Below are 72,089 nucleotides of genomic sequence, written 5' to 3'. Positions count from 1 at the left end.
GTAAGAAATCATTATATAATCTCCCGAAGGTTTTGACTACCGTACCATGAAAATATGTACTGTTTTTGTTTTGACCTGTTTTTTTGACAGATTTAGATTACCATGATGTCTCCAAGCACCCCCAAGGACAAGTTTTTCGAGAAGGTCATCAACCCCTACCTTGCAGAGGTGCTGCGACACCCTCAAGCCATTGAGATGCGTGAGGGGGTGCTGCACATCCGCGATGTTGAGGGGCCGAAGAAAACCGGTAGCGTGGAGGCAAGACTCGAAGCAATTGAGCAGCAAGTTTTCAAGTGTCCAAGGGTGGTGGAACATGGACTCAACGCCAATCACATGATGATCGTGGAGTTCACCAACAAGCACAAGCTGGATCCCAAGAGCATTGAGGAGGCCATCTTCAGGATTCATGAGAAAATCGAGCATCTGCAAGCCCAGATCTATGACCTGCAAACCAAAACGGTGAGTATGAATATAGATTCAAGAGGATGAGTTTGGCTGCAGATTCGAGGATCCCGGAGACCCACTCATCTTTCTATGATGGTGAGCCTATGCCTTGGAAGATGGAAGACAAACCTACTTCATCAACAACTCCTTCATCACCACCTCCAAAGAAAGAGGCATAAATACATGGGTATGGCACTCCCCTTGGCAACTGTCAAGCTTGGGGGAGTTGCCCCGGTATCGTATCATCATTGCATCTTTATATTTATTGTTTTTCTTAGTTCGATCATTTTTTGTTATATCTTGATCTAGTAGAATAAAGTTTTTGGCATGATCTAGCCTTGAGTTTTGCCTTATGTTTCCTCTATGTAATCGAGTCCTTAAGATATAATATAAAGAGTAGTTTTGAGATAGGGGCTTTGCTTTTTGGCTATGATCTTGAGGGAATTAAATAAAAGAAAGAAATAAAAGAAATAAAAAGGGATCATATATTGATCTTATGGAGAGTAATGACTTCACATATAAAGAGTATGATGAATAAAAATTATTGAGAGTTGACAAATAGAGTGTTGGTCATCGTTGCAATTAATAGGAAGTAATAGAGAAAGAGAGGCTTCGCATATAAATATACTATCTTGGACATCTTTTGTGATTGTGAGAACTCATTAAAATATGACATGCTAAAAAGTTGATGTTGGACAAGGAAGACAACATAATATGTAACATCCCAATTTTCAATTTGGATGTTATACATAGATCATCATATGCATATCATATTTTTATTTGATGTTGGTTATGATCCTAGAAATCTTATGAAACTCAAGGACCCAAGGAGAGAGTTGGAGGTTTCACAGATTTTCATATTTGAATTTATCTTCAAATTTGAAAAGAGATCAATTTGATTTTAATATTTTCTCTCCAATTTATTTCCAACAATAAAAATAGATGAGAGAAGATAATATGACTTCTTCAACAAGAGAGAAATATTGGAGAAGAAATTTTTAAAATCAAATTATTATTTTATTTGAATTAGAGAAAAACATGCATTTTTGAAAATTGCATTTTTAGTCCAGAAAAATGTTCATCTTGACCTAAATATTAGGTTTGGATGGTGAAAATTGTTTCTGGAATTTTTTTAGAATTTTTTTGTATTTTATTAGGATTTTTGTTCATGGCGAAATTTATTTATATAAAAAAACTCCGGACCGAGTTGGGCCGAAGCCCAGCCGGCCCAACCGAGCGCCCCCGCCTCTACCTTCCGTGCGAACGCCGGACTCCGGCGAGGAGGAGTCCGGGTCGGCCTCCCGCCCCCTCACGCAAGCCGAGGAACCCCCGGGGCCCCTCTTTATAAGCCGTCGCCGCCCCTCCCGCTTCCCTCATCGCGCCGCACCACCGCCGCAGCCCGCACCGCCGTTCACCGCTGCCGCTAGCTGCTGCCGCCGCCCGCGCGCGTCGCCGCCTCCCGCACCACCTTCCCGCCTCGCCGGAGCCGCAGGATCACGCCGCCTCTCGCCGGACTTTCCGGAGCCGCCGCCTCTCGCCGGTTTTCATCGGTTTTTAGGTAAAAACCTAGACCGTTTTTTTAGGGTTTCGTCGGTTTAATTTTGGTTAGTTTCGGTTTTTCTGTTTTTATTTTGGTTCGATCTATCTAGCGAATGTTCATTTGTTTATATCTGTTTATGAACGGTTTCGTTCGTTAGTCCCCCGTAGCCGGCGTTCGTCTGATAGTTTTTTCTTTCGAATTTTATTTTCGGCCACAGGCCTATCGGCGAATACTTTTCTTACAGATTAGTCCCTAAACTTTAAACCTCTGCTAATTTTTGCTTGCTTGTCCAAATCCAGTGAAACCAATGCCAAAATCTTCATCTTGTTCCCCTCTTTCCAGATAATCAACTTGAACATGATTTTGAAAAATTTAAAATTTGGTTTCAAGCAGATTCGAATTTGAACTTCTTTTGATCATAGTTTGAGTTTCGTAGCTCCGATTCGATTGATCCTTTTTGCAAATCGAAGCTCTTCTCTTGTGCTTTCAGTTTGGATCTTTTCAATTGAATTTTAACTTTGCATCTTATGCTTGAGTGCTTATGTATGCTATTGTTTGTTCACGATAGAGTTTCCGGAGTGCGAGGCTTGCTACTATGAATCACTAGGGTTTTCCGATCGTCAGCAAGCAAGTAACACTTTGATCATATTTCCTTTACTACCCAGTTTTTATGCATTAGTCTCAAACCTCAAACATTACATGAGTAGAATGGATAATATGTGGGTATTTGGGAAGTAGTTGATGAGGTAGGAACCTATTGCCATTTTTATTTCAAACCATGGGAGTTACTACGTTGTGCTTACACTGCTATGCTATGCTTGTAGATGTGGTTTGGTTTTGAGAGTATTCATGAAAGTTGTGAGAGTTATTGTTAACTAAGGTTTAACTTAAGGTGGCAACTTTAATATACATCTGGGTGGATTGGTTTGTGGGCACCCAGGGAATCCAGTGTTGTCCTAGGAGATCCCTGGGTACCCGTGTGATCATCCTATGGTTCGCCACCCTGGCTCAAAGGGATCATAATATTGTTCATGCTAGAAACTTCCGTGTGCAGCCGAATGCCATTATGGGCTCTGGCATAGTTGAGTAAGTTGTGGGAATCCTTTCCATGATGGGCTAGCAGATGTAGGGGATTGTAGTTGTACCGGCCTATCTATCAGTTAAGGGGACCTCTTTAGAAAGACCATGTCTTGGTCGTTCGTTTCTCAAACACCATGAAGTGAGAGAAATACAACGAAGGAGATTGAGTCTTGTGGGGAAAAGTGCGCAAACCTCTGCAAAGTGTACACACTAATCATAGTTAGCCATGTGCCGGGTTATGGACATCTTGAGTATCTGGTACTTGAATTATTATGTTGATCTCATCACTCTACTTAATTAATTTGATTGGGTTGTTAACATTTAATTGGGATTGAGTTGGGGTTACCTTCTCAATGTTTTCAACAAACTTTTAGTTAAATAAAATATATTCCTTTGTTGCAGGGAAAAATTAGCTTTATGAAAATGATAACCATAGAGCCTCCACCAGCCAAATATGCATATAGTGATAACTGTTACTTGTTCATTGCTCTATAGTGTTATATTGCCAGCATATTCCATGTGTTGACATACACAGGCTGCAACGTACTGTGTTGCAAAATTTTCAGCTGAAGAGTAAGGTGCGTTAGGTCGTTGTCATGCATTCAGTTTTGCCATGGAGTTGGATGGACTCTTCTACCTTCGAAGCGTCCACTATTATCTTAGTTAGATGGCCTTCAGCCATATTATTGCAATAAGTTCTCTTTTGAGACATTTGGTGTAATAAGTGTGTGATTGAACTATGTTATAAATCCTCGAGTACTGTGTGTGTCAGCAATACCAATCTAGGGATGACACTTAAGCACAGAGACTTGACCGTCTGAGGTCGGGTCGCTACATAATAGGTTATGTTTTCTTATATCTGAATAAAAGTTATATTGTGATGGATCATCCAACATGTTGAGCTTGACTTTCCCTCTCATGCTAGCCAAATTCTTTGCACCAAGTAGAGATACTACTTGTGCTTCCAAACTTCCCTAAACCCAGTTTTGCCATGAGAGTCCACTATACCTACCTATGGATTGAGTAAGATCCTTCAAGTAAGTTGTCATCGGTGCAAGCAATAAAAATTGCTCTCTGAATATGTATGATCTATTAGTGTGAAGAAAATAAGCTTTATATGAACTTGTGATATGGAAGAAATAAAAGTGACAGGCTGCATAATAAAGGTCTTTATCACAAGCGGCAATATAAAGTGACGTTCTTTTGCACTAAGATTTTGTGCATCCAAGCATAAAAGTGCATGACAACCTCTTCTTCCCTCTGCGAAGGGCCTATCTTTTACTTTTATCTTCTACCCTTATACAAGAGTCATGGTGATCATCACCTTTACTTTTTATAATTTTTCCTTTGGCAAGCACTATATGTGGGAGAGATTCGGATATATATCAAGTATTATTGTTGACGTTACCCTTGAGGTAAAAGGTTAGGAGGCAAAACTATAAGACCCTATCTTTCTCTATGTCCGATTGAAACTTTGTACCCATACGTATCCCATGAGTGTTAGCAATTGTGAAAGATTAAATGATAGTTGAGTATGTGGACTTGCTGAAAAGCTCTTGAATTGACTCTTTCTGATGTTATGATAAATTGCAATTGCTTCAATGACTGAGATCATAGTTTGTTAGTTTTCAATGAAGTTTCTGAGTCATACTTTACTTTGTGAATGAATTGTTACTTCAGCATAAGAAATTATATGGCATTATATGTTGTTGTTCTAAAGATAATCATGATACCCTCATGTCTGTATTTTATTTAATCGACACCTCTATCTCTAAACATTTGGACATATTTTTTGATATCGGCTTTCGCTTGAGGACAAGCGAGGTCTAAACTTGGGGGAGTTGATACGTCCATTTTGCATCATGCTTTTATATTAATATTTATTGCATTATGGGCTGTTATTACACATTATATCACAATACTTATGCCTTTTCTCTCTTATTTTATAAGGTTTACATGAAGAGGGAGAATGCCGGCAGTTGGAGCTCTGGACTAGAAAAGGAGCAAATACTAGAAACATATTCTGCACAACTCCAAAAGTCCTGAAACTTCATGAAGCATGTTTTTGGAATATATAAAAAATATTGGGTGAAGAAAATACCATAGGGGGGCCACCAGCCAGCCACAAGGGTGGAGGGCGCGCCCTTCCCCACTGGCATGCCCCCTGTCCTTCTGGGCCCCCTGGCAGGCCTCTAGTGCCCATCTTTGGCTATATGGTATGTTTTGACCTAGAAAAAATCAGAAAGAAGCTTTCGGGATGAAGCGTCGCCGTCTTGAGGCGGAACCTGTGCAAAACCAATCTAGGGCTCCGGCAGAGCTGTTTTGCTGGGGAAACATCTGTCCGTGAGGGGGAAATCATCGCCATCGTCATCACCAATGATCCTCTCATCGAGAGGGGGTAAATCTCCATCAACATCTTCACCAGCACCATCTCCTCTAAAACCCTAGTTCATCTCTTGTATTTGATCTTGGTCCCAAAACCACAGATTGGTACTTGTGGGTTGCTAGTAGTGTTGATTACTCCTTGTAGTTGATGCTAGTTGGTTTATTCGGTGGAAGATCATATGTTTAGATCCTTAATGATAATTAATACTCCTCTGATCTTGATTGTGAATATGCTTTGTGAGTAGTTACGTTTGTTCCCCAGGACATGGGAGAAGTCTTGTTATAAGTAATCATGTGAATTTGGTATTCGTTCGATATTTTTATGAGATGTATGTTGTCTTTCCTCTAGTGGTGTTATGTGAATGCCGACTACATGACACTTCACCATTGTTTGGCCATAGGGGAAAGCATTGGGAAGTAATAAGTAGATTATGGGTTGCTAGAGTGACAGAAGCTTAAACCCTAGTTTATGTGTTTCTTCGTAAGGGGCTGATTTGGATCCACATGTTTCATGCTATGGTTAGGTTTACCTTAATTCTTCTTTCGTAGTTGCAGATGCTTGCGAGAGGGGTTAATCATGTAAGTGCATCTAGTGCCACCCTAGTTGGTTTTGGAGTATTGGTGACAAACCTGGTTGAGGGACTAATGTGTTTGTGAGAATTGTAGGATAACACAGGTAGTAGTCCCTCATTGATTCGGTTTACCAACCAGAGATGACCCCCAAAAATGTGTGAAGACATTGAAGACAATGGTGGTCTGTGAAGATATTCACAACAAAGACTATGACATGAGAAGACATCGTATGAAGACTATGGAGTACGAAAACATAGTTGTTTCATAGTTTCCTTTTCTTCTTTGTTGAGTCATAGGAACCACTGCACTGTTAAGTGGGGTCCAAGTGAACAAAGTCAGAGTGACTAAAGTGATGCTCAACCAAATCCTATGTCTTCGAGCGAAGACAATGAGAGCAAGTCTTATCCAGAGTTGGACGAGTCAACTTTACTTGTAGCCCAAGTCAAGCTGTTGCGTGTGTTTGAAATCTGACCGTTGGACACGTGTCAGTTCCTTAGTGATCCAGGGTCATTTTGGACAAATCAGGTCGGGTTGCCTCCTGGCTATAAATAGCCCACCCCCTACACCATAAATTGGTGGATGCTCAGAGTTAGTGTACGGCTTTTGTCGTTTCAGAGCAACCCACCTCCGAAGCACTTGAGAGAGAAATCCTTGCGAGGACAAAGCCCTAAACACCCAGAGCCAAAGAGTGTTAGGCATCACTGAAGTCTTTCTGTCTGAATGATCTGAAGACTTGTTACACTTGAGGACTGTGAATCCTCCAGCCCGTTAGGCGTCGTGTTCTGAGCATCCAAGAGTCATTGTGGATTGCTGGTGAACGAAGTCTGTGAAGGTTTGGAAGTCTACCTTGAAGACTTACCAGAGTGATTGGCGAGGACTGTGTGTCCTTAGCTCAAGGGGAATAAGGTGAAGATGCAGTCTTCTGAGTTGAATCTCAGCCTCCCTAACAGGACATACAATTTTCACAGCAACTGGAACTGGTCCAACAAATCCTTGTCCTCACCTAACAACTGGTTCTATTCTTTACCTCTCTTTACTTACAATTTGTCTTCATGAAGTCATTGCCTGCTTGCATGATCTGATTGACTTCATAGTGTGAAGACTATTGTTGGTTAGCTTCATACTATCCTCCATCCTGATCCATACTACCTAGTTGCTGATAGTCTTCGTGCTTTCACTTCATTGCTTACTTGACTATGGCTTGTCTAGTGTAGTCTACCTTTCGCTGCATATCAATATGTTCATTTCTAAAGTTTGTCCTCAAAGCCCCCGTGTTTTGAAGACTTTCATAAAAATCGCCTATTCACCCCCCCTCTGGTCGATAACTAGCACTTTCAATTGGCATCAGAGAAAGGTGCTTCCTTGTTCCATGTGATTCGGTTTAACCACCTGGAGTTTTAGCTATGTCGACTACAGGGATAATCAAAGTCTCCGTTGCGTGCCCTATCTTCGATGGCACTGATTACCCCTACTGGAAGAATAAGATGCGCATGCATCTTGAAGCCATCAATGTCGACCTCTGGTATGTCGTCAAGAACGACGTTCCCAAAGCCGGTGAAGGTGTCACCCCTACTAATGTCAAGAAGTTCATTCAACTGGATTCTACTACCAAGAACATCATTTGTGGTCATCTAACCAAAGGACGGTATGGTCGTGTGAGTGCTCTGGAAACTGCGAAGCTAGTCTGGGATTGGTTCTCCAAGGTCAACGAAGGCGTCTCAACCCAGAGAGACTCAAGGATCAGTGTTCTTCATAACATCTTCAACCGCTTCAAGAGAAATGACAATGAGAATGTTCAGCTGACGTTTGATCGCCTCACTGACATCACAAATGAGCTTCATGCACTCGGCGCCACTGAGATCACCAAGCATGACATCGTCAATACACTCTTGAGATCACTCGACAGCTCATTTGACACCCTGGCCCTGATGATTCAAGAACGCCCTGACTTTAACACTCTCGATCCGTCTGACATACTTGAGAGGCTCAACACACATGAGTTCCAGTTGTCTGAGAAAAGAGATGTCTATGGTCCCAACTATGCCCGAACTCGTGCTTTGAAGGCAAAGGTTGTTTCCTCATCTGAAGAAGAATCTGACTACAGTTTTGAGGATCCTGAAGACATTGGAAAGGAACTTGCCATGCTAGTGAAGAAGTTCTAGAGGTTCACCAAGAAGAAAGGCTCCAGACAGTCTTCGAGATCTAGCTCAAGAAATGATGAAGCTTCCTCCCGTGACTACAAGAAGAGAACGTGCCACAAGTGCAAGAAACATGGTCACTACATCTCTGAATGTCCTCACTGGGACAATGAGAACAAGAAGAAGGAGAGGAGCAAGGAATATGATTCTGATGACAAGAAGAAGGAGAAATCCTCAAAGTCTTCTTCCAAGTCTTCGTCGAAGTCTTCATCACACAAGAAGAGCTCATCCAGCAAGGCTCGTGCGTTTGTTGGCAAGGAGATGTATTCAGAGGAGGAGTCTGCATCTGAGGAGGTGGAGGTGGAGTCTGAAGAGGAATCTGATTCAGGCGTGGCAAGCCTGACTCTAGCTTCAGCATACGTCGCCAAGTCCATCTTCAACAGTGAAGACAATGGCACTACAAAAAAAAGACACATCCGTGACATTTTGGGCCAAACGAATTTTTTTCTGTCATACGTATGACACTTCTATGACAATAATTGTGACAAAACCCGGTATCATCATAGATGTGGTGGGCTCCTACTTCTATGACAAAAAATCATGACAGAAAATGGGCTTTTCGTCCTGGGCGGGCCGGAGACGCAGCTGCATGACATTCTTTGGGCCGTCCATGACGGAAAAAAACCGTGGTAGAAGCGAGGGGGAGGAAAATTTCGGGGAGTTCCCGGTTACGGTGGGAGGTCGGGGCCGAGCGATGCACGTTTCTCTCGTACACGTACACGCATGTGTGCGAGGCGTTGGCTCTAACTGAACCCGAGCGAGGCGTTGGGCTCTAACTGAACCCGAGCGATTGCACTACATGCTACGTGTTACTGAACCCGAGCGATCGATCGATGGCTGTTAACTGAACCCGATCGAGTGATTCCTTGGCTACTGCTGCTAACTGAAGCCGATCGATGGGATGAACAGTGAGTGTTGCGGGGGGGTTTGGATGAACAGTGAGCGGTGGCGTTGCCTCTGGATGAACAGGACCCCGTGGTGTGGTGGAGGGCTGGATGAACAGTAGACGGTGGAGGGGTGCCCGTGGAGGGGTGGATGAACAGGACCCCGTGGTGTGGAGGGCAGGATGAACAGTAGACGGTGGAGGGGTGCCCGTGGAGGGGTGGTTGAACAGGACCCCGTGGTGTGGAGGGCTGGATGAACAGTAGACGGTGGAGGGGTGGTTGAACAGTAGCCGGTGGAGTAGCGCGCGGTGGAGGCTGGATGAACAGGAGCCCGTGGAGGCTGGAGGAGGTCGACGGTGGATGAATAGTAGCTCGTGGAGGCTGGAGGGGGTCGACGGTGGAGATTAACAGTATCCCGTGGAGTCCCATTTTGCGGTACGCCACACCCCTCCCGATGAATAGGACCCCCGTTTCGACCGTAGCGCCCCAACACAAGTCCGTTTCCTCCGTTTTGCGGTATGCCACACCCCTCCCGATCAACAGGACCCCCGTTTCGACCGTAGGAGGTCTGTTTCCTCCGTTTTGCGGTACGCCACACCCCTCCCAATCAACAGGACTCGCGTTTCAACCGTAGGAGGTCTGTTTCCTCCGTTGTGCGGTACGCCAGGCCTCGTTTCCATCGCCTCTTCTGTCCAAGCCCTCCCGATGAACACGACCACGCATTCCGTTGCCTCCCCATAACCACGACGACGACGTTGTTTCTCCGTTCCGACCCAGCCATGTACACGAGCCCTCGCCGTACGTATGCGCGAGTAGGCATTCGAGACCCCGCCCGTATGTACACATACGTGGCCGTATTTTCTTTCTCGCACCCTGGCCGCCTCTACTATGACACGTGCTCGCTTCTACATCCACCAGTATATATGTACGTACACGTTCGCGACCAGAATGACAACGCTACGTACGCTTCGACCTGGTGGGTCCCGACTATCAGGCACTTCCTTGCCTGCAAAGATGTAGCTGGTGGGTCCCAGCAGTCAGGGGGGCGAAATACGGTGGCCCGTCCGGTGGGTCCCCGCTGTTAGGTGGAGGAATAATTATTTTGCACGTAATAAGGAGGCACTTCCTTGCTGCGGCCGTGGACCCAGCTGTCAGCCTCTCCACGTACAATCCACGTCCGATGGAAGTCGTTCCTTGACCACGTTGACCACGCCACACCGAGAGCACTAGGACGGTGGAAGACGGCGAGGCCTAGGAAGGGGACGATGGGGAGCCGGGGAACCCGCGGTAGTGGAAGCCCGCGCGTGCGGAAAGGAGTACGAGGGTTCACTGGTTCGGCTGCGGTGTGAGGCTGCCGTCGCCGCAGGGCCTGGCCAGCAGTGGGAATAGTAGGGGGCGGTGAGGCCTCCACGGCAGCACAGCCGGCCACGGGAGGCAGGAGCATGCGGCACGACCGGCGCTGCTTTGGGCGGCTGGAGCAAGAAGACCATAGGTTGAAGAAGCACTACGACCGTTGGATGGACATCGTACAGTCACTGGAGCTAGAATCGTTCATATTGACTAAGTTGACAAAGCCCTTTGTCCCCGTCAACTTAGTAGGCCCACAAGTCAGCCTCCCATGAAGGTGGGTCCCAGCTAGCCGGGGGAGTATTAATTTTTTTGTGCGTAATAAGGAGGCACTTCCGGTAGGTCCGAGCTGACAGTGGGGGGAACATTTTTTTCGCGAAATACGGTGGCCTGTCCGGTGGGTCCCAGCAGTCAGGGGGAAATGATTTTTTTCGCAAAATACTGGTGGCCCGTCCGGTGGGTCTCTGCTGTTTGGTGGAGGAATAATTATTTTCCACGTAATAAGGAGGCACTTCCTTGCGGCTGCCGTGGACCCAGCTGTCAGCCTCTCCACGTACAGTATTCTTCGATGGAATTTGGTCGTTGACCACATTGACCACGGTGCGCCGACAGCTCCACGGCGGTGGACGACGGCGAGGCCTAGGAAGGGGACGGCGCGGAGCCGGGGAAGACGCGGCAGTGGATGCCCACGCGGAGAGGAGTACGAGGGTTCACTGGTTTGGCTGCGCTGCCGTCGCCGCAGAATAACTGGGGGTGTGGGTGAGTGGAGTGGAGGGATGGCCTAGCCAGCGGTGGGAGTAGTATGGGGGCGGTGAGGCCTCCCCGGCAGCACAGCCGGCCACGGGAGGCAGGAGCAGGCGGCACGACCGGCGCTGGTTTGGGCGGCTGGAGCAAGAAGACCAAAGGTTGAAGAAGCACTACGGCCGTTGGATGACATCGTACGGTCAGTCGAGCTAGAATCGTGCATATTGACTAAGTTGACAAAGCCCTTCGTCCCCGTCAACTTAGTAGGCCCACTATACTGGGTCCTAGCTAGCAGGGGGAGTATTCATTTTTTTGTGCGTAATAAGGAGGCACTTCCTTGCGTGCGAAGATATAGCTGGTGGGTCCGAGCTGTCAGCGGAACGTTTTTTTCGCGAAATACAGAGGCCATTTTGGTGGGTCCCAGATGTCAGGTGGAGGAAATCATTATTTTGCACGTAATAAGGAGGCATTTCCTTGCGTGCGGCTGTGGACCCAACTGTCAGCCTCTCCACGTACAGTCCACTTCAGATGCATGTCGGTCGTTGACCACGCTAACCACGCCACGCCGAGAGCACCAGGGCGGTGGATGATGGCGAGGCCTAGGAAGGGAACGACACGGAGGCAGGGAAGACTCGGCCATTGTTTTTGTTTCCCACACGGAGGGGAGTACGACTGTACGAGGATTTACTGGTTCGTTTGCCGTCGCCGGAGAATAATAGCAGGTGTGGGTGAGTAGAGGGATCGCTAGGCCAGCTATGGGAGTACGGTGGGGCGGTGAGGCCTGTGCGGCAGCACAACCGGCCGCGGGGAGGAGGGAGCAGGCAGTCCCGCCAGCGCTTGTTTGAGCGGCTGGAGCAGGAAGAGTAGAGATTGAAGAAGCACGATGGCCGTTGGATGGACATCCAACAGTATACAGGCATCTGTGGAAAGCCTCAAATCTGTGGAAAACAACATACAGCCCATCTGCCATTATTTCAAATAATTTACAGCCCATTTGCTAATTCTTACGGGGTTTTTTGGAGCCCATATTCTTTATGTTAGCATTACAGCCCATATTGTGGCCACGGTTAAAAAATTATACGAAATTTTGCATATGTCGGTGCGGTCTGAACTGTTTTTAATCCGAAAATTTTGAGTCACGTTCAGACTGATTTTAAAAATAAATGTATATCAATATAAAATCCAATAAATTGTCCACACATAAAAATCAATGCAATTTAAAATCTCGAAATGAAAAAAAGATATTTGAAAATAATTGCCGGTTTGATGTGTTTTAAAAATGTACAGCCAATTTCTCATTACTGATAGGCCACTCTCCTCGTCTTGAAAGATTTGCAGCCCAACTGGCCTGATAAAGCGACTTACTTGACAAATCACAAAAAACTGGGCTAGCCATTTTCAAAAAGAAAAAAAACTACTGGGCTAGTCTGTGGTAAACATAAAAGAAAAGGCTGTCTAGACAGGCCAGAGTGTCCCGCACAGCCCAGTTGACACCCTGTTTCCGTCTCAAAAACAAATTAGATAAATGCCACTCCAATTATGGCGATTCATAAAAATGCCACTGCAATTTCCAAACTTTGAAAAATGCCACTGCAATTTTTGCAAACTTTGAAAAACGCCACTGCAGTTTTGCAAACTTTGAAAAACGCCACTCCAGACTTCGAAAAATGCCACTAGAAATGGCATGAAATGGCATTTTTCAAAGTCTGGAAATTGTAGTGGCATTTCTTGGATACACCAGATTTGGAGTGGCATTTATCAAATTAACCCAAAACAAAAATAACTGGGCGAGCTGCTGGGTCCCTGGTGTCAGCCGCTCATTGTGCAATTCTCTCGTTTATTGACTACGTTGACAATGGCATGGGACCCAGATGTCAGAAATCCACTAGGAGGAGCCATTTTTTTATTGGCTTGAAATAAGGAGGCACTTGCTTGCGTACTGCCATGACCTTGGCGGGTCCCTGCTGTCATCCTCTCCATGTACAATCATCTCCTGATTGTGTACGCGTCAACTTGCTAGGCCCACAAGTCAGCCTCTAAACCGTGGAGGACAAATACAACCCATTTAAAAAAATAACAGCCCATTCCATACGTTCAAACGGAAAGTTCAACATTCAGAGCAAAGTAACAGGTCTGATCCACATATAGAGTACCGAACTTCCACGTTGACAACCATCATAGCCAAGTGAACTATCTACTCCCACTAACACTCTAGTAGCATACAAGTACTAACTTACTCTTAGCTAACTAGACGATGCCGGCCGCCATCTGCTGTCCATGCTAAACGCTGGCACCGGCGTCCTCCGCCTCACCTCGGACTTGCCAGAGGTGCGATAGGGCGCGTTGCTCGCATGCGTTGGCCCTTTCCATGCCGGCGTGGTCCACCGAAGCTTCGGCTTCCAAGCGGGAAACCCACTTGACGAGCTGGTAGTAAAAATCGGCGTCGTGAATGCGTGCGTGCCCGACAGCCTCCAGGGCTATTTGCCGGGCGCCGGCCTCCATGTCGTCGGCCCAGTTGCGGGCGCCGGCCTCCATGTCGTCGGCCCAGTTGCGGGCGCTCTGCTCGCGACTCAGAGCGTCGGTGCGCTGCTGCTCCATGTCCCGCTGGCGGCGCAAATCGGCGAGATGCTGCTCCTCCGCCATGCGGTCGCGCTCCAACAACTCCTCGATCTTCGCATTGCCATCTAAAGACAGATAGAATGCCTCCTCTCTCCGTTTGCCTTCCGGTGAAAACCCGAACACTAGTTCCGGCGGTGACCGCCTCCAGCGTTGCCTACCGCGGACGGGCGGGGGCATGGCAGACGTGGCGAGCGACGTCGGGCCGGTGGGGGCTTATGAGGATATGGTGAGTGGGGTCATGGTGGCACATGAGAAGGCCGGGAAACGGTACTTATAGGCGGAAGGTAGCGCGACGGTCATCAGAATTCAATGCATAATGGCTTAGCGCGCCAGCTTGCCGTGGAAAACTAGAGAAACTGAAATTATGACTGTGCCGTCCCATCCCGTCTGGGTTGCACGCCGGCATGGCGGTCAAATGAGTGCACTCGAATCATCTCCCTCCTTGTCAATAATGATTCCATGGATTTAAAGCGTTTCTTTTTTCGCATCAGTTAGCTGCCTTAATTACGGCCGGCTGCATGCAGGCACTTAGAATCGCTCGCAGGTAGTACGCGAAGCAGCATGCAGCCACTTAAATCGCTGGAATTAATTAGGCTTAAACTTCTGCATGCCGAGGGCACGCATGCAGCCACTTAAATCGTTGGAATTTATTAGGCTTAAACTTCTGCATGCCGTTAATTATTGCCATGCCTTGGTATTGCTGCTTTGCTCACGGGACTAAGAAACCCGGACGGTGGGAGTACCTTGGTTGGTGAGAGGTTTGAATTAAGCCCTGCAAACTGGAAATGAGGTACTAGTACATGCGTGATCCGCTATTTATTCATGTAGGATCGAGTAGGTCATTTCTTGAATTGAGCCCTGCAAACCGGAAAGGAGGTAGTACGTGCGTGATCCGCTATTTATCCGTGTAGGATCGATAGTGTAGCTTGTCAGTTTCTTCAGAGGTAGGCATTTTTATCCGTGTAGGATCGATAGTGTAGCTTGTCAGTTTCTTCATAGGTAGGAATTTTTATTCAAAAAACTACCACTTCGCATCTTGCGTCGCAAATAAAACTGCCAGGAGCGCATTTGTAGGCTAGCTAGTGATCGATCAGTAACTTGTAAACACTGAGCGAACAGAAATAAGTAACTATTAATGCATCTCAATGATTCACAGATCATATACAAATATGTAGCTCCAAAATCAAAGATCAGCCACTTCGGATCTTGCATCGCAACTAAAACTAACTAGTACGATTCCCATACATAAGATCAACATGTTAATGCATCTCAATGACTCACAGATCATATACAAATATGTAGCTCCAAAAGCAAAGATCTAGAAAAAGCATCTGTTCTTCCTACTAACATGGATGCTTCTCTTGGCCAACATTCAGTACAGAATGAAATAGAAATTTGTTTGTGAAGTCTACAATTCCTCTTGCAAACGTAAGTGGTTTCACCAACAGCTGGAACCATGAGAATGAACCAGAAATGATGGAGGAACATCCACTGCAATATGATTTGGTCTTCTCTCGATCACACGGCGAGACTATTTTCGGAATACAAACTTTAACTTAGGCAAAATGATGCCCATTGTATAATCAGACCAAAGCAATGAAGCACCTAGTGTTGGCCAATAAATAGTACAGTACTACTTTTCTGCAGTCCATGAAGTGACTATCCAATCTTTCTGTGTCTATTTTCAAATGGCACTGCATGCAGTGACTATACTATTCTCTTGTGCAGTTCAACCAAAATTGCGGGCACTTTGTTGGTTTGCCAAATAGCAACAGGCAGGCATCTCTGTCTGCACAAATATCAAGCAGCTAGTAAACATATACCACACCTTGTATTTTCGGTTTAAACATGTCTCTTCCTCTTAGCATCTGTCATGTTCTGCACTGGACAATGTGATACAGTTATGTTTTTGCCTGGACAATTTCATACTGAATTGATTTGCTGGTTTAGAGCAGAAATATAGCGCCTATTCTTCATCAGACCAAGGATATCCATGTTCGCAGTGATGGAAGAGGTGAAATCGATACAGCCGAAATTGAGCATCCAATCATTGAATCCTGTCCTGCACCTCCAATGTAGGTCCACCCTGCCAATAAATTCACATGCAAACCACTAGTATTACTATCTAATGACAGTACAAAAAGAGTAGCAAGATAGTAGCAAACCATGTACCTTCGTAATGAACAGCTCATAGTGCCACCAATTGGATATAAAGGTTGGGAAAAAACATGCTTCTAATGTTGAACCAGCTGGACTTTTTGTGCAGTTCCACTAAAATCGAGCATCCCTGTTTGCATAGATATTGAAAGTGTGATTACTCTAAAAGTGGCACTAGTTGAAGCATAGACTCACAAATATAAGCATTCCAATTTCTTAATGGGAAAAGGTAGCAAGATTGTTTCTAACCACCTATTTGAAGGAATAAATAAAGCAACAGCGGCTGATGTGAGGAAGGTATACATAGTTTTTTCTGGAAAAGTGAGCCATTCCTGACCTTTCCTCTTCTTTTAAGCAAATTTTGTGCAGTTCTACTAAAATAAAATGCCATCACCGCCTTGACAATTCAGTGACACTGTACAAAAGGAAATGACTTAACATTACATCATGATGTCAGGTATGTAGTCGACGGGCATTAGAGACAAACATACAAACCTCCTCAAGAGAACAGCCCGAGGAGGAGGTGCCCACTCTTGACCTTTCCTCTTGTCTTCATAATTGTCTGTGCAGTTTAACCCAAATAAAATGACATCAGCGCCTTGGCATTTTGGTTACACTGTACAAAAAAATTAACTTATCTCATGAAAGTGAGGTATGTAATCTATAAGCATTAACAGTGCAAAAATCTGACGGGAGTAACAAGTTTCATCATTGGTATACTGGTTGTGCAACAGCATTAGAATGCCTTATAGCTGAAAAATTTGTAATACATCCACAATCAACAGCTAACCCTGAAATAATCCAGTGACATTAAATGGCATTGCTTAAATTTATGGGTGGCATTAGACTGAGAGCGGCATTAGTTAAATATGGCATCACTTTAGCAGTAGCATTGCTTGACTTGACTGCTGGCATTATACTAACAGCAAAAAAGTGGCAATAAGAGCATGGGAGGCACCAGTACAATGTACCTCCATGGACGCAGAGTGCTGAGGGAGGTATGGTTGCCCAGAGCAACAAATATCCAGGCAGCATATGTGGATTACGGTCCCATTTTTGTTCTCTTTAGCCACCTTTTTCCTATGCGAGGACAACAAACCGATCGACCTAGTCATTCTCTATTGTGTTGTCATGCCTTTCTACCCTTCCTCAACCAAGAGACACGAGACTCGTTCCTTAGCTACTGATTTTCCCCTTTTCAACCTAGATGCGGGTTCGATGCCTACTCTCTTGGATAGTACAGTCTCCCTTCCTTTCCTTATTCAACCCAGACATGGATTAGTCTGCATGAAGTAGGGTTTCCTTTAATAGTGCAAATTATGGTTTTCGTCTGCGTGGCCAGCAGAGTAGAGGATAGCAAATTGGGAAGATGGTGGAGTGGAAAAAGATCCACATGCAACGACGTAGCAGATGGGGAAATAAAACAAGGTTATGGCTCAAAAAGAGGTAGCATACCCGAGGGTCGGCGGGAAGTGGCTTCGTTCGTGGTCGTCGTCCTCCGCACACACTACGGCAGCGAGCTTGGGGACGGAGGCCATCCCGCGCGGGTGCTAGGTCTGAGAGGACGGCCTTGTCGTCAGTGCATGACCTCGCTCGCCGATGACGAGTGCGTCAACACTGCACGTCCTTTTCTTCCCCGGCGGATCTGTGACCACCGGTGAGGAGGGAGAGAGGGGCCGTCTTTTTTAGATCTGGAGAGATGGTGGTAGTGTGAGAAGCAAGTGGGCAGCCCTTAGCAAGAAAGCGCTGAAGCTCCAGCCTATATATATCTTTTTTATACTACTAGTACTGGAGGTGGGGTAGTGGTAGAGTAGTTTATATTTTCTTTGCATACAGTACCAGTTAGTCGTGCTTCAAAACTGATCGGCACGCCATTAAAAAATAAAGGTCGATAACTAATGCGGCACCTCGGGCCAACGCGGCCAGATCGCATTTTGCATGAGAAATTACACACCATGTTTCATTGACATGTGGTCCCGTTCCAACATATCAGTGAGATGACGGCGAGTAGTAGGAGTATTTCGAACGGACGTGTAGGCCGGGGCGCCTCTTCGTGAACCATGGAAAACTCGCAACCGTCCACCGACTCTTCGCCTTTCCCTCTCGATTTGGAACTGCTGTCGCACGCTCTTCCTCTCCCTCCTCCATTTTCCTTCAGCCCTTCACCCTTTCTTCTGCAATTGTTCGATCGTCTTCTCCATGGAGGGAACAGGCCGGAAACGACCTCGTTATTCTTGCCCTGATCTGAAAGATGACGTGGTGGAGGAACTCATTGATCGGTGCGACGTCATCACCTCGGCTAGCATGGCATGTTCATTCCAGCCCATTCTTGACTCAACTAATAACATCATTGCAAGGAACCCAAGGGTCAAGGAGCGGTTTGATCTCCCCTATCTTCTTCACCGTGACCCTGCTCGCTGGCGAGCGGACGACGAAGACCTCGCCTTGTGCAAGTTGATGCCGCTTGATAATGATACGTGTGATGTCAAGATGCCATCGCTTAAGGGTAAGTCCTGGGCTGGCGCAAATGGAGATTGGGTTGTTTATATTACAATTGCGAGTGGGAACTTGTGAATGTGTACACTCGTCAGCGGATTCCACTTCCAAAAATCTCCGAGTGCCCTGAGGTTGAGCACACAGATGATCTACGTACGTTCAAATACGATCATGGTGACTATCGTGTACTGAAGATAGCAATTTGTCGAGTTCCCAACCGCTCTTGGAATTACAAAAACTATGATGTTGTTGCTATCTTCGACAGCTAGTTGCCGTCCTTCGTGGTTCGACTAGATGGATATTACTCAAAAATCAGTTTCTATACACGGATGTGTACTATGATGCAATTGAATACAAGGATCTTGTGTTTGCTGCCACCTCTCGTGGCACTGTTTTTGCATGGGATCCTCATTTTTTCGGTACGTTTGTCTTCCACCGTAATTATAATTCTTTCATCCACATGCATGCGGGTTAGCAACTTTCCCTTTACTAATTAACCTTCTTCTTGTGTTTCCAAGGTCCTCCGGACATCCCACCACCTATACTTGAAGATTTTTATAACCAAGGGGGAGATGACGATGGTGATGATCACGAGCATGAGGACGAGCAGCGCCGATATACTCTATGGCGCCTGGCAACTAATTCCGATGGATCACCTCTTCTTGTGTGTATACAGCCCACTGATGATGTTACTGCTAAGGAAGCAGGTGTAGTCTCCCATGGTCGCACTCTCCGGACCTATTCCAACACCCGTTGCATGGTATTCGGGATGGATACTAATGTGCTAGCGCCAACTCCTTCTCCCTGGCACAGAATTGATAGTCTTGGAGAAAACTCGCTCTTCCTTGGACGAAACTATCCGATGATGGTGAAAGGCGATCCAACCGCTGTTGACACATTTATGAGAAGCAACTGTGTCTATACCTCAGACATTTGCGTGGTTCCCTACCCTAGTACTGATATAGTAGGCCGCTTCAGCCTGGATGATCAGTCCTACGTTGGTCTCCAGATCGACAATGCATGGCCCGTCCCATAGAATCACTTGTGGTTCAAAGCAAGCGTTTCCAATGCCGAGGAATGGTTGAGTTGAAGTTCATTTCATTGCTTGTTATTTGTTGTGTGGTGAAAACTTTAGTATTTATAATGTATCCTCGTTGTCGATGTGGGTTGATGATCTGTTGTTCTATGTAATAAAATGATATGCCTGTGATAAACTTACTAAATTTATGAATGGCTTTCGAGTCGCTTCTCTGAGTGAGTGGTGCGACGAGGCAAAAAAATATTTTCCGAATACATAATTGTACGTGCATTGCAACAGGTTATCGGATGAGGCCAATCAACGATAGTAGTACACTATTTGTACTAGCTTCACATGCTTCGCGCGTCGGGCGGGTGTTTTTACTGTAGCCATATGTTAATGTGTTCGTTGTACGTAACCAGCACCTCGAATCCTCAATACTAGTATACTATATAGTAGGAGTAAGTAGTAGGAGTAGTAGGGTGGCATGTGCCAGAACAAGCATTCATGTCCAGGAGTACGGCACACGCCACCACCACGACATCCATCTGACACCATATTATTTCTTGGAGTCCATGCGAGAGCAATCTCTTCAACCTCGTCATTTCTCTAACTTCAGCCATCCTGCGGCGCGCGAGGTGGGGGTTTGCCAATAGTCGGTTTCCTTAACTGCGGTCCCACTTTCAGATTATATATACATATATGTTAAACGGCCGCACAGGAGGTATTATAATACTTGCAGGCACAAGTATAAAAAGCTTCTACAATTTATCAAAATATTGTTTTACAATAATATATGCTATTCGAATATAGTATCCTTCGAGCACTGCGTCTCTATTAAACGAGCGCCTTGCAGAACTTCCTGAAAATAGTGCTCGGCAGGTACTCGGCTTCCATCCGAGTCTGGGGATGCAACAGCGGTGGACTCCATTTCCGCCCAGTATGTCTTGATACGGGCAAGAGCCATCCGCACACCCTCTATGCACGCTGACCTCTTCATCGCATTGATATGCGGCGCCGCACCAAGGAACTGCTGCACCAAGTTGAAATAACTTGTCGGCTCTGGCCTCTCTGGCCACAGATGACTCATGACATACTTCATGGCGAGTCCGGACAACCTATTTAGCTCGGCCCATTCGGCCAAACGATCGGCTAATGACAGTGGACGCTCCGGATTGTGGAACTGCGGCCAAAGGAGCTTTTCCACTTCGCGATCTTCTTGATCTCGAAAGTGTTCGGCCGCATCTGCGGCACTTGCTGCCAAATCAAGATAGGTGTCTGCCGTACTCCACATCCGGTCTAACGGAGCATGTTTAGGATCACAGAACTTCCTCCGCAGCATAAAGGGCTTTCCAGCCGTGATCTCTCCGGCCTGACGCAACTCCTCCTTCATAGCTCTCATCATAGAGCGAGCATCCTTGGCATCGGCAATGGCCTTCTCCAGGTCCGTCTGTTCCGCCCGATCTTATTTTTCAAGAAGCTTGCAACGGTCAGCAGCGTTCTTCAGCTTCACGGCCATCTCGGCCATTTCCTTCTTGCTTCGGCAGTGAGCATCTTGTTTGGCTTTTAGCTCTTCATTTGCCTTTCTGGCAGCCGCTTCACTTTTCCTGGCTTGCTCCTTGGCTCGGGCAAGTTCCGCCCGAAGATTCTCCATGGCAGCAGCACCATCTACATCAAGCGCACACATTGTAAGATACTGGCATAAAGCTCCTCTTACCAGGTGCCGTCGGAGGAATTAGATACCTTGTGCCTCATCAAGCCGCTTGTTGACATGTGCAATGTCGGCATCTGCCACGTCAAGTTGCCGCTTTAGCTCAGCAAATTCATCAGTCCGGCTTGCCACCGGACACTTCGCCACCTACGTATGAAGGCGGCATATTAGACCTGGGATTATGATCCTCTGCGCGCCGTCACTTTTGACAACGCACAGAGTCTCAGGGGATACTATCTACACAGGGCGCATCTTATTTATGCGCAACTGTCCAAAAAGGGTACATTATTTCGCGTACCTCAAAACCTGTCAGTAAACTCCTGACGGCCTCGTGCAATCCGCTCTCCGCGGATGAAATCCTCTCAATCACCATACCCATCAATGCACGGTGCTCCTCTAAGATAGATGCTCGCCCTAGCAGATCCTTCAGCTCCTCCGACCGCGCACCACACGGCGCCGGACTCATCCGATGGCCCTTTTCAAAGGCTGGACGCGGAGGGCTTTGGGGGGCCATATGACTACCTTCCGGCCCTGCCGAATTCGGAGAAACCCTCCGCGACGATACCTTAGGGTCGCCCGCCTCGTAAGGCGGTACGGCAGGGGGAGGCGTTCCGCTCTCCATCATCTCCGAAATAAGATCCCCTGAAGACGAGCTCTGCTAAGAAGGGCTAAGGTCCGAGCTACAAGGTAAATTTTCGATTACTTTTCTCAGATATAAAGCAAGAATTTCTCTCGTTTCTTAAAAAGAAAACTCCTCTCTACTTACGGCTCGGTGGAGGGCTGATCCCCTTGAGGGCATAATTCGGCCGAAGTATCTCCCGGCACAGGACCCTCTGGCAAAGATTTCTTCCCCCACTTTGAGGCCATGGTCTCTGGGTCTTCAGAGGCGGTCCTCCTCTTCCCCTGAGGAGAGGAATTTTCGATTCGTCCCTTCCGGATAACCTCCTTCGAGGAGGCTGTAGCTTCTTTGTCCCCTCCCTCGCTTTCCTTCGAAGGCACAACCTCCAACATCTTGACTAGCACGGGACCCGGCATGGTCTCGGGGAGGGGGCCGGACACCTGATTAGCTTTGCTTTCGCTATCCAGTCCTGTTTAAAGGACAGCTCTTTTAGGGGCAATTTTATGATAAATTTACGGAAAGCGAGTCCGGGCACAAGGCTACTTACTTGAGTATCCGGGCGATTGCAGCTCAGGACTGCGTCCTCGGTCAAGTCCGGACACATTGCTTGTGATCCGAAGAACAATTTGTACATCTCCACGGGCGTTGCACCCATGAAATGCTGGAGAGCTCGTGGTCCCTCTGGATTGAACTCCCACAGGCGAAGGGGGCGACGTTTGCCGGGCAAGGCTCGGCGGATCAACATGACCTGCGTCACCACGACCAGGCTAATGTCTCTTTCTAAGAGATCTCGAATGCGGCCCTGCAACAAGGGCACGTCCTTGGATGGCCCCCTAGTCCAGTCCTTTATTGACCCATGACACTAGCTGTGGTGGGGGACCCGAGCGAAAGGCAGGTGGCGCCACCCACTTGGTGCCCCTGGGAACGGTGATGTAAAACCACTCTCGTTGCCATAAGCTGGACTCCTCTTGAAAAGAGCCCTCGGGCCATGGAGCACCAGCATTCTTCCTTATAAAAGCACCTCCGCACTCCGCGTGCCGTCCCTCGATCATCTTCGGCTCTACTTTGAAGGTCTTGAGCCATAGTCCGAAGTGAGGAGTAATACGAAGGAAGGCTTCACACACGACGGTGAATGAGGAAATATGGAGGATGGACTCCGGAGCTAAGTCATGAAATTCCAGCCCATAATAAAACATGAGCCCCCTCACGAAGGGATCCGTCGGGAAGCCTAGCCCCCGAAGGAAGTGAGACATGAACACCACACTCTCACTAGGCTTGGGAGTGGGAATGACCTGCCCTTGAGCAGGTAGCCTATGCCAGATTTTGCCGGTCAAGAACCTGGCCTCTCTCAACTTCAGCATGTCCTCCTCCGTAACGGAGGAGGGCATCCATCGACCTCGAATGTCGGAACCGGACATTGTCGAAGGTCCGAAGCGCCTGAAATCTGGAGCCTTGGGTGTTGGAACTCGAGGCGAAGGGCGAACTCGTTTGAGATTGAAAGAAAGGAGTAAGGCCTTGGTCTCTTTATAAGAGGTTGAATACCAAGGGCCCTCCCCGTGACCGTTTGGGACTCGCCTTTGATCGAGAAAATGTACCAACGGGTACGACTGGGTTACCCACGCCCGTATTGATGAGAATCCCGGAATAAGGGGACACGATCTCTGCTTTGACAAGGCGTGCCAAGGAAACCGCCTCGCTAAACTCGCTGAGGTGGGACAGTAAAACGATTCGAATAAAGACTTGGCCGTGGTGTGATGTCACGCCACGGAATACGTCAGTAGATTAGATTTGTGTAAATATTATTCTCTCTATGGCAATATGTGGAAACTTATTTTGCAGATCCGGACACTACCTTTGTGTTCAAAATCTTCTATGAAGTACTTGGAGGAGGAACCTGCCTTGCAATGCAGAAGACAATCTACGCGCCGGACTCGTCATCATTGAAGCCTGGTTCAGGGGCTACTGAGGGAGTCCTGGATTAGGGGGTGTCCGGATAGCCGGACTATACCTTCGGCCGGACTCCTGGACTATGAAGATACAAGATTGAAGACTTCGTCCCGTGTCCGGAAGGGACTTTCCTTGGCGTGGAAGGCAAGCTTGGTGATACGGATATGTAGATCTCCTACCATTGTAACCAACTCTGTGTAACCCTAGCCCTCTCCGGTGTCTATATAAACCGGAGGGTTTTAGTCCATAGGACGAACAACAATCAGACCATAGGCTAGCTTCTAGGGTTTAGCCTCCTTGATCTCGTGGTAGATCTACTCTTGTACTACCCATATCATCAATATTAATCAAGCAGGAGTAGGTTTTTACCTCCATCGAGAGGGCCCGAACCTGGGTAAAAACATTGTGTCCCTTGTCTCTTGTTACCATCCACCTAGACGCAGAGTTTGGGACCCCCTACCCGAGATCCGCCGGTTTTGACACCGACAGCAGGATTTTGAAAACGCGGGAATAGGACATGGCAATATTACAAGTTTCAAACTGATATTACAAATGTTAGGAGTAATGCTGCACCTACGAAGAAGGAATTACTAGGAAGTTTACGTAAGAACTTTCGTTACTTTAGGTGGATGCAGCATTATCGTACAAACTAAAATCCACCGCCCTGACAAGTCACTAATGGGCAAATAAGTTTTCGAGTCTCTGGCCACTTGATGTTTCAAAAACAAATTCAGCTTCTGCGGAGACTTTGTCATTTAGGCTTAGACGCTTGCGGTGATCAGCACGCCATTCATTGTTGCGCCAGAGAACGCCAAACCTCATTACCTTGAGCACACTTGCCTCCAGAACAAAGAACCTGGCCAATTTAATCTCAGATGTGCTGCCTCGGTAGTCGATCAAATCAATTTCTGTAAGATGGAGATCAAGGCATTCAATGAGATTGTTATAGTGCAGCACATTTTTCACTTTCGGGTCTTTTTTTATCTACAAAAGAAGAGAACATATTAGAGCAGCTGGCTGCATAAGATTGTCATGTCATCAAGAGGTACAAATATCATTCGCTCATACGATAGGGTTGGCTGGCTAGTGATATTTTTTCACTCACTCTCTCTCTCTCTGTTTCCTCTCATTTAACTAGGAGAACGTGAAGAGCTTGGGCATTTGTTGCCTTCCACTATGTGGCAGATGCCATATTTCGCAAAAGTATGCCACATAATACGCATCGATGTCAAATCAAAAGATTTTTGCACCGCTCTTGCGATGTGAGAGAGTTGGCACCGCTGTGCACACAGACCCACATGTATAAAGAAATCAATCAAACCAACTACACCAGCCTCTCACTCTCCCAAACAAGTGTTTTTTTATTGCCTCAATCCTCTCTCTCTCCCATGTAGTGTTTTTTCATTGCGTGAGTTAATTTGGCACCGGAGCAAAGTAGGTGATCCAGATTGGGACACCAGGTGAGCAATGGAGGGGCATCGATGCCAAATGCATCACAAGTGAATTTGGCACATGTTTTGGCCTACATAGCCCACTTTTGTAATACTACCTCGTATTTAGTATAAAATTTTGACCATAGATTTACCTAAGAAAATGCCAATGCATGTCACTAAAAATTACACCATTTGAAATTATGTTCAAATACGAATCCAACGATATAGTTCTTAGTGACATGCATTAACATTTTGTCAGTTAAATCTATGGTCAAATTTTGATAGTACAAAATTGGAAGAGTAAACCAGGACGGAGGTAGTACTTGCTCTTAGGGTAACCATAAGTTACTTTCCACTATGACTAGCCTAGGCTACTATAGTAGTACAGCATAAAAACGATGCAGGTGATCATGTGAGAAAAAAATACTAAAAACATTTCTTTCGGTGCAGTGCGTAGATGCAGTTTTGAACACTACACTTGTCATCGTAATTTGGGAAAATTACGAAAAAATTGAGCTACGTTGTGATTACCGTTTACTTATAGGAAAGAAGTTTCACCTCGATGAGTAGATTCTCTGTGCACGGAAAGCATGTAAGGAATCCAACAACTTGATCCAGATTGGGGCTGATAGATTTTAGTGCTAAGATCTTCACTGTGCGCAAGGACTGGGTCAAGCTTGTGGGAATCATTTTCTGGAAGATGGTCGTAAATACATCAAGAAGAAATTTAAAAATGTGAATTTCAAGAAGACGGAGAAGAAGATGAGTGCTGTACCTGAATGATTACGGATCCAATAAAGAGTTCGGAGAATTTGGCAGACGAGTACACCAACGCTGTCAATTTCGGCGCGTCAATGACCCTGATTTTTGTTGGACCTTCTAGATCCGATACAAGCAATCTCTCAAGGAAAGGCGCATTCTCAATGACCATAACGTGGAACAGCTGGAGTGATCTCTTCCCAATTGATGTCTTGTTGCGGGGCCAGCAAGACACATAAATCCAGCGGAGATTCGTCGAGGCGATGTGGAGGCTAATGAACCCGTGGATCTGCTCAAGACGAAGGTACTCGAGCGCAGTACAGCTGTGGAGCAGGTGCTCCATAGCCTTCTTCGAGATGACAACGTCGAAGAGGTCGAGATGCTTGAGTTGAGGGAGAAGAAGAGCGGGCGCGGCATTAATCTGGGGAAGATAGCAGGAGCTGAAGCTAGCGCGGCGCAGCGTTGGCGTGAGGCGGAGCACGGACGGCAGCAGAGAGCGACATCGTGCAGCTTCAAAGCTGATCTCCTCGAGCTGATCTAGGGCGGGGGATAAGAACCACTCATCGAACTTGGGTTGGACCTTGCAGTTATTACTGAACATGCGGATGTCAAGGCGTTTGGCTGGCCCAGGGTGCGATGAAAGGATCTTGGAGACTGCGGCCATGCGTTTGCAATCCCCGTTGCAGAGGCAGCTGTCGACGGTGAGGTTGAGGGGGACGCAGCGCAGAGGGGGCGCCACCATCGGGAGAGGAGGGCGGTCCGCACGGCAGATTTGGTGGGGAGGAGGCCGATGATGAAGAGCAGCATGTCATCGGGGAGGCTGCTGATGAAGTCCAGGCTCGCCGGATGCGGTTTTGGCTCGAGCCGCCTCTGCTTGTTGGCTGCCTCGCCGTCCATCTCAACCAGCGGCTACGTTGGTGTACACGTGTGCTGGTGTGTTGTGTGCTGGGTGTGCACGAGTGCATCCTTCTGTGCATGCCGCCGCGCAGTGGTGAATTGTGCGCGAGTGCGTCCTTCCCGTGGAAGAAGTTTGTCCTCAATGCGCCCTCAATTTACTAGCGTGCGGGGTGCTACCCCGAGTGGTTTCAACTTTGTTTACTTCACCGCATGTCAGATGGGCCTCTAGTTTACTTATTTTCACCCACGGCCACATGGGCCAGCACACGAAGATACAGAACACAAGCTGACAAGGCAGCATGTGGATTGGTTGACCGGTTAACTAAACAATATACGGAGCTATACACTGACACAGTGAGCGTATAACCCGTCGGTATAGAGAGTTCGAGTGAGAGGGGAGGCCCGTGAGAGATAGCAGAGAGAGAGAAAGAGCTACTCCCTCCGTTCGATAATGTAGTTACAACATTTTTTAAGTCAAACTTTTGAAACTTTGACCAAGTTTATAAAGAAATTACTTATATCTACAATACCAAAGATAAATGATAGTATGAAGTAAGTACATGTTGTGATGAATCTAATGATCGTTCCAGATGTAAACGTTTTTCTCCACATATACCTGGTCAAACTTTTCTGAGGTTTGACTTTTCAAAACATCCATATGCTTATGGACGTGACAGAGTCCCTAACAAGAGAGAGAGAGAGTGAAAAAAGTGTGTATGCATGTGTGAAAGAGACATGGACAACACACGATAAAAGTAGAGAAAAAGCGTACGTGTCTTATGCAAACATATCACACATGCATCTTCGACAACGGAGGCAAGGTGAGGAGATAGTGTGTGGTTGTTTGGAACCGAGAGAGCAAGACCCCTAGCACGTGGCCAAGAGGGGTCTGACAAACAAGGGAGAGAGGTCGAGAGAGACGTACGAAGAAAATGCAGACATGGAGAGGAGAGAGTGTATGTTTGTCATAGAGAGATCCCCTAGAGATCGCGATGGGACTACATGGGTGGGAGATCTAGTGACAAGGTGTATGCGCGATAGAAGATGCCCCGAGAGATATCGAGATAGACGTATGGATGGAAGGAGACAATACGTGTGTTCCTGATGGTTAGTAAGAGATAATCATACTTAGGATCGAGGGGGGGGGGTGCTTGCGCCTATGATGGATTGAGGGATTATGGTACTTAGGGGGGGTGCGTGTCACATGGAGAGAGAACAAGGGCGGAGAGTGTTGGATGGGTCTATATGTATAGCGCGAGCGAGACATGTGTATGTGTGAAACAGGGAGATATAAGGCCAGTTTGGCTTGTGTCCTGAGCATCTTTTGCCTGGCCTGGGGTTGTGGCTGGATTTCATGCATGCTTGTTTGGTTGCTACCCTGTGAAAAAGAAAGCCCGCCTGGCCTGGGTTCCCTTGCACTTTAATTAGCCTGGCTGAACTCCAGACACTGCAAGTAGCCTGGCCCAGGCGACCGATTTCGAACGCCTGGCCGTGCCTGGTCATGTGGCCACGAGGCTAACAGCAACATGGATGGATATTAGCATTAAATAATTGATGGATGGATTTATTGATGGGATGTTGATGCTTTGCCTGGCCCAGGCATGAACCAAACGCTTCAGCACCACACAAGCCTGGCCAGGCAGAAATATTTTACATCTCATGTCCACACCAGGCAGTACCGGCCATCAAGGCATGAGGGTCAGGTCACGAACCAAACTGACCAATAAAGTTTGAGAGAGATTGAGGAGCCCCGATAAGGCTGAGTGGTGCGTCAGATAGCTGAGAGGGGGAAAGAGATATTCCATCCGCTCGATAATGCAGTGCATGTAAATTTTTTAGAAGTCAAACTTTGGAAACTTTGATCATGTTTACGCAAATGTTATTTATATCTACAGTACCAAAGATACATCATACAAAACTACATCTCATGGTGAATCTAATGGTATATGTTTGCCGTACTAGATGTAATTCTTTTTCTCCACGTACATGGTCAAACTTTGTGATGTTTGACTTTTCAATAAATTTGTATGCTATGGACCGAGGAGAGTGCCTCAGTCGAGACAGATCAAGTGTGTGTGAAGGAGAATGAGTAAGTGTGCAAAAAGATTATGCGTGTGAAAGAGAAAGTGACAACAAACGATAAATTAGAAAGAGAGAGTGTTTTTTCGTTTCTTATGCGAACATATCACACGTGCATCTCCGAGATGGAAAAGTGAGGCGAGGAGATACACGAAGATAGCTAGTGTGTGATTGTTTGCAACAGAGAGAGACACCCCTGTAGCACATGTCCAATAGAGGTGTGGCCAACAAGGAACAAAGGTCGAGAGGGACACATGGACACATGGGGAGGGAGAGAGGGTGTGTTTGTGATAGAGAGATCCCGTCGAGATCGTGAGGGGACTATATGGGTGGGAGATCGAGGGAGTGCGTGCGCGATAGAAAGATGCCCCGAGAGAAATCGAGATAGACCATGCACATGTTTGTGATGGAGACTAAGATTAGCTAGTCATATACATATAGGGGGGACTGCGTGTGCCTACAATTGAGTGAGAGACCATCATACTTGGCTAGCTGGGCATGAGATTGTGTGTTTGCGCGTGTGAGATGGAGAGAGAACGAGGGGGAGAGATAGAGTTTTAGATGGGCCTATTGAGTGCGAGTGAGATACGCATGTGTATGTGTGACCCAGGTGGATGGAGAGTTTGAGAGAGGGGGGAAGAGCTCCGAGACGACATAGTGGTGCGTGAGAGAGTAACAGGCAAAGAGCCGAGGAATCTGTGTGCGTACGATGAGTGCACCCAAGATATCTAGCTTGGACTAGCTAGAGTATCATACATAGTGTGCGAGAGAGACCTATAGATGGTGTATATATGCATGCGAACTAGAAAGACCCCCCCCACACACACAAAGAGAGAGAGAGAGAGATGGAGAGAAAGGGAGAGGGAGCAACAAGGTTTTTGTCTCGGATGCGTGCGACAGAATTGAAGATTGTCAGCGAGAGAGAGAGAGAGAACAGGAGTCTGGGAGAGGGAGAGGTCGCGTTTTATGCATCAAAGACTGATATAAACCATGTTTCGATATAAACTTGCATTCAAATATTTAAATTGGAGAACATGCTGTCTGCAATCAACACATGAACGGATATATGCGTATATCAAACAAGTTCATTAATTTGACTTTCAACATGTTCATGGAGTACTATAATACTGTACAACATGCTACTCGATTGAGGTGTTCAATTTTGGATTTAGTTCACTATTTTGACCTACTGAACGAGCTATTTCATTGAATCGAGATATTTCATTTTGGGTTTGGTTCGCGTTTTTGAGTGGGTCAACTATTTGTCATATAGTAAATCGCTAGCAACGAGCATGTAAAAACACTTTACTCCCGAGCATCATCTCTCCATCTAAAAAAGAAGTGGCAAGCTAATATTTCAAAATTTGATCCGAATCGACTTGGTAAGGTAGACGTGGATGCTCGTTCTCCCAAAATTTGAACAAAACGTTAAACATCCTCTCTTCTCGGTGGAATTCGCCCGAGCAAATAAATGGGAGACGCAAAATTACCGTCCTATGTGGGACACGCATCAATTGGCCTGTTGTACATCGAGGGTAGGTTCGTAACTTCATCCAAGCGCGCCTTCTCCTCGGCCGAAATGACATGTGCCAAATAATTCATAAACCATGGTCGGCAAAACACGCTCTCCTCGCCCGAAATAGCTCGTGCCCAGTATTTCAAAACACGCTCTCCTCGCCCGAAATCGCTCGCGCCCACTATATTTCAAAGCACGCCCTCCTCGCCCGAAATCGTTCCCGCCCACTATTTGGGGAGAAGCAAAGTTACTCTACTATCCCCGACCCTCAGTACACAGACCCAAGCCAAGAAGCCTATAGGCAAGGGTAGAACTGTAACTCCCCCTCACATTTCAGACAAATGCGTCCGTAAGACATGGTTCCACTCCCCTCCCAATTCCCCCCCGCCCGCACCCATTCATACCTCGTGGGCGCCAAATCACCTTCTCCCCGGGAAGCTCCCTTCTCCTGAGCCGCGAAACCTTAGCCCCACCTCCATGGCGCCCCCCACCGCACCAATTTCACAGCCTCCCTCCTCCCTAATGCCGGAGATGCTGTCCATTTGTCGTCGTGCACTGGGCTGTGTGCCTCTTACTCCATGCTGCTGGTGCTGCCTCGATGACGGCCACGTGAACTGTACCAGAGCCGATTCACCCCCGCCGTTGTTCACGGCACTGGAGCAGCTCCAACTTCGGATCCGTCCAGAGTCCTGGCGCTGCTTCCGCGTAGCTGTCGACCGTCGCGACATCGCTCTTTCCCTGCCGCCGGTCGCCACCGCAACCGCGGTGGCCTCACCGAATCGGTAGCTGGACCTGCCTACTTCACCATGCCGCCAGATAGGTCGCACCCTCATCTCAAATCATTTTATTTAGGTGTCAGTTGTCTGAATTTTTATTCTGGGCCAATAGATTTGCAATGGGAAGCAGCACCCCTCGAGGCGGCGGAGCTCCTAGGCTGCCGGTTGGCTGGTGTCTAACGTAAGGGTGCGGTGCCGCAAGTTCGCCGCGGAAGCAGCACTTAGATTGCTATCATTTAGAGTTGCGTGGGTTGAAGGTACTGCCGCATCTGGATGACGGCGAGTCTTTGTGGATTGGCCCGGGGGCGGCGCAACCACGGTAGTGCGGTGGGGCGGGGAGCAGGGTTTTGGCCGGGGCCACGGACGGCGGAGGCAGGCTACTCTGCCGTTGGTCGCTGGCTCTTCGTGGAAGATTCCGAACAGTGTCAGCCGGGAGGCACAAGACGGCCAGCCATCCGACGTAGATCGAACAGTACCAAAATAAAATAAAATCGTGTGACCCCAATTTAGTCTTCAGTCAACAGACGTGTGACCACTCTCGTACCTTGCTGTTGATCTCTTAGTGTATTTCTTCAGATCAAAGAGATATGTCGTTCTTAACATTATGCGTTATCTGCATCTTCAGACACACCGTCTTCCGACTCACCGCAGCTGCTCCAACAAGGGAAGCATACACCAGAAGGGAGCTATAGTCCCCACTCAACAGTTCCCTGCATCGAATCCGCGTGCCCGACATGCACAGCCACAACAACTGCAGGGCCATCGACAAGTCAGCACATGATGCTCACTTCTATGGATGGCAGCCTGATAGGTTGTACCCTCATCTTACTTGTGTGCAACATTTATGGCTTTGTTATTCATCTAAGCATGGAAAATAGATCATCACATTTCACTATATATTCATGCTGATCTCTTATGGGTCTTGTTCAGGAGTTAACACTGTTCCATAGTTCAGCTAAGATACTTGTTCTTTAGGTAACACGGTTCCATAGTTATCATCCATCAGCCAATGCTATCCCACAGGCTGGTGATTATAGTATTATACCACTCCATCTAGTTAATCTCGAGTACAAACAATACATATTCTGTAGCTTTCATCTGTGTTCTCCCTTTAGTTTATGAGACCTGTTGCTGCTAGTTAACCCTAGTCCTACTATTTATGTCGTCTCCTACAAGCACTCATTACATAAATCTAACTACTAGTTGTCTTCCATGCATGTCAGATATAATTGCACACACTGATATATCCACAAGAACCTCACAGAGCAATGTAAAGGCCAATAAACTTGATGTCAATGATACCCAATATGATGGGACATGTAAAGGCAGTTATTCAGAAGACTTGCAGAAAGATGATGAATCCTCTTCACCCCACAAGGCCCTTGCTCTAACTTGGCCTGTGATATGGGTACAACATGCATATAATGTCCTGGAGTGTATCTACTCTATTGCAATGCCATGTGCTTAGCATGCTGATCATGCATGTAAATATGTCATGCCTTCCTGTTTTACATTCTGCTAGAATATAGTTTTACATTCAACTAGTGTTTTTTTGCTGTGTTGTCCTGTCGTATCCCTAGCTCTTACACCATACTCCCTCCGTCCGGATTACATGTTGCCGAAATGGATAAAAAAGGATGTATATAGAACTGAAATACGCCTAGACCCATCCTTTTTTTCCGGATGGAGGGAATACATGTCAATATGTCATGCCTTTCTATTCTTCAGTACCTATTCCATCTCTCTGTTGCTGCATGTTTTATAATTAAAGCACCATTCTTCTATACAAGGCATGCAAGGGGAAGACGACTATGTTAGAATCTGAAGGGTTACAAACAAGGCCTTTGCAAAAGATCCAAACGCCAGTAGATAATAAACCAACTCCAGTTTTTATAGATACTGCTCTAGCACAGAGAAACCCAACTCCTACTGATAATAAGCAGATTCCAGTGGCCAAAGAACTAGTCCGCTCCAGTCCAGCAAAAATATGTCAACTCAATTCTAAGAAGCGTGTGTGTAACCTTGCATCATGAAATTTTATAGCATGCTGATCATATTTTCTACATGTTTCTTACCCATCTCTCTTTTAGAAAATAAGCTTAATAGATAGAAGATTTTCTGCAATTGTGTCGTTTATGAGGAAAGATTCTTGGAAGAATTCTCTGTGCTCCAATGTAGATGTAAGTACTTGTTGTATATCACTATATTTTTACATCAGCATGTATTTTGTTAATTGGCGTGAATCCAAGCTTTATCTGATCTAAATTTAGTTGTAGCAAAATGTATGATTAAAGGCCACAATGTTGATTTTTGCAAGGAAAACTGCCTGGTAGTTTTGCATCCTGAGCTGCATGAGTGTACTATCTCATATCAGTGGGTTTGAATACTTTGGTTCTGTAGTGGGTTTTTCAGTGGTTTTTTACTGTGTTGTCCTGTTGTATCCCTAGCTCTTACATCATACTCCCTCTGTCCGGATTAAATGTCGCAGAAATGGATAAAACTGGATGTATCTAGAACTGAAATACGCCTAGACCCATCCATTTATTTCCGGATGGAGTGAATACATGTCAATATGTCATGCCTTTCTGTTCTTCAGTACCTATTCCATCTCTGCTGTAGCATGTTTTATAACTGAATCACCATTCTTCTATATAAGGCATGCAAGGGGAAGACGGCTATGTTAGAATCTGAAGGGTTACAACCCAGGTCTTTGCAAAAGATCCAAACGCCAGGAGATAATAAACCAACTCCATTTTTCATAGATACTGCTCCAGCACAGAGAAACCCAACTCCCACTGATAATAAGCAGATTCCAGTGGCCAAAGAACTAGTCCGCTCCAGTCCAGCAAAAGAATGTCAACTCCATTCTAAGAAGCGTGTGTGTATCCTCGCATCATGAAATTTTATAGCATTCTGATCATATTTTCTACATGTTTCTTACCCGTCTCTCTTTTAGAAATAAGGTTAAATGATACAAGACTTCCTCCATTGGGATCGTATTTGAGGAAAATATCTTGCGGGAATTCTCTGTGCTCCAGTGCTGATGTAAGTACTTGTTGTATATCACTATATTTTTACATCAGCATGTATTTTGTTAATCGGCGTGAATCTAACCTTTATCTGATCTAAAATTAGTTGTAGCAAAATGTTAATGGCGCCAATGTTGATTTTTGTAAGGAAAACTGCCTGGTAGTTTTGCGTACTGAGCTGCATGAATGTGCTATCTCATATCACGCACATTACTGAATTGTAGTGCTTCTCTGGTTGCCAATTCATTCATTGTGTCAATGTTGCTTTCGTATTACCTTACATGGCTGATGATAGCTGTGCCATATTGTGTTAATTTGGTGTAGGCTAGTTGCCCAAACGTTCATTGTGTCAATGTTCCTTTCCTATTATCTGACTTGGCCAATGATAGCAATGCTAGTGTGTTAATTTTGTGCAGGCTGCTGAAGATAAGAAGACAAACTCTGAAAACAGCAAGGCAACCCCATTGTTTCTTTCTAGTAAATCTAGGCCAGGTAATATGGCAATAACTCATGATTAATCTATTTGGTTCCCGTCCTAATTTACATTATGATGCAGTGGTCAAGACACTCTCCACTATCAATAATACAAGCCTGCCAAAATCGTCATCTGAATCTGTTCAGTACCCTCTGTCTCGAATGCAACAGAATAAATGTATGTTTGTGAACCAATTAATGGCTGAAGCAATGATGGAAATGGTGGATGAATCAGAGGTGCAGAGTCGTGCGACACAACAACTGATCAATGTTTTCAGAGACAGTGTGGCAAAGTAGCAAGAACTTGCCCACATGCTTATGGGCGTCATCTGTGCTGAGGTTGCAGATTGTGACGTTGTAGATGGTTAGGTTCTGCTCATTTATTTGCACTGGCATCAATCTTTGATTGCCCAGTGGATGTAATTTCTTGTAATATATTCTGGATGTGCAACGTTATTCCCTGTATGCCGTACCTTTGCTCGTCGTAGTGGGCTCAAATTATCTAATTTGGCCTAAAGACATGAACGAACTTTAGTGGGCCCATTGAGTTAATGGGCCATTACTAGGCCGAAAGTTAATGGTCGGCCCTCTTACCTCCCGGGTCATTAACAGGCCGACATCAAAGCGGGCAACAGGTGGCCCCAATTTATTTCATGGGCCGTTAACAGGCCATTACTAAGTTTGGGCTACATATGGCCCAACTATACTGTAGGCCTTTAGCAGGCCGAAAGAGACAGCAGGCTTGTATTGGACCATGAAGAGCATGGGCCGCTAAGAGGCCGAAAGTCAGGTCGTATTGTAAACGGCCCAACTAGTTGTGGGCCTTTAGCAGGCCGAAAGAGAAACCGGGCTGGTATTGGACCATGAAGGGCATGGGCCGTTAAGAGGGCAAAACTAAGGTCCGACTACAAATGGCCCAACTCATTTATGGTCCGTTAACAGGCCGAAAGGCACACAGGGCTGGGAATTGGCCCAACACTTAAATGGGTCGCTAAAAGGCCAAAACTTAGGTCCGACTACAATTGGCCCAACTGATTTATGGGCCGTCAACAGGCTGAAAGTGACACCGGGCCAGAAATTGGCCCAACACTTAAATGGGCCACTAAAAGGCCGAAACTCATGTCCGACTACAAATGGCCCATCAGATTTATGGGTCGTCAACAGGCTGAAAGACACACCGGGCTGGAAATTAGCCCAACATTTAAATGGGTCGCTAAAAGGCCGAAAGATGTACATCCTGAAAATTTGCCCATCCATTAAATGGGCCGTTAACAGGCCGAAATCTCATCGGGCCGATATTGAGCCCAAGTATATAGCGGGCTGTTAACGGGCTCGAACTGACGATGGGCTGCAATGGTGTCAAATCTTTAACGGGCCAAATTGGCACACCTCGTATGGGTCGTGGGCTTAAATGGACCTGACACAAGTAGGCCTTATATGGGCCGGCCTACTAATTTTTACTGGGCTGGCCTTTTCCACCGGAATGGGCCACTGTTGGGCCGTGCCACGTGTCGACATATCATAGGCGCCTATCTGACCCACTGACGAGCTGACACGTGTTTCGTCCGGCCAATAAGAGTTTTACACGTGGAAATTTCCCATTGGCCAGGGCTGTTAACGGGTTATCAGATCCAAAACCTGACCTGATAGCTTAACGGCGTTCTGTTATGGTGGATGCCACGTGTCGGTCACCCTTGACGAAAGCACTTATGTGACACGCGATTTATCGTCATGGAAGTGGACACTTCCGTGATGATAATTTTGGTAATGTCATGGAACACTTCTACGACAACACAGGTATGACTATCTTGATTCTGTCATAAATTTGTCATGGATGTACATGCATGACAAAAAAGCGACCTACTGTGACAAACATGTATCATCACGGAAGTGTATTTTTTTGTAGTGTGGCCTCCTCACCAACGCTGATGCTAATGATGAGGATGACTCTGCACCCACCTACTGCTTCATGGCACGTGGTGCCAAGGTAAACTCACGCAATGCTTACTATCAAACATCAAGTGAAGATGTCTCTGAATGTGAATCTAAACCTAGCTACAGAAGACTTGCTAAAATTGCAACTGAACAACAGAATGCCATGGAACATATTAAAAAACTGTTAGATAAAAGCGATGACCTGTTGGACGCGAAAATGACCCGATCTCATTCCTTAATTGAAGACATAAAAAATCTTCATGTTAAGTACGAAGAACTTGAAAGTCGTCATGAAATGCTCTCAACTACTGATGAAAAGCTCTCCTATGATTATCTTCAAAGCAAGCAAGAGCTTGAGAACTTGAGATTGGCTCATGAAGATCTTCAAAAGGAGAACGAGTCACTCCGCGCTCAATAGATCAGTTTCGCTCAGGAAGGATTTGAACCACCATGTCTAAAATGTCTTGAGCGTGATAATGTTGTCTCTGTTGCTGAATGTTCTACTGCTGCTACTATTGCAATATCTTCAACTGCTGATGTGGTAACTAACCCCTCTGCTGAGGATACCACTACTATTGATAATGAGAATGCCAGGTTGAAGACATTGCTTGAGACAGGAATGTACAAAAGTCTCAAAGGGCATCAGACACTATGTGATGTCCTCAAGAAACAGATTCTGAACCGAAACCCTAGGAAAGAGGGTGTAGGGTTCGAGAGGAAAATGAATGTTGATGGTTCTTACTAGAAGCCCGAGCCTTACCCCAAAACCACATGGGTTGCTGCAATGGGACCTTCAATGGATCCATCTACCTTATCTGGCTTCACTTGTGCTAACCCGATTATCATCGATGAATCCTTTGATGCAAACTATAAACTATTTAAGAATCAGAATGGTGAAGTGTTTGTTAGGTATATTGGTACTAACTGCAGAAATGGACCCCATTGAAGAAGATCTGGGTGCCCAAGAGTTGTCTTGAGAATCTTCAGGTGAATGTCATCATGACACCACCTAGGAAGAAGACAAACCCCAGACCAAAGGCTTCATATGGTCCAAAGGCTTCATACAGATAGAGGACTCACTAGAGTCACCCTAACACCAATGTTTTGCAGGGAAACCATACTCAGGCCTATGAATATGAGCATGTTTCATCAAATCGCCATGTTCATAAGAGCAAGAACTACTCTGCTTATTCTTATGAGTATTATTCACCTCCTGCAAGACTATTTGCTAGGGCTCCAAAGCCAAAGTTCTCAGATGTTGCACTTAGACTCATTGCTTCGAAGACACCCCTGAAAATGTGGGTGGTTAAGAAAACTTAACTCTCTTTTGCAAGGAAGGGTCTCCAGCCAAAAATCAAAGGCCTCTGATGCTTATGCTGGGGACCTAAAACATCTTGTGGGGTGTAAGATAAAATTCCCAAATGGCCTTACTATGTATTTTGTTCCTGGTTTTCTTGACAGTCATCCGATCTACCCTAACCAGGATTTGAACTTTGATAATATGCTTGTTCGTCAAATGTTTATACTTCACATTTCCCTTGGTGAAGCCTATTCCCCTAACTGCACTATAGGGTATGATACCAAAGGCTTCTGAATGGATTATGGATAGTGGATGCACTAACCACATGACTGGTGATCGAAGTCTTCTCATGGACTCAGCCTTACGTCCATCTGACAAGAGTCACATCACATTTGCTGACACTAGTAAAAGCAAGGTATTGGGTCTAGGTAGAGTTGCAATCTCAAAGGATCGGCACATGCATAAAGTGATGCTTGTTGAATCCCTTGGTTTCGACTTAATGTATGTCTCAGTGCTCTGTGACTTGAGCATGGTAGTGATATTTGGCAAATATCGTTGCCTTGTGCTTATGGAGTCTGACAAATCTCTAGTCTTTGAAGGATATCGAAAGGACGATTTGTAAATGGTAGATTTCTCAGCAGGACCACAGTTGGCCGTATGTCTTCTAGCAAAGGCGTCAGAATGCTGGCTCTGGCATCGGAGGCTAGGGCATGCTGGCATGAGGAACTTGTACACTCTCGCGAAGAAGAAGCTTGTAGTAGGCATCGAGGGCGTCAAGTTCAAGAAGGATCATATATGTGGTGCCTGCGAAGCTGGAAAGATGAAGAGGGCCAAGCATCCCTCAAAGACAATCATGACGACATCATGTCCCTTCGAGCTGCTTGATACGTCTCAAACGTATCTATATATTTTTATTGTTCCATGCTATATTATATTCTGTTTTGGACATTATTGGGCTTTATTATACACTTTTATATTATTTTTGGGACTAACCTATTAACCGGAGGCCCAACCCAGAATTGTTGTTTTTTTGCCTATTTTAGGGTTTCGCAGAAAAAGAATATCAAACAGAGTCCAAACGGAATGAAACCTTCGGGAACGTGATTTTCAGAACGAACATGATCCAGGGGACTTGGACCCTACGTCAAGCAATCAACGAGGAAGGCACGAGGTAGGGGGGCACGCCTACCCCCTAGGCGCGCCCTCCACCCTCGTGGGCCCCATGTTGCTCCACCGACATACTCCTTCCTCCTATATATACCTACGTACCCCCAAACTACCAGATAAGGAGCCAAAACCCTAATTCCACCGCTATAACTTTCTGTATCCATCAGATCCCATCTTGGGGCCTGTTACGGAACTCCGCCGGAGGGGGCATCGATCACGGAGGGCTTCTACATCAACACCATAGCCTCTCCGATGAAGTGTGAGTAGTTTACTTCAGACCTATGGGTCCATAGTTATTAGCTAGATGGCTTCTTCTCTGTTTTTGGATCTCAATACAAAGTTCTCCCCCTCTCTTGTGGAGATCTATTCGATGTAATCTTCTTTTGCGGTGTGTTTGTTGAGACCGATGAATTGTGGGTTTATGAACAAGTTTATCTATGAACAATATTTCAATCTTCTCTGAATTATTTTATGTATGATTGGTTATCTTTGCAAGTCTCTTCAAATTATCAGTTTGGTTTGGCCTACTAGATTGATCTTTCTTGCAATGGGAGAAGTGCTTAGCTTTGGGTTCAATCTTGCGGTGTCCTTTCCCAGTGATAGTAGGGGTAGCAAGGCACGTATTGTATTGTTGCCATCGAGGATAACAAGACGGGGTTTATATCATATTGCATGAGTTTATCCCTCTACATCATGTCATCTTGCTTAAAGCGTTACTCTGTTCTCTTGAACTTAATACTCCAGATGCATGCTGGATAGCGGTCGATGTGTGGAGTAATAGTAGTAGATGCAGGCAGGAGTCGGTCTACTTATCTCGGACGTGATGCCTATATACATGATCATACCTAGATATTCTCATAACTATGCTCAATTCTGTCAATTGCTCAACAGTAATTTGTTTACCCACCGTGAATACTTATGCTCTTAAGAGAAGCCACTACTGAAACCTATGGCCCCCGGGTCTATTTCCATCATATTAATCTTCCAATACTTAGTTATTTTTATTGCCGTTTATTTTACTTTGCATCTTTATCATAAAAATACCAAAAAATATTATCTTATCATATCTATCAGATCTCACTCTCGTAAGTGACCGTCTAGGGATTGACAACCCCTTATCGCGTTGGTTGCGAGGATTTATTTGTTTGTGTAGGTGCGAGGGACTCGTGGGTGGCCTCCTACTGGATTGATACCTTGATTCTCAAAAACTGAGGGAAATACTTACGCTACTTTGCTGCGTCACCCTTTCCTCTTCAAGGGAAAACCAACACAAGTGCTCAAGAGGTAGCAAGAAGGATTTCTGGCACCGTTGCCGGGGAGGTCTACGCAAAAGTCAAGACATACCAAGTACCCATCACAAACCCTTATCTCCCGCATTACATTATTTGCCATTTGCCTCTCGTTTTCCTCTCCCCCACTTCACCCTTGCCGTTTTATTCGCCCTCTCTCTCTCCATCCTCCCTCTCTTTCTCTATTTGCCTATTTTTGCCCGTTTCTTGTTTGCTTGTGTGTTGGATTGCTTGCTTGTCACGATGGCTCAAGATAATACTAAATTGTGTGACTTCACCAATACCAACAACAATGATTTCCTTAGCACTCCGATTGCTCCTCTTACCGATACTGAATCTTGTGAAATCAATGCTGCTTTGTTGAATCTTATCATGAAATATCAATTCGCCGGCCTTCCTAGTGAAGATGCCGCTACCCATCTAAATAGCTTCATTGATTTGTGTGATGTGCAAAAGAAGAAAGATGTGGATAATGATATTGTTAAATTGAAGCTATTTCCTTTTTCGCTTAGACATCGTGCTAAAGCTTGGTTTTCGTCTTTGCCTAAAAATAGTATTGATTCTTGGAATAAGTGCAAAGATGCTTTTATCTCTAAGTATTTTCCTCCCGCTAAGATTATTTCTCTTAGAATCGATATTATGAATTTTAAGCAACTTGATCATGAACATGTTGCACAAGCTTGGGAGAGGATGAAATTAATGATACATAATTGCCCTATGCATGGTTTGAATTTGTGGATGATTATACAAAAAATTTATGCCGGATTGAATTTTGCTTCTAGAAATCTTTTAGATTTGGCCGTGGGAGGCACTTTTATGGAAATCACTTTAGGAGAAGCTACTAAACTCCTAGATAATATTATGGCTAATTATTCTCAATGGCACACTGAAAGATCTACTAATAAAAAAGTGCATGCAATAGAAGAAATTAATGTTTTGAGTGGAAAGATGGATGAACCTATGAAATTATTTGCTAATAAAAGTGTTTCTTCTGATCCTAATTATATGCCTTTGTCTACTTTGATTGAGAATAATAATGAATCTATGGATGTGAATTTTGTTGGTAGGAATAATTTTGGTAGCAACGCGTATAGAGGAAACTTTAATCCTAGGCCGTATCCTAGTAATTCCTCTAATAATTATGGTAATTCCTACAACAATTCTTATGGAAATTATAATAATATGCCCTCTGATTTTGAATCTAATATTAAAGAGGTTATTACTTTGCAAAAGAATTTCAATGCTTTGATTGAAGAAAAATTGCTTAAGATTGATGAGTTGGCTTGGAACGTTGATAGAATTTCCATTGATGAGTGCAAAGAAAGAACCGCTAGGATGCGTGCTAAGAAAGATTGCTTTATAAAAGCGTGTTCATCTAGTTTCCATGATAATAAAGATGAAGATATAAAAGTTATTGATGTGTCCCCTATTAAATCTTTGTTTTGCAATATTAATCTTGATAATGATGGGACTGAATATGATCCACCTTTACCTAGACGGCGTTCCAAGAATTCGAATTCTTTAGATCTTGATGCTAAAATTGTTAAAAGTGGGATTGAAGAAGTCGGAACTTTAAATATTAATGAACCCACTATTTTGGATTTCAAGTAATTTAATTATGATAATTTCTCTTTGATAGATTGTATTTCCTTGTTGCAATCCGTGCTAAATTCTCCTCATGCTTATAGTCAAAATAAAGCTTTTACTAAACATATCGTTGATGCTTTGATGCAATCTTATGAAGAAAAAACTTGAGTTGGAAGTTTCTATCCCTAGAAAACTTTATGATGAGTGGGAACCTACTATTAAAATTAAGATTAAAGATCATGAATGCTATGCTTTGTGTGATTTTGGTGCTAGTGTTTCCACGATTCCAAAGACTTTGTGTGATTTGCTAGGTTTCCGTGATTTTGATGATTGCTCTTTAAACTTGCACCTTGCGGATTCCACTACTAAGAAACCTATTGGAAGAATTAATGATGTTCTTATTGTTGCAAATAGGAATTATGTGCCCGTAGATTTTATTGTTCATGTCCTATTATTCTTGGTAGACCTTTCCTTAGAACGATTGGTGCAATTATTGATATGAAGGAAGGAAATATTAGATTCCAGTTTCCATTAAGGAAAGGCATGTAACACTTCCCTAGAAAGAAAATAAATTACCTTATGAATCTATTATGAGAGCCACTTATGGATTGCCTTCCAAAGATGACAATACCTAGATCTATCCTTGCTTTTATGCCTAGCTAGGGGCGTTAAACGATAGCGCTTGTTGGGAGGCAACCCAATTTTATTTTTATTCTTTGCTTTTTGCTCCTGTTTAGTAATAAATAATTTATTTAGCCTCTATTTTGGTTGTGTTTTTTGTGTTTAATTAGTGTTTGTGCCAAGTAGAACCGTTGCGAAGACTTGGGGAAAGTCTTTTTAATCTTGCTGTAAAAAATAGAAACTTTAGCGCTCATGAGAATTGCTGCCACTTTTATTTGGAAAGTGCTACTTAGTTAATTCTTTTTGCATATAATTAATAGATAAATTACTCACGTCCATAAATGTATTTTAGAATTTTTGGGTATCCAGATCTTGTGTTAGCTACAGATTACTACAGACTGTTCTGTTTTTGACATATTCTGTTTTTTCGTGTGTTGTTTGCTTATTTTGATGAATCTATGGCTAGTAAAATAGTTTATAAACCATAGAGAAGTTGGAATACAGTAGGTCTAACACCAATATAAATAAATAATGAGTTCATTACAGTACCTTGAAGTGGAGTTTTGTTTTCTTTCGCTAACGGAGCTCACTAGATTTTCTACTTTAAGTTTTGTGTTGTGAAGTTTTCATGTTTTGGGTAAAGATTTGATGGATTATGGAACAAGGAGTGGCAAGAGCCTAAGATTGGGGATGCCCATGGCACCCCCAAGATAATCTAAGGAAACCTAAAAGTCAAATCTTGGGGATGCCCCGGAAGGCATCCCCTCTTTCGTCTACTTCCATCGGTAACTTTACTTGGAGCTATATTTTTATTCACCACATGATATGTGTTTTGCTTGGAGCGTCTTGTATGATTTGAGTCTTTATTTTTTAGTTTTACACAATCATCCTTGCTGTACACACCTTTTTAGAGAGACACACATGATTCGGGAATTGTTAGAATACTCTATGTGCTTCACTTATATCTTTTGAGTTATATAGTTTTTCCTCTAGTGCTTCACTTATATCTTTTAGAGCACGTCGGTGGATTTGTTTTATAGAAACTATTGTTCTCTCATGCTTGACTTAGATTATTTTGAGAGTCCTACAAAACAGCATGGTAATTTGCTTTAATTATGTTAGGCATTCAAGATTAATAATTTTTTTTCTTATGAGTGTGTTGAATACTATGAGAAGTTTGATACTTGATAACTGTTTTGAGATATGGAGAAGGTGATATTAGAGTCATGCTAGTCGAGTAGTTGTGGATTTGAGAAATACTTGTGTTAAAGTTTGTGATTCCCTAGCATGCACGTATGGTGAACCGTTATGTGATGAAGTCGGAGCATGATTTATTTATTGATTGTCTTCCTTATGAGTGGCGGTCGGGGACGAGCGATGGTCTTTTCCTACCAATCTACCCCCCTAGGAGCATGCACGTAATACTTTGCTTTGATAACTTGTAGATTTTTGCAATAAGTATATGAGTTCTTTATGACTAAGGTTGAGTCCATGGATCATACGCACTTTTCTTCCTTCCACCATTGCTAGCCTCTCTAATACCGTGCACCTTTCGCCGGTATCATACACCCACCATATACCTTCCTCAAAACAGCCACCATACCTACCTATCATGGCATTTCCATAGCCATTCCGAGATATATTGCCATGCAACTTTCCACCATTCCGTTTACTATGACACGCTCCATCATTGTCATATTGCTTTGCATGAACATGTAGTTGACATTGTATTTGTGGCAAAGCCACCGTTCATAATTCTTTCATACATGTCACTCTTGATTCATTGCATATCCCGGTACACTGCCGGAGCCATTCACATAGAGTCATATTTTTTTCTAAGTATTGAGTTGTAATTGTTGAGTTGTAAGTAAATAAAAGTGTGATGATCATCATTTTTAGAGCATTGTCCCAAGTGAGGAAAGGATGATGGAGACTATGATTCCCCCACAAGTCGGGATGAGACTCTGGACGAAAAATATATATAAAAAAGAGGCCATAAAAAGAGAGAAGGGACAATGCAACTATCCTTTTACCACACTTGTGCTTCAAAGTAGCACCATAATCTTCATAATAGAGAGTCTCCTATGCTATCACTTTCATATACTAGTGGGAATTTTTCATTATAGAACTTGGCTTGTATATTCCAATGATGGGCTTCCTCAAAATGCCCTAGGTCTTCGTGACCAAGCGAGTTGGATGCACACCCACTTAGTTCTTTTCGTTGAGCTTTCATATACTTATAGCTCTGGTGCATCCGTTGCATGGCAATCCCTACTCACTCACATTGATATCTATTGACGGGCATCTCCATAGTCTGTTGATACGCCTAGTTGATCTAAGACTATCTTCCCCCTTTTTGTCTCCTCCCCAACCACCATTCTATTCCACCTAAAGTGCTATGTCCATGGCTCACGCTCATGTATTGTGTGAAGATTGAAAAAGTTTGAGAACACCAAAAGTATGAAACAATTGCTTGGCTTGTCATCGGGGTTGTGCATGATTTAAATACTTTGTGTGGTGAAGATAGAGCATAGCTAGACTATATGATTTTGTATGGATAACTTTCTTTGGCCATGTTATTTTAAAGAGACATAATTACTTAGTTAGTATGCTTGAAGTATTATTATTTCTATGTCAATATTGAACTTTTGTCTTAAATCTTTCGGATCTGAATATTCATACCACAATTAAGAAGAATTAGAATGAAATTATGCCAAGTAGCATTCCACATCAAAAATTCTGTTTTTATCATTTACCCTCTCGAGGACGAGCAGGAATTAAGCTTGGGGATGCTTGATACGTCTCCAACGTATCTATAATTTTTTATTGTTCCATGCTATATTATATTCTGTTTTGGAAATTATTGGGCTTTATTATACACTTTTATATTATTTTGGGGACTAACCTATTAACTGGAGGCCCAGCCCAGAATTGCTGTTTTTTTTGCCTATTTTAGGGTTTCGCAGAAAAAGAATATCAAACGGAGTCCAAACGGAATGAAACCTTCGGGAACGTGATTTTTAGAACGAAAATGATCCAGGGGACTTGGACCCTACGTTAAGCTATCAACGAGGAAAGCACGAGGTAGGGGGGCGGGCCTACCTCCAGGCGCACCCTCCACCCTCATGGGCCCCCTGTTGCTCCACCGACGTACTATTTCCTCCTATATATACCTACATACCCCCAAACTACCAGATACGGAGCCAAAACCCTAATTCCACCGCCGTAACTTTCTGTATCCATGAGATCCCATCTTGGGGCCTGTTTCAGAGCTCCGCCGGAGGGGACATCGATCACGGAGGGCTTCTACATCAACACCATAGCACAGAGTTCAAAAACACCGGCCTCGACACTTATATTGATACATTGGGCATCACTCATGAGTTCTCAGCTCCATACATACCACATCAGAATGACATCGTGGAGCGCAAGAACAGAACACTCATTGAGATGGCTCGAACGATGCTTGATGAGTACAAGCCTCCAAGGAAGTTCTGGCCTGAAGCTATTGATATTGCATGGCACATCATCAACCATGTTTATCTTCACAAGATTCTAAAGAATACATTATATGAGCTACTGACTGGTAAGAAGCCAAATGTCAGTTACTTCAGAGTATTTGGTGCTAGGTGTTGGATCAAGGATCCACATCACACTTCAAAATTTGCACCGAAAGCACATGAAGGTTTTATGCTTGGTTACGGAAAGGATTCGCACTCCTACAGAGTCTTCAACCTCTTTCACTATAAAGGGTTGAAACTGTGGCTGTGCGGTTCGATGAAACTAACGGCTCACAAAGAGAGCACCTGCCAAATGTGCTAGATGAAGTATCACCAAGTGAATCCATCAAGCTTATGGGTACTGGAGAAATCATACCATCAGAGGCACAGGATGAAGAACTCATCATTTCTGCACCAAGTCAACCTAAAGACACTGCTTAGCCTGAAGCCAATGCTGAAGACGAAGACAATGATTAGCAAGGGCAAAATCTTCATCCAGTTCATCCTCGTGTTGCAAATGAAGTACAGATTGAGAAGATAATTGATAGCATCAATGCACCTGGTCCCCTCACTCGTTCAAGAGCAACACATTTAGCAAATTTATGTGGGAACTTTGCATCTGTCTCTATATCTGAACCCAAGAAAGTTGTTGAAGCCTTCATGGAACCTGAATGGATTCAAGCTATGCAAGAAGAGCTTCAACAGTTCGAGCTGAACAATGTGTGGGAATTGGTCAAGCGTCCTGATCCTCGCAAGCACAACATCATAGGCACCAAATGGATCTATCGCAAAAAACAAGATGAGAATGGTCAAGTAGTCAGAAACAAGGCTTGTCTCGTTGCTCAAGGATACACTCAAGTTGAAGGGATTGACTTCGATGAAACATTTGCTCCGGTGGCTAGGCTTGAAGCCATTCTCATAGTGCTAGCCTATGCCAACCATCGCAACATCCTCCTGTACCAAATGGATGTGAAGAGTGCTTTACTCGATGGCAAGATTGAAGAAGAAGTGTATGTTGCACAACCTCCTAGCTTTGAAGACCCAAAACATCCTGACATGGTATACAAGCTCAATAAGGCACTGTATGGCCTCAAACAAGCCCCTCGTGCTTGGTATGACACACTCAAAGACTTCTTGAAGAGCAAAGGCTTCAAACCTGGTCTCTGGATCCCACTCTCTTCACGAAGACATGCGATGGTGAACTGTTTGTATGCCAGATCTATGTGGATGACATTATCTTTGGCTGCGCTGATAAGAGATACAGTGATGAGTTTGGACACATGATGCAAGAGCAATATCAGATGTCCATGAGGGTGAGCTGAAATTCTTCCTTGGTCTTCAAATCCGTCAGCAAAGCAACGACATCTTCATATCTTAAGAGAAATACCTCAAAGATTGCCTGAAGAAGTTTGGAATGCAAGACTGCAAAGGATACATGACGCCAATGCTAACAAAAGTCATCTGGGCCCCAACGGCAATGGTAAAGAGTTCGATCAAAAGGTATACCGCTCCATGATTGGTTCTTTACTCCATTTATGTGCATCTAGGACAGATATAATGCTTAGCGTTTGCATGTGTGCCCGATTCCAAGCGACACCAAAGGAGTCGCATCACTTAGCTGTGAAGCGAATTCTTCGATATTTGGCTTACACCCCGACACTAGGATTATGGTATCCAAAGGGCTCAGAGTTTGATCTAGTTGGATTCTCAGATGTTGATTATGCTGGTGACAAGGTTGATCGCAAGTCCACATCAGGCACATGTCACTTTCTTGGACGATCTCTTGTCTGTTGGTCTTCAAAGAAGCAGAACTGTGTATCTCTCTCCAATACTGAATCTGAATACATTGCTGCTGGATCTTGCTGCGCGAAGCTTCTATGGATGAAGCAAGCTCTCAAGGACTATGGAATCCACCTGAAGCAAGTGCCACTTTACTGCGACAATGAAAGTGCCATCAAGATTGCCAACAAACCAGTCCAGCACTCGAAGACAAAGCACATTTAGATCCGTCATCATTTTCTCACAGATCATGTCATGAAGGAAGATATTGATATCATACACATAAACACTGAAGAGTAATTGGCAAATATATTCACAAAGCCCTTGGATGAGAAAAGGTTTTGCAAGTTGCGGTGTGAGCTAAATATCTTAGAATCCTCGAATGTCCTGTAATTGGACACACATCCTAACGCTGATGCATGTTGATGACTTAGATGTGCAACACATGAAGTAATGTATATCTTAAATCAATGAAGACATACATTCTAAGTGTGAATACATTGACATGGAATTTGACTTCGCAGCGCCATGATAATTGTGTGCCGTGTCTGGGTCTAATACTTCCTATACAGTGGGTAACGCCACCACCAAACTCTTGTTTGAAGTGGTTTTATTGGCGTCACATTTGCATAATCTTCGCATTTGGTTTGTCTTGAACGTTGATCTGTCTTCGCGTTTATCTTCACAATGTTGAGTTGCTCTTATTCTAACATATATACATATATTCGAGTCCTGTCCTCTACAACATTTACTTATAACTATGTCTTCATGATTGAATCTTTTCCTGAACTAAATGAATGTGATTGGACCCTAACCTATTCTATGCTTCTACCTCAAACTCTATCTATCCAAATCATATGCATTCTATTGAAACCTCTCATTTGTCTTCTCTGGATACTTGTCAGCAGAAGACACAGAGATAAACATTTAAATCTGTTTTTAATGCCATATCCTTTTTGTCTGAATATCGGAGAAGCCGGAACGACCACCCGACAATCCAGGCGTGCGTGGGAACATGGAACAATTTCCAATGAGTTGCAAGAATGCCATGTGTCCTTCAGATGTGAACCGCCAGGGGCACCTGCGTAATAACATTGTGCCGTCCCTGTCCTTATAAATACACACCTCACCGCGGTCATTATCTCTTCTTCCACCTCTTCTCCTCGCACCAAAACCCTAGCGCCTCCGCTAGCTTGCGTCGGCACTGAAGACGAAGCGTTAGCTTCCGCGACATCTTCGACCCCGTCCTCACGCCGGCCGCAGACCTCGTCCTCTTCGCCGCCGCCGTAGTGTGTCTTCCGCCACCAAGTTAGGGCGCGGGAGATTGAACTACCCGGCCTCTCTCTCCATCTCGTCTAGCAGTTCGTCAAGCGGTAATTAAAACTTACTTTTTACTGCCTTTTTGATCCGTCAAATCCATCCACTTCAACCAAAAGTAGTTTCTTCACTTTCATATATAGATTTGTCCATGTCTGCATCTCATATCATACCAAGTATATTCACTTATGCTTCACTACTAGTTAGATTCCTCACTTGTACTTATTGATGGGTTTGTAAAAATCTGGAACCGACTCTCTCCAAATAAGTGAATGTCTTCGCACTATGAGGTCAATGTCTTCAAACTGATTTATCTTCAAAATCTTCTGAGAATGCATATGACCTCTTCCCCTTCCCTCGCACCTTAATGCTGTCACAGGTACATGTTCGTGGGAGAATCCCTTGGTTCTCATAGTCTGCATTCATTTGCAGAGTTTTTGCAGCGGCACATCAACTCTCCTGAAGCCAGTTCCTGTCTGACCAGCAAGAGGAAGCCATTCACAGTCTTGAAGTCATTCAGTTTGAATCCAATGGCCAGTGACAAGTCTGTAAGGAAGGGCGGCAGGCATCGCCGTGGGAATACAACTAAGGATCTCCCTCTGGATCTATTTGAAATGTACAAGTCAGATTCTGAAGAAACCTATGGTGAGCACAAGACCCGAATCCAATGGATTCGAAGATATTGGGCAGAACAGTGCTTCAAGTATAACTTTGTCACTGCTGAATATGCTGGAAAGAATGCCATCAAGCGTCCATGGGGAGATATTTTGTACCGAAATCTGTAGCCCAAGTCCAAGCTCGAAGCCATTGCTCAAGGCTTCTATCCATGCATGGTCCGAGGGCCACAACTAGAAAATGCCAACCCATCATGTTTGTTATGGTGTCGTGATGACAATCTCTTCAAGCGCAACTATCAGTTTGCAAAAGAGTCAGCTAAGAAGAACAAGAATGACCTTGGACTCAATTTCAACCCTGGTCCGTCTGCTCCAAGGGCTGATGGCACCTGCTGAGGGAGTCCTGGATTAAGGGGTCCTCGGGTGTCCGGCCTATTAGCCATGGGCCGGACTGATGGGTTGTGAAGATACGAAGACCGAAGACTATACTCGTGTCCGGATAGGACCCTCCTTGGCGTGGAAGGCAAGCTTGGGGACCGGATATGTAGATTCCCTTCTTTGTAACCGACCTTGTGTAACCCTAGATCCTCCCGGTGTCTATATAAACCAGAGGACTTAGTCCGAATAGGATACTCATTATATAGCCATACAATCTAGACCTCTAGGGTTTGGCCATTACGATCTCAAGGTAGATCAACTCTTGTAATACTCATACTCATCAATATCAATCAAGCAGGACGTAGGGTATTACCTCCATAGAGAGGGCCCAAACCTGGGTAAAGATCATGTCCCTTGTCTCCTGTTACCATCGACCTTAGACGCACAGTTCGGGACCCCCTACCCAAGATCCGGTCGTTTTGAAACCGACATTGGTGCTTTCATTAAGAGTTCCACTGTGCTGTCAACAACAAGATCGATGTGTCGCCTTGTTTTCAAGGATAATATCACCACCGAAGGAACACTAGCTCCAGGCCAAACCCTCCGGCTGGGCGGCTTTACCATGACCGCCCGTTCGGCCATTAAGCCGACGATGGCCTCTCGGGTCATCGAAACCCCCCTTCGTATCGACTCTGAATACTCCAACCAAATGGATCCAGCGGAGCTTTCGTGTTTGAATGAGCTCCTAGATCGCATCCCCGCCCTGGGGGTCGCTACAGACTACGATCGGATCGGACTTAAACCCGATCAGAGAGAAATCAAATCTCCACCGATCACCCACTAGATAGCGGTAGTAGAGGAACGGGTCGATAACTCTTCCTCCATATTAAGGACGGACTATGTCCGGATCTCCGGTCTCGAAGAGACGGACACCTACCCGCGAGGTGAAGCATCCTGCCCTCCAAACATAGAATCGGATGACGGGCCTAAGAAATCAGCGGACATCCCGGAGCCCGATCTGTTAAGTTCGGAAGTCCTTCAAACTCCGGATCCAAAACTGGGGCAGGGTTCGATTTAAATCCACCCACCCACCCAAATACAAGCGCTCTCACGAGCATAAAATAACAGTCTTAGGAAACGGTCCACCACTTCTGGGCTAGATTCCTTCTTGTCAAAAACAAGATTAAAGATTGCCGCGACGAGGAAGTGATCTCAGTGTTCCGCAACAATTGCAGGGACGAAGGAATCCTCGACGCAATTAACCGCCGTCGCATCCTACACTTCGCTGACTTGGCAACCATCGTACAAAAGTACAGTGCAATGGAAAGCGCCTGGAAAACTTAAGCAGCTCGTTGGGAATCATCGGTCCCCACTCAACCCTTCATTCAGGCGAAAAAGGGTGCACCGTTGCAACACGCCCGGTTCAATAATAAAGAAATACAAGTCCAGTATGGGGCGCAGAACCATTCTGGAAGGATGGCTCGATGGGCCATGCAAAATACACGCAACACCGGACAACATACCAACACATAGCCTTAGAGCATGTTGGATACTCCGGCAAGTGGCCAAGAGCAGCAAGGATATACTCACCAAGAATAACCCAGAACAACACCCCCTAGAGGACAACGACCCCAAAGTACTGACGGTCTTCGAGACATTCTCCTCCAACAATAGGCGCAAGAGAGCACTACGCGGACTCGCCGAAGTCTGTCAAATAGAAGCAATGAACCCTTCGAATGATACGGCTATAACTTTCAATGCCAGCGACGAACCAAAATACAGGACAGTCCGAGCACCAACCGCCTTGGTCCTCAGTCCAACTGTGGACGGCTTTCGGCTAACCAAGGTCCTTATGGACGGCGACAGCGGACTAAACCTCATCTATGAAGATACACTCCACAAAATGGAAATAGACATGAGCCGCATTGAGCAAAGTAGCACGACCTTCCAAGGAATTATCCCCAGTCGGGAGGTGCGGTGTGCAGGAAAAATAACACTCAACGTGGTATTCGGCACGCCGGAGAATTATCGGTCCGAAGAAATAACCTTCCAAGTGGCCCCTTTCAACAGCGGGTATCACGCCCTCTTAGGGCGAGATGCATTTATTCGCTTCCAAGCGGTACCCCATTACGGATACATGAAGCTTAAGATGCCCGGGCCCAACGGTATAATCACTCTGGCTAGTAATCCGGACATAGCACTCCGTGCTGAGAATAAGACCGCATCCTTGGCCCTCGAGGCGTTATCTGAAGCCCTCGCGGCCGAAGAACTAGCCGCGCTGCGCTCTACGGTGGACAGGGATGATGTCGTCCTAGACAAATGACCCAAATCCACCTCCTTCAAACCAGCAGAAGAAGTGGTCAAATTCCAAGTCCATCCAACGGACTCCAAGAAGACAGCATCCATCAGAGCACAATTAGATCCAACGGTTGACGCCGCGCTACGAGAATTCCTACGCAAAAATTGGGATATATTCGCCTGGCACCCTTCTGATATGCTAGGAATCCTACGCGATGGCCGAACACAGCCTCAATATATTAAAAGGATATAAACCGGTTAAGAAAACACCGCGGCGCTTTTTCGAACCTAAACGTCAAGCTATGGGGGAGGAGCTAGCCAAGTTAATTGAGGCTGGATTCATCAGAGAAATAAAACATCCGGACTGGCTGGCAAACCTGGTGATGGTACCAAAGAAGGACAAATCCTGGCGGTTGTGCGTCGATTTTAAAGACCTCAATAAGGCTTGCCCTAAGGATCCCTCCCCCTCCCCCGCATTGATCAAATCATTGATGCTACCGCAAGACACGACTCATTGTGTGTCCTGGATGCATATTCTGGATACCATCAAATAAAAATGAAGGAGTCCAATCAAGCTGCAACAACATTCATTACCCCATATGGTCCATTTTGCTTCAACACCATGCCCTTCGGGCTCAAGAACACCGGCGCCACATACCAATGCATGATTCAAACAAGCCTGGGGAAGCAAATCGGCAGGATAGTTGAAGCTTACATGGACGATGTCGTAATCAAAACCAGGCGCGTCGAAACATTAATAGACGATTTACGTCTCACATTCGATAACCTCCGCGCGTATGACATCAAGCTCAATCCGAAAAAGTGCGTTTTCGGTGTCCTCACCGAAAAACTGCTGGGCTTCATTGTTTCCAATAGAGGAATTGAAGCAAATCCAGCCAAAATCTGAGACTTGTCGCAATTGGCTACGCCAACAGACCTTAAACAAGTTCAAAAGCTCGCGGGTTGCATGGCAGCTCTAAGCCGCTTCATCTCCAGATTGGGAGAAAAGGCACTACCACTCTATCGCCTTTTATGGTGAACCGATCACTTCGAGTGGACGGACACGGCAACAGCCGGACTGGAGGAAATAAAAGCCCTTCTTGCGAGCAATCCAATCATGGACGCACCAAACGCCGGTGAACCGATGTTATTATACATATTGGCAACACATCAGGTGGTGAGCGTCGTACTTGTCGTTGAACGAGAACAGGACGGACATAAATTTCCGCTTCAGAAGCCAGTATACTACGTATCCACTGTCCTAACACCATGCATATCCTGGTACCCCCATTATCAAAAGATAGCATACGCGGTCTTCATGGCATCCCGAAAGCTCCGTCACTACTTCCAGGAGTGTTCGATTACGGTCGCTTCCGAAGTACCACTCAATGACATTATAAATAACCGTGATGCCACGGGCCGGATTGCCAAATGGGCCATTGAGCTCCTCCCATTCGACATTACATACAAACCATGACGAGCTATTAAATCCCAAGTACTGGCTGACTTCGTCGCCGAATGGACAGAGGCCGAACTCCCTAAAGAGTACGACACATATTCCAATTGGGTTATGTATTTCGATGGCTCCAAAATGCTGGCAAGGCTAGGAACAGGCGTCGTTTTAACGTCCCCTACTGGAGACGTCATTTAGTACGTACTCCAAATACTATACACAGACTCCAATAACGCAGCCGAATATGAGGCCTTATTACATGGTCTCCGGATGGCCGTCTCCATGGGCATACAACGCCTAGAAGTGTGTGGGGACTCAAACCTTGCAATATCTCAAATAAATGGAGACTTCGACGCCAAAGATCCGAAGATGGCAGCTTATCGTAACGCGGTCATAAAAATGTCGGCCCGGTTAGAAGGGCTCGAGTTCCATCATGCGGCTCAAGAAAGTAATCAAGCGGCAGACGTTCTTGCTCGTATCGGTGCCAAGCGCGACCCTGTCCCACCTAATATCTTTCTGGAAAGGCTTTTTAAGCCATCCGTGGTGTTGCCGGGGGAAAACAGCAATACTAGTCTAGATCCGAACATAACCCCAGATTCTGAAAACACGGACACCATCGGAGGCTTAGCCACCAACATAACACCATCGGTGCATCTCATCATGGCAGTCATTTCCCCATGGACCGAACCCTTCCTGGCCTACCTTAACAGGAAGGAGCTTCCTGAGGACCAGAATGAGGCCCAGTACATTGTCCGGCGTTCGAAGGCCTACAAGGTTCATGACGGAGAACTTTATAAGAAAAGCGCTACCGGAGTTCTTCAAATATGTATCCCCGAGGAAGAGGGGCGGAAGCTCTTGGCCGAGATTCACGCCGGGCTTGGCGGTCACCACGCCGCAGCTCGGTCCCTTGTTCGCAAGGCCTTCCGTAGAGGGTTTTATTGGCCGACGACCCGAGCAGATTCACAGGACCTTGTCCAACATTGCGTCAGATGCCAACTCTTCGCCAATCAAAGCCATATGCCCCCCACGGCCTTACAAACAATCCACATCACTTGTCCTTTTGCGGTCTGGGGACTAGATATGGTCGGACCCCTTAAAGGAGGAAGCCATAAGAGAAAGTACCTGCTGGTCATGGTGGATAAATTCACTAAGTTGATAGAGCCCAAACCAGTCAAAACGGCTGAAGTGGGGACGGTAATAGATTTCATATCTGGCGTGGTACACCGTTATGGTGTCCCACAGAGCATAATAACCGATAATGGCTCTAATTTCACAGCCGATGAAGTGAAAACTTGGTGTGCTAATCTCGGTATTAAATTCGATTATGCCTCGGTCTACCACCTGTAGACAAACGGTCAAGTTGAACGGGCGAATGGTCTTATTATGGGCGGCATCAAACCTAGACTAGTGTGGTCTTTGAAAGAATCATATAAGCACCGGGTGGAGGAACTTGACTCCATACTCTGGGGGCTGCGGACCACGCCCAACCACACTACTGGATATACACCTTTCTTCATGGTGTACGGTGCAGAAGTAGTGTTACCCTGCGATATTATTCATGACTCACCTCGAGTGCGCGTGTACGAAGAGAGAGAAGCCCAGCTTGATCGGCAGGACAGACTAGATGTCTTGGAGGAGGAGCGCTACATCGCAAAAGATCGTTCCGCATTTTATCAGCAGCAGGCTCGCAGGTATCAAAGCAGAGAAGTGCGGGCCAAGACTTATAACGTTGGTGAACTCGTTCTACGCCTGCCGGAGAAGAAAAAGGACAAGCTCAAGCCCAAGTGGGAGGGTCCCTTCATCATTGACGAAGTTCTCATCGGAGGAGCGTACCGCCTGCGTGACGCGTCAGACAATCACCTGGAGCCGAACCCCTGGAATGCGGCCAGACTACGATGATCTTATGCCTAGCGCCGAACTACTGTCTTCGTCTTCTCCCTCCTGTTATTAACGTTATTTTTTCTCTCTTTTCGTTTTTTATCTTTTTCTTTCGTTTTGCTCTTTAGCCTTACGGTTTCAGTACGGCTAGACCGTCCTTACCTGATGCGTACACCTCTGCATATGTACGTTCATTATACCTAGGGGCTTCTCGTACAGAAGCTTGCTATTATTCTTTGAGCATCAAGCTCACCACATATGCGTTTTCCATATGTAGCTTTTCTTTGCCACTATATGCATCAATATGACTTAAGTTTTGGCCAAGCTGGGTTGCCTGGCTCCTGTGCTTATGCCCTACATTCCCGTTAGTTCGGCTAGGGCATAAAGGGAGCACCTCTGCGATTGTTACTACCGGGTCATCCGGATGTGTACCTCAGACTGGGTGAAGCCGAAAGCTAGTGTTCTTAAGGGAATATTCGGTCGGCAAGTTAAAGATGTTTTCGCATTCACTTCATTGTGAAACCCCAAAAGTTACTTACTCTGCGATTTTTTTCAATCACAGTTCGGGCATGCACATTAAACGCATGCCCTGCCAGGGAAAGGAACCCTTAACGGAACTATTCTCTCTGGAAGATGTTTCTTGCATAATGTAATAAAACATAACTAGCCGGATACACATTGTCTGTTCAAGCAACTATGACCCCCTACGCCTAGTTCCCATGCATACCTCGGTATATTCTGCTATAAGGGTATTCGGAAACACTCCGCACCTTTGGTTCGAGAGGTCGAAGCGAAAAGGTCGGCCATGAAAATTGTTTTTATTATCTAGTTAGAAGGAAAGTACATAGTCACCTAGGACTCAAAAACTTCCTCCTCTATACCGTCCAACAGGCGGTCTAATTTACAATCCTGTTGGGAGTATCTAGCAGCCACCTCTACTTGGCCATATACTAAACTAACGGGAATTTCTTCCCCATTTGACCCTACCGGTTCGACCCGGGCCATGTGATTCGGATCCAGCTTGGTATATCGCGTTTTTATCATGGCTCAGGCTTCTCGCGCACCCTCCCGGCAGGATGATATCTTCCACAGTCGGATACGCCGCCGCACTCCCTTGAACAGCTCTACAAGCTTCTCCATACTCCCAGGAGGGGAGTCGGATGGCCATAAGGCCTTGGCTACACTCCGCATTGCCAGCCGAGCTCGCTCGTGCAACTGCGAAAGCTCTTGCAGAAGATCAGTTGATGATTCAGACACCTCCTCTTCAGGACGGCTCGTCAATATACCTGCAATCACTGCTATATCAACTACTGTTACTTCCAAACTGTTATAACATAAATGCGGTCACATACTGAATGTGCCGCCTCACAGTTTTTTGTTGTCCTTCACGGAGTCAGCTAGCTGAGCTCGCACGTCTTTCAGCTCTTCGCCCAGTTTGGTGTTCGAATCCTAGAGCTTCTTCTTCTCCTGAACAACTTTTGTTAACACACGCTCGCCCGCTGCTAGCAGTTTTTTGGCTCCATGTTCTTCGCCTCGAGCGACGTCCAGCTGCTCCCGCAGTTGGTCTGATGATCCAATACAACGATAAGCAACTAGATTAGCATTATTAGTATACAATTATGATTTCTCGATGGAGGGAAACATTACCGGGGGATGCCTTCTTGGACTTCTCCAGTTCGTCATTTGCAACAGACAGCTGGCGCTGACACTTTTCTAGTTCCTGAGTTAACATGGTGTTCTTCTCCGTAAGCACCTGGTTGTACATTGATCCTTAAATCAGTTGTTTCAACTACTTTAAGTCTCGGGGGCTACTGGTGTATGGTTATCATAGTCAAACAAAACAAACTTACATGCACATCTTTTAAATGATGTTTTGTGGCTCTGTTAAGCCCATCTCGAGCAGCTCGGATATATGCATCGGCAAGTTGAAGGCATTAAATGACTCTTCTGAAAAGCCAGGGTCTTGTAAAATGGCCTTGCGGCGCCGATGATTTATGGCGCTCTCCACTTCCGAGTTGGTGACTGATACATCATCTGAATCCTCCACTAGAGGACAGTCCGGTGTCACCCCCGCTTCAGCCCCCGTCTTCATGGCAGGATTTGAATCCTGGTTGCGGGAAGTATGACTGGACGGACCCCCGGATATAGTTCGGCACACCTTTCTCCTGATAAAGGGTAAACGGAAAGGTTACAGTTGGACGTGACTGCCAAGGTGCATACTTGCGAATTCATACCTCTTCCATGAAGGCTCGGCCGTATCGTTCTTTGCCTTCCTCTTGGAAGGCTTGCCTGGTATGGGGGACGCTCTCTTTGGAGACGCTCTCGGGGCAGCATGGCGCGCCGAATGCTTCCCCTTCTAAGCACAGGACAGTGCAGTGGGTAAGGAGGAATGAAAAAACTCTTTTGGATAAGGTGTCTTCGAATTACTTACGCGTGAAGCAGGAAGGAGGCCGGGGTAGTCAGCGATAATGGGTACATATGTACCATCATAGCTCATTTGATAAAATACTCCATCCTCAAGCTCCACAAATATGTCCAGATCTTCCTCATATCCGGGGTTAAGATCCCGGTTGCGATTCTTCGGCTGAGGGGCAGGGTCATGGATCCCCTCGATAGCCTTTCGACATTCCTGTTATGAGTAAGATAAGACGCTGCCTGTCAAGAATGATTCAGGGACAAGAATAAAATAAGTGGAGCTGAACCTTACCCACCTGGGAGGATTATACATGGAAAACCCATCTCGGATTTGGAGACGGGTGAACTCCTCTTTCTCCCATTTATACAGCTCGGCCAGTATTTTGGCCAGGGCGGCAGGAGTCTTTGGGCCCTTTGGGCCATGGCGTGAAGCGTCGTCTTCTCCATTATACTGCTACATAGGCAGCCCTCTGTATTGAAGCGGCTGGACCCCCCACGTTATCGAAATTGCCATCATCTCGGTTACTGACAATCCGGACTAGGCAAGCATCTTAATCTTGCCCAGTAGCAGGCTGATCTCTGCGCTATCCTCTTCCTCAAGGCTCCAAGGACGCCTGCTATTGCATTTCTTCAGCGGAGCGTTTGAAAACTCGGGGAGGCCCATGCGGACGGGGTCGGGTAGAGCAACGTCGTTGATGTAGAACCACTCGGACGGCCACTCTTCGGGAGCTTTCTTCGGTGTGCTGGACAGGTATTCGGTCTCGGCGATGCGCCACACCTCGGCTCCTCCCACTTCAAAAATTGACCCCCCTTGATTGCGAGGGATGAGGCGGAACAGTCTTCTCCAAAAATCGAAATGGGCCCCGCAACCCAGGAATAGTTCGCATAAAGCGACATAGCCCGCGATGTGTAGAACGGAGGTCGGAGTAAAATTATGTAGCTGGAGGCCGTAGTACTCTAGAAGCCCTCGAAGGAATGGGTGAATTGGGAACCCCACGCCCCTCAGCAGATAGGGGACGAAGCACACTCATTCTCCCGCAGACGGATTGGGGAAATCCTCCACCTGGGTTTTTCCGTTGAAGGAGGCCGATCCTGCTCGAACAGGGACCAAATCTGCAGGAGGAAGAATCCCTTGCGTTTGCAGCTTCGCTAATTGACTGTGGGGCACGGGGCACCTCTCCCACTCGCCCCTCTCTAGGTTGGAATGGGAAGAGGAGCTGGGAATGTTGGCCATGTTGGAATGGTTTTGCCTGGCAGTGCATGATAATTTTTCTCCACGTGATGTTGAAAGGATCTGAGATCCAATCTCTTTAAATAGACGCTCTTTCTTGCAGGGCTAGGGTGATATTTGCAAAAAATACCCTGACTATCCACATTCGCCCGACACGTGGAAGATGAAGTCATAAATGCACAAAAGCCGAGGGGTGCAGCATTGAATTGAATGCCGAACACCCTACTTGGAGGACGTCGGAGGAGGAACCCTCCTTGCAATGCCGAAGACAATCCGTGTGCCGAACACCTCGTCATTGAAGCCTGGTTCGGGGGCTACTGAGGGAGTCCTAGATTAAGGGGTCCTCAAGCGTCCGGCCTATTAGCCATGGGCCAGACTGATGGCCTGTGGAGATATGAAGACCGAAGACTGTACTCATGTCCGGATAGGACTCTCCTTGGCGTGGAAGGCAAGCTTGGCGACTGGATATGTAGATTCCCTTCTTTGTAACCGACCTTGTGTAACCCTAGATCCTCCCGGTGTCTATATAAACCGGAGGACTTAGTCCGGATAGGATACTCATTATCATAGCCATACAAGCTAGACCTCTAGGGTTTGGCCATTATGATCTCAAGGTAGACCAACTCTTGTAATACTCATACTCATCAATATCAATCAAGCAGGACGTAGGGTATTACCTCCATAGAGAGGGCCCGAACCTGGGTAAACATCGTGTCCCTTGTCTCCTGTTACCATTGACCTTAGACGCATAGTTCGGGACCCCCTACCCGAGATCCTCCGGTTTTGATACCGACACCCGTGATGCCAATCCCAATGAAATCGGACCCTTCTACAACCTTGAAGGCCTCATCACTCAGATAGCTATACAGGGGGCTACGTGGATCACTCAGCTAATGACGCAGATTCTGATGAAGCGCCAGCTCCACCTAAGTCGCAGAAGCAGAAGAAATCAAAGGCTTCAAAGCCCTCTGCCACACCGAAAGTTTTGCATGCGAAGCCATTGGCAACTGCACCTCCTGAACCCAGTGTGCAATCTGAAGATCTCTCTCATGTCTCCAAGAAGACAGAGAAGCCCAAGAAGAATCCCATGAAGATTTCTGGGCATGAACTTACTCCAGCTGCTGTTTTGTGGAACAAAGACGAAACCATTGATCTGTTAAGCGACGGAGATCCTGGTGATGATGCCCTTGAGCTGCTGATTAAGAGCAAGCAAGAGGCAGAGATCTTCAAAGATCTACCCCTCTTTGATGTGGATATTCCGAACCACTTCATCGATGAATGGTTTGATGACCCGAGCCTCAGCATTGATGATCTTCAGCTGCCAGTTGACATCAGCGTCACCTTCCACGGATCCATTGCTAATGAGTTGGCCTTGGCTCAGAAGATTGTCGAGCTAAAGAACAAAATTGATTTTGAGAAGGCGCGGTTCAAGAAGAACATGGCAAAGCTCAGCATGGCAGATGTTCAAAGCTTCAAGAAAATGTTGCATGAGCTTAAAGAACTGTTTCACAAGAAGCATGAAGAAGCAAAAGGTTCCAGAGAGTGGATGAAATACTTCATAGAGAAATGTGTTCAAGCACACAATGAGAAATGTGTTCAAGCACACAATGAGGCAGAGAAGCGCAAGGAACTGGGGCGCCCTGGTATCGACCCCAGCATGGCTGCCAAACAGAAGAAGAAGTCTGCTGCCGCCCGAACTGAAGCACCAAGCCAGGAAGAACCTCGCACTGTCTTCCCTTCCAGCATGACAGGCTCGAAACCTAAGGTCACCTCAGCAGCTTCAGAGCTAAAGAAAACCAGCACAGCTGAAGCTGATGCTAGGAAGCAAAAACACAAGGATGCTTCTGATGATGCTCCATCCAAGAAGAAGCTGAAGACTAAGTCTTCAAAGAAAGAGCGTGCGGGTGCTGCCTCTGAGCCCCTTGTGGTTGTGCCAATTTCTGTTGCCCGTCCTACCTCCACGAGCCAAGAGCGTCATCTAGTGATTCACGAGCCTGCTACCACAGAGGCTCCTGAAGATGAAGAAGTACCAGCTATTGACCCCACCACAGCTGAAGACATTGGTCGTGAAGACAATGTAGAAGATGATGAAGTCCTTCCTCAACTCAAGCACCAACCGGTATCATCTCCTGTTCTTACGAACAGCAAACTCATCAATATTGGTCGTCCTTTGACGCCAATCACTCGGGATGATTCGTGGGCTGATCGCCCCCAACAAGACACCCCCATTCATGATGAAACTCCCAGAACTCCAATCCCTCAAGTCACCACTCTGGTGCTTGACGACGACTACATGGTGTAGACCACTCCATCACCACAGGCGTCGCCCGCATTCTGCAGGCTTCGCAAAGGCCCTAGGCCATAGGTCACCATGTCGAGCATTCCAGAAGGAGAAGTGCAACAAAGCTCAGTAGCACGTGAAATGTTTCCCGATGCCACTCCCACTGCGAATGTCTCCGAGTCTAAAGCTAAAGCTGCTGAAGACATTCCGGCTGCATCAGCCGATGAAAATCAAGAAACAAGAGAAGAAGAAGAAGAAGAAGAAGAAGAAGAGGAAGAAGAAGAAGAAGAAGAAGAAGAAAGAGTTGCCACACCCCCTACCATTGAAGAAGTCATTCTCGAGGAGAATGTGTCTGTGCCTGACCCTCCTGTCATTGAAGACACGGAGGTTGAGAACACCAAGGCTGCCACCAACAATGATACTGAAGCCAATGGCGTTGTCATGGCTGAAGATAATGTGGAGCTTGAGGCCAATGTTGTGCCTGAAGCTCATGTGCAACCTAAAGCCCATGTGGATGCTGAAGCCACTGTTCCATCTCCTAGGCCTCACACAATTGAATAGGCCTTCAATCATGGACAGCTGGTCACTGTGAAATGGCCAATCATGGTGCCTCCCACTGCTCCCGGACCTCAGTATGACTATCATGTGGAGCAGAGGCCCCAGGTTCAGAAGCCAAAGCCCAGGCTACCAAGGCTTCCATGCGTTGCAACCTCCCCAGGATCGTTCAGTGTGAACAGCTTCAGATATCACAACACCTTCTTTGATAGCGCCAAGAATCCTTACTCGAAGCCAAAGATCTCTTCGGATCGCTTCTAGAGCTATCAGCAGTGCTGCTACTACTGTTGCATCCTATACAATCAAGAGAGAATCTTTCAACACATGCGTCTTGATTGTGAAGCCATTGCTGGGCTGCCCTGTCTGGAAGAAGCCCTTGACTGCTTCAGGGAGGTTGGTCTTCTACAGTTCGTCACTGACAAACAACACTGGAATGAAGAGCTCTTGCTGTAGTTCTTTACCACAGTTCACATTTGTGGCTACAAAAGGGATCCGAAGACATGGGTCCTTGAGTGGATGTCAGGAGATGTGCACCATGAAGCCAAAGCTCAAGACATTATTGAGCTTACTTCCCTGCCCACTCCAGATGAACTCTATGAGCCTGGTTGTCAGCTTACCAAAATGAACTGCGGAGTATCTTCCAGCGGCCTGAACCAAATATGAGTCAGATGCTCAGCATGATGAATCCATTGCCTCAAGATGCTGATTATCTTAAGGAATTCTTCGTCGAAGACCTTGAGTACCTGCCCCGCACAGTCTATCATATTCTGAGGTGTACTCTCTGGCCCATCAAGGGACACTCAGCTGAAGCCAAACTTGAAGGATCCATGAAAACTTTGGTATTCTATATTGTCAATGGCATCAGATTCAATTCCCAGGATTTCTTCATCAGACAGCTTGATGCATCTGGAATTGATCTGTTTGGCTTGAAGTTTTATGCTCCATGGGTGATGCGCTTAATCAAGCTTCACTCTTCTGTCGACTATCAGCCCTCGGCGCGCAACCATCTTGTCTTTTTTCCCGAGGTTGATCTATCAGTTGAAGCCATCTACCCTGAGCCTGCCAAGGAGCCACTTTATCTTCATAATGGTGATCACCAAAGCTTCATGCAGCCCATAGAAGGCACTCATGTTCCCAATGCTGCAACTCTTGCTTATCCTCTGGCTGGAAATATACATGTGCCTCACCGTGCAAACACTGAAGCCACTGAAAGCACCATTGCTTAAAGGCCTCGGAAGCGATCTCGTGTACTCAATGACCGAGAACTTCTTGTGGCCTTACATCAAAAACAGGATAGGCATCATGACTGGCTACAATGTCAGATGCAAAGCATCTTGGTGGATGTCAATCACATTCGCAATCTTGCCACCAAGAACTCATTTGTTTCCCATGAAGCCTGTCGGCGGTCTTGGAAGAGTCTCACACTACTATGCTCTGAAGATGATCTTCATGAAGACGGCTTCAAATTTGATTCCAAGCCTCCCCAAAATGCAAGCTGGCGTCGGACTCCTTCTATTGAAGATTCTGAGTATTCATCTTCGGCTGCAACTGTTGTTGCGAGAGTCGTCGATGAAGAAGACGATGCCACTTCACCAACCATGGCTTCACCGTGTATCGACACTGCACTAGGCCCCTCTGCACCACCAAACTCCAACGTCGACCCTGCCCCTGCATCTACTCCTGATGGGAACGAGTAGATACTCTATGTCTTCAAACCTTTTTGGTCATTACTGACAAAAGGGGGAGAAGTATATGAGTTGATAGTCTTCAAGCGGGTCATTTATGGGTGGTTGCTAATTTTTGCCAAGTGATTACAACCCTCATCTTTTGATACATTTGGTTCTTTTGGTTGTAGCACTTAAACTTGATGGTCGTCTGCTACTTTGTAATGCAATGATAAATTCCGAATGAAGTCATTCCGCAGACGTCCATTTTTCATCATGCATGTTATTATCTTCATTATATCTTTATATGCATGATGAATTGCCTTCATAAGTTGAAGAGGATCTCCACAAAGTAAAACCTGCCATGTGCATTTGAATTCAAAAGCAAACTACTTATATGCACATCTTCAGGGGGAGCCTTTTGCCACTTATAAAGACAATGCTTTAATCCTAAACTTTCACCTACTTTTATCCCCGTTGGAAACTTCAACCAGTTTGTCATCAATCACCAAAAAGGGGGAGATTGTAAGTGCATCTAGTGCCAGCCCTAGTTGGTTTGGAGTATTGACGACAAACCTAGTTGAGGGACAAATGTGTTTGTGAGAATTGCAGGATAACACAGGTAGTAGTCCCTCATTGATTCTGTTTACCTGCCAGAGATGACCCCCAAAAATGTGTGAAGACATTGAAGACAATGGTGGTCTGTGAAGATATTCACAACAAAGACTATGACATGAGAAGACATCGTATGAAGACTATGGAGTACGAAGACATAGTTGTTTTGTAGTTTCCTTTTCTTCTTTGTTGAGTCATAGGAACCACCGCACTGTTAAGTGGGGTCCAAGTGAACAAAGTCAAAGTGACTAAAGTGATGCTCAACCAAATCCTATGACTTCGAGCGAAGACAATGAGAGCAAATCTTATCCAGAGCTGCATGAGTCAGCTTTACTTGTAGCCCAAGTCAAGCTGTCGCGTGTGTTTGAAATCTGACCGTTGGAATCGTGTCAGTTCCTTAGTGACCCAGGGTCATTTTGGACAAATCAGGTTCGATTGCCTCCTGGCTATAAATAGCCCACCCCCTACACCATAAATTGGTGGCTACTCAGAGTTAGTGCACGGCTTTTGTCGTTTGAGAGAAACCCACCTCCGAAGCACTTGAGAGAGAAATCCTTGCGAGGGCAAAGCCCTAAACACCCATAGCCAAAGAGTGTTAGGCATCACTGAAGTCTTTCTGTTTGCGTGATCTAAAGACTTGTTACACTTGAGGACTGTGAATCCCCTAGCCGGTTAGGCATCGTGTTCTGAGCATCCAAGTGTCATTGTGGATTGCCGGTGAATGGATTCTGTGAAGGTTTGGAAGTCTACCTTGAAGACTTACCAGAGTGATTGGGCAAGGACTGTGTGTCCTTAGCTCAAGGGGAATAAGGTGAAGACGCAGTCTTCTGAGTTGAATCTCAGCCTCCCTAACCAGACATACAGTTGTCACAGCAACTGGAACTGGTCCAACAAATCCTTGTCCTCACCAAGAAACTAGTTCTATCCTTTACCTCTCTTTACTTACAGTTTGTCTTCATGAAGTCATTGCCTGCTTGCATGATCTGATTGACTTCATTGTGTGAAGACTGTTGTTGGTTGGCTTCATACTATCTTCCATCCTGATCCATACTACCTAGTTGCTGATAGTCTTCGTGCTTTCACTTCATTGCTTACATGACTATGGCTTGTCTAGTGTAGTCTACCTTCCACTGCATATCAATAGGTTCATTTCTACTATTTGTCTTCAAAGCCCCCGTGTTTTGAAGACTTCCATAAAAGTCGCCTATTCACCCCCCTCTACTTGATAACTAGCACTTTCAAATCATAAGCGGGAGGCTTGTCCAATGAAGGGCAGCACCCAAGCACCGGTCCACCCACATATCAAATTATCAAAGTAACGGACACGAATCATATGGGCATGATGAATACTAACTTGAAAACAATTCCCATGTGTCCTTGGGAGCGCTTTGCTTTATATAAGAGTTCGTCCAGGCTTGTTCTGTGCTACAAAAAGGACCGGGCCACCTTGCTGCACCTTGTTTATTTTTGTTACTTGTTACCCGTTACGAATTATCTTATCACAAAACTATCTGTTACCGATAATTTCAGTGCTTCCAGAGAATACCTTGCTGAAAACCGCTTATCATTTCCTTCTGGTCCTCGTTGGGTTCGACAATCTTACTTTTCGAAAGGACTACGATAGACCCCCTATACTTGTGGGTCATCAAGACGTGGCGAGATATTGTCATTGTTAGTCTCAAATACAATATCTATGCCATGTCCTAGACCCAAGGTCCTCACATGTTCTCAGGATTAGGATCGACTCACTTAGGGTCTATCAAACACTACTCTGTAACTGGGTAGTTATGAAGGTAGCTTTCGTGTGAGTCATGAGACATGTCGCGAGAGATGGCTGGCCAAGATAGGATTTGCTCCTCCTATTTGGATAGATATTCTCTGGCCCCTCTCGATCATATTCAGAAAGATTGGCCATGCGACTTGGTTAAGTGTAAACCCGGTTCAGGAATCCATATCACAGTTTCGAGAATAGAGGTCGACCTACCGCAAGGGTGACAAGTACTCGCCTTGAGATCGACAACATATATTGTGAGGCAAAGGGAGTGTTGCATATAACACATTGTCGAGGTTCGTCTAAAGACTTTGCAGACACATGGGAGTTGGCACGTTCTGTTAGGACCCGCTACCAACTATCGACCTGGGTCGTGTCCATGGGTACGTGAACCTATAGGGTCACACACTTAAGGGGTTGCAGCCCATTCAGATTGGATACGAGTGGAAAAGGGTTTAGACTCATATTGAGACTCAAGTGTTGAACCCATCTTTGAGGTCTATATATAGGGGAGTGGGTGCGCCACTTAGGGTTCATCTTTCCTCCCTCCAGAGCTGCCACCGCTCCCCACGCCCCATGCCTCGTGACTGGACTTAGCAGTCTACCGCCCAATGCTGCTCCCCGTATGTGTGGATACCTTGGAGGCATCGCATATGCGGTGCTTGGATATGAACCGTTCGAGGGAACCATGAGGTGCCGTTCGTGGGAGATCACCGTTCATGGGCCTTCACTGTTCACGACAGATCGACGACGTGAGGAGGAGACACATCAGGAGATCGACTACATGCATCACCAACTCCACTTCTGTTGTGGTGACTGCGCGTCTAGTGGTAAACCCGATCCCGTGATGTATTTCCAGCAGCATGATCTTGGGTGCGCGGTATAATTTTTTATTTGGCGCTAGCGTGGCGTATCGCATGTTCCAACACCCCTTGCCTCCCACTATAAATACATGTGGAGAGAGCTCTCCACTTCACTTAAGGTCTCACTCAAGTCATGCCATGCAATGATCTGGCTTTCTAAGTTTCGTATGCCGAAAGGTTGTCTAGTCTTTGGTAGGGCCTAGTTCATGATGGCGAAGCCCTACTGGATAGTTGACACCAGATGTGTGCAATCCGGTAGAAGAGGTCATAGTTTCGATCTTAGTTCGAGAGATACTCCAAAGTTCTGTCCGGGGATCTGGCCGAGAGCCTCCGAAAGGGTTGTCCGAGGGCCGATGACCCACAAGTATAGGGGATCAATCGTAGTCTATAGGATCGAAAGTATGTCTAGAGGGGGGTGATTAGACTACTTGACCAAATAAAAATCTAGCCTTTTCCCAATTTTATTTCTTGGCAGATTTTAGCAACTTAGCACAAACAAGTAATCAACCTACACATGCAATTCTAAGAGTATAGCAACGGAATGTAAAACAATTGCATATGAAGGTAAAGGGAGGAGTTTGAGGGAGCAAACGCAATGTTGACACGGAGATTTTGGCGTGGTTCCGATGGGTGGTGCTATCGTACATCCACGTTGATGGAGACTTCAACACACGAAGGGTAAAGGTTGCGCGAGTCCACGGAGGGCTCCACCCACGAAGGGTCCACGAAGAAGCAACCTTGTCTATCCCACCATGGTCGTCACCCACGAAGGACTTGCCTCACTCGGGTAGATCTTCACAAAGTAGGCGATCTCCTTGCCCCTACAAACTCCTCAGTTCAACTCCACAATCTTGTCGGAGGCTCCCAAGTGACACCTAGCCAATCTAGGAGACACCACTCTCTAAGAAGTAACAAACGGTGTGTTGATGATGAACTCCTTGCTCTTGTCCTTCAAATGATAGTATCCCCAACACTCAACTCTCTCTCATAGGATTGGATTTGGTAGAAAGAGGATTTGAGTGGAAAGCAACTTGGGGAAGGCTAGAGATCAAGATTTATGTGGTTGGAATGGAATATCTTGACCTCAACACAAGTGTAGGTGGTTCTCTATCACAAAATGTGTATTGGAAGTGTAGGCATGTTCTGATGGCTCTCTCCATGAATGAAGAGTGGGTGGAGGGGTATTTATAGCCTCCACACAAAATCTAACCGTTACACACAAATCACCAAACTCGGTGGGACCGAATCATGAAACTCGGTTAGACCGATTTAGTTCAAAATGTAAACGTTAGGATTCTCGGTGGGACCGACATGTCAATTCGGTGGGACCAATTTCGTTAGGGTTAGGGCATAACATAATCTCGGTGAGACCGATTACACAAAACTCGATGAGACCGATTTTGGTAATGGACTAACAGAGAGTTGGTCAGGCAAACTCGGTGGGACCGATTCGCTCATCTCGGTTGGACCGAAGTGTTACGAAAGGGAAACAAAGAGTTTACATTGCAATCTCAGTGGGACCGATCACTCATCTCGGTTTGACCAAAACGTTATGAAGGGAAACAGAGAGATTACAATCCCATCTCGGTGAGACCGAGTTCCCTATCGGTGAGACCAAAAAGATTAGGGTTTCTGGCAGTGGCTATGTTAACTAAACTCGGTGGCGCCGGATAGAAAGAACCGGTGGGGCCGAGTTGGATATATGGTGTGGGACATATGTGGAAGTGAGAAAGTAGTGGAGGGTTTTGGAGCATATCACTAAGCATTTTGAGCAAGCACCTCATCCCTTCTTAATAGTATTGGCTTTTCTTATAGACTCAATGTGATCTTGGATCACTAAAATAGAAAATGTAGAGTCTTGTGCTTTGAGCTTGAGCCAATCTTTTATCCTTAGCATTTTGAAGGGTCCACTTTCTAATCCATGCCATGCCAACCATTGAGCTTTCCTGAAATATTCATCTTGGAATAGCATTAGCTCAATGAGCTATATGTTGTTAGGAATTACCAAAACCAACCAGGGATAGTTGCACTTTCATAATCCTTTTGATAAGTAAGAGTGTCGAAGCCAACGAGGGGGAGAAGGAAATGACAAGTGGTTTTCAGCAAGGTGATTTCCGCAAGCACTGAAATTGTCGGTAACATGTAGTTTGATAGAAAGATAATTTGTAACAAGTAACAATAGTAATAATAAGTGCAGCAAGGTAGCCCGATCCTTTTTGTGGCAAAGGACAGGCAAGAACGGTCTCAGATAATAAGTAAAATGCTCTTGAGGACACGCGAGAACTTCATCTATTGACTTTCATCATGTTTGTTTGATTCGTGTTCGCTACTTTGATAATTTGATATGTGGGTGGACCTGTGCTTAGGTGTTGTTCTTACTTGAACAAGCTTCCCACTTATGATTAACTCCCTCGCAAGCATCTGCAACTACGAAAGAAGAATTAAGATAACAATCTAACCATAGCATTAAACATATGGATCCAAATCAGCTCCTCATGGAATAACGCATAAACTAGGGTTTGTTTTTTTTGACCTGGAAGAGTGGAGGGCTTACGCCCCACAGCATTTTATTAAAACTGAAACAGACAGATACAAAAGGTTCCTCAAGGGGAGGAACAAACAAAGAAGAAAAGGCTATACAAGACAGGCTATACTAATCTAAAAAGAAGGAAAACCACTAAAGTCTAAAACTAGATGAAAAAAAAGGAAAATACATCTGAGGTGGCCCTCAAGGAGGTAAGAAATCAATCCACTTGAGCAGAGCATCCATGTATCTGGTCTTGATCCGGTGTGAAAGGAGAGTAATGTCATGAATAAATCCATTCCTACACCGCCTAAAAGATGGGCTGATATGTCTAAAAGCCCTGTCATTCCTGACTTTCCAAATGTTCCACCAAGCAAGGAAAACCACTTATGAGAAGAAAGGTTTATTAAAATCTTTCCTGGCATGTAAGGCAATTTGCACCATGTCATTGCTATCCAACCAGGAAACTTGTAGATAGTTCCAGATTCTCATACTAAAGTTACATTGGAAGAAAAGATGGTTCCTGTCCTCAAGCACTCCAGTCAGACAAAGGACACAATTAGGCCAATCATTAATTTTCCAACGTCGATGTTGAATCATATCTGTCAGATTTCGGGTTCCGGCAGACCCTTAAGGTTCGAACTCTGGGGTGCGCACGGAGATCTTTCCCCTACCGACTCACACTTCTATGGCTTGCAAGAAATCTAGGCTGGAAAGAAGAACACACAAAGGACACGAGGTTTATACTGGTTCGGGCCACTGATGTGGTGTAATACCCTACTCTAGTGTGTGGTGTGGTGGATTGCCTCAGGGGCTGATGATGAACAATACAGGGGGAAGAACGGCCTCGCGAGAGGTGTTCTTGAGCTGGTGTAGTGTGTTCTACTTAGTCCGGATCTCTCTCTCTCTCTCTCTTTCTCTTCTCTCTCTCTTTCTCTTTCTTTCTCTCTTCTTTTTTCCTCTCTTCTTTTTTCCTCTCCTTCTCTCTTCGGGGGCTAGTCCTATTTATAGAGGCCCTGGTCCTCTTCCCAAATAATGAGCGGGAAGGGTGCCAACAATTGGCCATTTTGAAGGGGAACATCTAGTACAAGTTATCCTGACCAAAGGTGGTCTTTGGCTGCCAAAAGCACTGGTGATGACGCCGTCTTGGGCTCCACGGTGACCTCCGTCCTGCCGCTCTACTGGTCTTGGTCTCGTTGCACCGGAATGGTAACCTTTGCCCGATGCCTTGGCCTGGGCTTGCTCCCTTTGCACTAAAGGGGAAACAAGGACACTGCGTAGGCCGGCGCCCGCCTGGCGCTCGCCTAATCTCGATCGTCATGGCTTGCATCATGGGATCCTCGCGAGGCACCCCTGCCGTGATCTCTCCGCCTCCTCGTGAGCCTTCCTGATGAGGCTGCTCCTGAGGAAGCCTCCTGTCGTCCTCCCCACAAGGCTTGGCCCCTTGCGAGGGTCTTGAGCTTGAGCTGATGAAGCTGGGCCGCACTGGGCCCCCACTCAAGCCACGCCGTAGGCCGCAGGCAGGCAAGTCTGGGGACCCCCGTTCCCAGAACACTGCAGTAGCCCCCGGGCCCGAGGCGCCCGGGCTTGGCTTAGCAGAGAAGTGAAGGGGCAAGCACGAAGCGCCGCGGGCCCCAATAGCCCGCGGCCTTGGGTGCCGCATGGCGATTGGTTGGACGTGGGCGTCTGCGCTTCCCCACGATGCCTCGGCACCCGCTCGACTTGACAAGTCCCTGCATGCAGAGAAATGGGTCATGATTACCTGCGATCGTGGTGGTCGGCGGTTGGCCTTCTCCGGCTATAAGTATGGGGCCGCATGAGCCTTGTTAGCTTATCCCTTCCTGGTACTCCTTTGCTTCCTCTTCCTCGTCCTTGCTTCTCCTTACACCAATGGCACCAATCCGTTGGTTTTCTGCAGAAGAGAAAGGAAAGGCCCCCCGAGAAGGTCCTCAGCCTCTTCCGCCGAAGAAACGGCTAGTCCCCTGCCGCCGAGATGAGGGTGCTTGGCAGGAGGCGTCGAGGCCCTGGTACAAGCAGCTGCCGCCTGGGTTTCCACTGCCCTTATACGCCCGAATTGAGGGCCCTGGGGAAGAGGGCGTCGAGCGACACCGATGGTGCCGCTGCCGACGCCGGCGAGTCACGGCGGTGCACGTCGTTCCTCCTGGAGTCCACGCGGAGGGCTCCTCCTGTGAGCTCGTGCTTCATGCCGCCATGCCCCCATGCTCTTGGATCCGCCTTCCTCCCTCCTTCGCCTTCGAGATGCCGCCGAGTGGGTCTCTGGAGCTCTGGCTGCAGCATGCCGACTGCAGCACCCTCGCGACCGGAGCGG

Source organism: Triticum urartu, chromosome 3A, assembly GCF_056163025.1.
Source record: "Triticum urartu cultivar PI428250 chromosome 3A, HENAU_Tu73, whole genome shotgun sequence".
NCBI classification, from domain to species: Eukaryota; Viridiplantae; Streptophyta; class Magnoliopsida; order Poales; family Poaceae; genus Triticum; species Triticum urartu.
This window is presented reverse-complemented; position numbering follows the sequence as displayed.